General features: G+C 41.7%; 6 protein-coding genes and 1 long non-coding RNA gene across 7 annotated transcripts; 4 read left to right on the top strand and 3 right to left on the bottom strand.

Annotated features, from left to right (window-relative positions):
* Nucleotides 1-2,082: 2,082 nt before the first annotated feature.
* Nucleotides 2,083-4,332, bottom strand: LOC147537996 (uncharacterized). The gene is made up of 3 exons (XM_086642911.1): nucleotides 3,629-4,332; nucleotides 3,159-3,327; nucleotides 2,083-3,030 (listed from the first exon to the last, which is right to left on the bottom strand). The coding sequence occupies exons 1-3, from the start codon at nucleotides 4,330-4,332 to the stop codon at nucleotides 2,083-2,085; spliced, it is 1,821 nt and encodes a 606-aa protein (XP_086499037.1).
* A 4,879-nt stretch (nucleotides 4,333-9,211) lies between these two features.
* Nucleotides 9,212-10,054, top strand: LOC147537995 (uncharacterized). The gene has a single exon (XM_086642910.1). It carries the CDS (start codon nucleotides 9,212-9,214, stop codon nucleotides 10,052-10,054), a length of 843 nt encoding a protein of 280 aa, XP_086499036.1.
* A 9,600-nt stretch (nucleotides 10,055-19,654) lies between these two features.
* On the bottom strand, nucleotides 19,655-25,857 carry LOC147537994 (uncharacterized). Its single transcript, XM_086642909.1, has 10 exons — nucleotides 25,132-25,857; nucleotides 24,514-25,014; nucleotides 23,505-24,413; nucleotides 23,001-23,231; nucleotides 22,199-22,854; nucleotides 21,329-21,414; nucleotides 20,823-20,912; nucleotides 20,528-20,722; nucleotides 20,332-20,400; nucleotides 19,655-19,992 (listed from the first exon to the last, which is right to left on the bottom strand). The coding sequence occupies exons 1-10, from the start codon at nucleotides 25,855-25,857 to the stop codon at nucleotides 19,655-19,657; spliced, it is 3,801 nt and encodes a 1,266-aa protein (XP_086499035.1).
* Nucleotides 25,858-28,718: 2,861 nt separating this feature from the next.
* On the bottom strand, nucleotides 28,719-29,270 carry LOC147537993 (uncharacterized). The gene has a single exon (XM_086642908.1). The coding sequence runs from the start codon at nucleotides 29,268-29,270 to the stop codon at nucleotides 28,719-28,721; it is 552 nt and encodes a 183-aa protein (XP_086499034.1).
* An 11,166-nt stretch (nucleotides 29,271-40,436) lies between these two features.
* LOC147537992 (uncharacterized) lies at nucleotides 40,437-42,601 on the top strand. The gene is made up of 3 exons (XR_015226130.1): nucleotides 40,437-40,602; nucleotides 41,225-41,292; nucleotides 42,378-42,601. It is a non-coding gene; the product is annotated as an uncharacterized LOC147537992 (long non-coding RNA).
* Nucleotides 42,602-51,556: 8,955 nt separating this feature from the next.
* Nucleotides 51,557-53,932, top strand: LOC147537991 (uncharacterized). Its single transcript, XM_086642906.1, has 3 exons — nucleotides 51,557-51,893; nucleotides 52,250-52,341; nucleotides 52,523-53,932. The coding sequence occupies exons 1-3, from the start codon at nucleotides 51,557-51,559 to the stop codon at nucleotides 53,930-53,932; spliced, it is 1,839 nt and encodes a 612-aa protein (XP_086499032.1).
* Nucleotides 53,863-59,907, top strand: LOC147537990 (uncharacterized). Its single transcript, XM_086641856.1, has 2 exons — nucleotides 53,863-55,491; nucleotides 58,202-59,907. The coding sequence occupies exons 1-2, from the start codon at nucleotides 54,072-54,074 to the stop codon at nucleotides 59,803-59,805; spliced, it is 3,024 nt and encodes a 1,007-aa protein (XP_086497982.1). The 5' UTR covers nucleotides 53,863-54,071; the 3' UTR covers nucleotides 59,806-59,907.
* Nucleotides 59,908-70,288: the final 10,381 nt, after the last annotated feature.

The following is a 70,288-nucleotide window of genomic DNA, read 5'->3' as shown; positions in this document are numbered from 1 at the left end:
CTTGGAATGCTTGGCATATTTGGCTAAGTATTAAGGTTCTTTGGGCTGGATTCCATAGTTGCAAGATCCGGCATGTGGTGCGTGAAGTAAATATGGCTGCGGATTTCTTGGCTAAGTTGAGGCCTGAGGGTGAAGTTGAGTTGGACCTGGGCCTTTTACCTACTGAATTTGAGCGTATTGTAAATGATGATAAAGTAGGTCGTGAGATTGAGGAAATGTTGGTAGGCTTGTTTAGCTTCTTTGCTTTTTGTTTGTAGTTTTTGCTTGTAGTTTTTGCTTGTTTCCTTGTTCTGTGTCTGGGCCCTTTCCTCCCTGCTCATTAATGCAAAAAAAACTTAAATTACCATATCATTCAACCACAAGATCCATCCAAAACATCCAAAAACATCTAAAATATCAACATCCAAAATGTCGTCCTAAATATCATCCAGAATATCAACATCCAATGTCATCCTAAATATAATCCAAAAAATTAACCCAGTTCCTTACGCTTCTTTTCTTAACCTATTTCTCACAAATGTTTTATGTGTAACTTGCTTCCTCTGACTCTCTGAAGGTTGAGATTGCTGAGTTGCCTGAGAGGTAGTCGGAATATTAGGAAGGGGTTGTTGAGCCTTCATCATCTCCAACGTTTCCCAAACATGTGCGTATCTATTGAGATTAAGTGAAGTGATACACCTGTTAACCCCATCCGGCTAAAACATAAGTACAAATACACTTGTTGATCCTAACCACTGTTTTTGACACGATTTTCGAAAGAGAGGGTTTTGTACCCTGAGATGGGAGACAGTACGAAACCAATCATATAATCTGCATCTGATTCCCATTAAGTTAGGTGGTACAATTTGGGTCTGTCTTCGAAAGCGATGAACACGCTCAGCCATGGAAATAAAGGAATAACCTAGGGTGGAGAATAAACACAACTAAGAAAACATAAATAAGGGAATGGAACAAGACACACTCTGTTCAGACTGATCTCTCCGACCAGTTCAGACTGACCTTTCTGAACCAGTTTGGACTGGTTCTAGTCCGATTGTACACAAATTTACAATCGAAAGTATTCAACCCAAATCACTACAAATTTTCCATAAACAAACATCATACAAGTACTTCATAGGATTATTAACATGTAAATCACAAATAAGCTTCCTTTACTAAGATGAATCGAAGAAAAACTAAAAATTTATAATCTTACCTAAAATGAAGATTGAAGGTCCTTCTACACCACGAACGAAGCAAGGTGTGCAAGAGAAAGGTCGAGAGGTGAAAGAACTTATTGTTCGAGCAAGAAATTTGGGAAGAAGATGAAGAAATCGAGTAGAAATGATTGTTTTCTCTCTTTCTCGGTCTCAGCAGCTCTCGGTTTCAAAATTAGGGCAGAATGAGAAGGGTGGAAATTTAGGCGCGAGATTGGATAGTGACTGGTGGGTGTTTGCGGTGCCTCCTGAACATCCGTACCCGTTGCTAATAGAGGGCAGGTGCCAACAACAGGTTGAATGAGTGCTTTAGCCGCTCCCTTCCTATATTTCTAAAAAAAGTTAATTCCTATTTGGCCCCTACTTTGTGACCAGCTTCAAATATGGCCCCCAAATTTCTGTAAATTCAAATATGGCCCCCTATTTTCAGAAGAATGTCATAACTACCCCTCCTATCAATGTATTTTCAAAATAAAATAAAATAAAAAAACCTAAATTCCACCTCACTTCCCTCTCCACCAATCATCTCTCTCCACGTCACCTCTCTCTCCAAGTCACCACTCTCTCCAAGTCACCACTCTCTTCTTCGATGAAAGTTTTCCGGCCGGCGACCTTCAAACTTAAAAAAAAAAAAAAATTCACTCATCTCTCTCTCTAAATATGTTCTTCAACAGACCGGAACAGAGAGTGGTGACTTGGAGAGGGAAGTGAGGTGGAATTTTTTTTCTTTTTTTTGCATAGATCAGGAGGCAAAGGGAGCCTGACCCACAAAATACTACAAAAACCAATCAACCAATACCACAAGGAGTAAAACAACTCCTCCGACAAAATAAGACATCAAAAAAAGCCCAACCGTCCAAAAAAGAGAACTCAAAACAAATTACAATCATGTATGCCTAACTCTTATAATGCCCATCCTGTCTTCCTCAATGATTTGCCTCAGCTCCAAACTCAGCTCGCTCGGCCTAAGGATCAGCTCACCACAGCTAGGGACATTCTTTGACAGCCAATCTGCAGCAAAATTGACTTCACGAAAAACATGTTGAATCGAACAACTCCCAAACGACCCCATCAACTTCTTAATTTTCCTGCACAAGTGATGAAGCCTCCAAGGGGGCTTGAGAACCTTAGCATTTAACAATGCTTTGGTTGACATAGAGTCTGTAGCTATCACCACTCTTGTCAAGGATAAACCCATAGCCAACCTTAATCCCAATTCAATTGCTTGGAGCTCATGGTACATAACCGACCTAGGCTCGGCCTTGCCATGACCAGCACAAAGAACAGAACCATCAGCATCTCTTAAAATACAACCATAGCCAGCTGTATCCAAGGAGAAGGCCCCATCAGTGTTAATAAGGACAGTACCTGGAGGAGGTCCCAGCCACTGGCACTCCACTGTTCTCACCTGAACAAACTTCAAATCAATCCTCCAAGGTGCTGCTAGCTCTTGGACATCATTCATCTTAAGCCTAACATCCATTATAATCTGTTGGACCACTACCTCCTTACTCAGAGAGCCATGTTGATGAACCCTATTGTTCCTTTCCCACCAGATATGGTAAATGAAAGAACAAAAGGCAAGCTTTCCCAGCAAAGCTAGGCCATCTCTTCCTTTCAGAACAGTGGACAACCAAGCCACTTCAGTCTCCCAATCCCCTATAGTAACTCTGTAAATTCCAAGTAAATGCAATAGTTTCTTCCAAATGAACTTAGAGTAACTACAATGGAGAAATAAATGATCCTCATCTTCACTCCCATGCACACACAACACACAAGCAGGATCAACTTCAATTCCCCAGAACAACAACTTACACTTGGTTTTAAGACCACCCTTTAGAGCCAACCAAGCTATAAAACTGTGTCTATGGATATTATGGGAAAACCAAACCAACTCATGGCAAGAAAACCTCTGACCCACTGGCCTAAGAGCTTCATAGGTCTCTTTAAGAGTGAATGTACCTGAATAGCCTTCCAAATAAGGACATCATTACTATCCTCATCAATAGAGACATCATGAAGCATATCAACAAAAGACTCTATGAAGACAGTCAATTGCCAAGGCAACACCCACTGACCATTCAGAATGCAAGAACTGACCATAGCCTCAGCATGAATTGTGCTATCATATCTGAAATATGCAGAAAAGAACTTATCAAGAATACCAAGAGGATGCCAGTTGTCCTTCCACAACCTGGTGGACTTGCCATTGCCTATAACATGAACAACAAACCTCATCCCATACCCTATGTACTGTAATAACCTTCTCCAAACCCATGAAGAAGAAGAAGGAATGCTCATGAGCCAGAATTCCCTTTTTTTTAATCAAATTGGCTTTCACCCATTCCACCCACAATGTATTATTAGAATTCAAAATATCCCACATGTGCCTTAAACAACAAGCAATGTTTAGGATATTCAGATTCCTTAACCTCAGCCCACCTTCCTGAACAGGAAAGCAAAGCTTACTCCATCCAATAGATGCTCTCTTCAGGTCCACACCAGCACCATTCCACAAGAATTTACTCAACATAGCATCCAGTTCTTTAATAACCCTCTTAGGGAGGTCAAAGACACTAAACCAAAATAGCACCATACTCTGAAGAATAGTCTTAATCACAACCACTCTCCCAGCATAAGAAAGGTATTTGGTCTTCCATGACTTAATCCTATTCCTGACCTTATCCAACAGGGGCAGGCAATCATAGTACTTCAGCCTTGTGGATACCAAAGGCACCCCAAGATACCTAACAGGCAAGGAGCCACTCTCAAAACCCAAACAAAGGGACACCTGAGCCAAAAGGGAATCAGAGAATCCAGCAGCATAAAGAGAGCTCTTCCCAACATTGACCTTCAATCCAGTACATTCATGAAACTCAGCTAAGACTTCATGAAGGGACTCCACAGACCCCATATCACCTTTAGAGAAACCCAACAAATCATCAGCAAATGCTAAGTGGGTAACAACTGGCCTAGGGCATTTAGGATGTAAGCTAAACCTTCCCTCAACCAATCTCCTGAGAAGCAGCACATTGAAAACCTCCATGACAAGAACAAAGAGGTATGGGGACATGGGGCAGCCTTGTCTCAGCCCCCTTTGTCCCTTGATATAACCACAGGAGCTACCATTCACCATAATGGAAAAGCTAGCAGTGGAAACACAAGCTAAAACCCAAGCCCCAAATTTAGAAGGAAATCACATTTTCTCCTTAACTAGGAGCAAGGCAGGCCACTCAATAGAGTCATAAGCCTTTTGAAGATCAATCTTGTAGGCACACCTAGGGGGTCCAAAAGACTTATGATAGTCCCTAGTCAATTCATGAGCAAGAAGAATATTATCTTGAATACTCCTTCCAGAAATAAATGCAGATTGACAAGGACTAACAAGCTTGAAGATACACTCTTTCATCCTCATAGTCAATATCTTAGTGATACACTTGTAGATAACATTGCAACAAGAGATATGCCTGAAATCACTAACTTTGGAAGCATTAGTAGACTTAGGAATTAAAGTCACAAGGGTATAATTTACCTCCCTAAGAAGCCTGCCTGAATTGAAGAATCTGAGAACAACCTCTGTGAAGTCATCTCCCACTATGTCCCAACAGTACTTAAAGAAGTGAGATGTGAAACCATCTGGACCAGGAGCTTTATCAATCCCAATAGTAGCAAGATTCTGTACAACATCATCTCTTGTCACTTTCCTAACCAGCATATCAGCCTCTGTATCTGAAAGAACCTCCTCAAACTCCATTCCAGCCAACAGCTCAGGAGGCACACTAGGATAATCAGTCTCCCCAATAACTTTTGATAGAACTTCACACATTACTCAACCACCAATGAAGCACTAACCACCTTTTGATTGGAAGAATTATACACAAAGGATATATTATTCCTGGATCTTCTTTCTTTCAATGAAGCATGAAAGAATCTAGTATTGCTATCCCCCAATTCAATCTTCTGGACCCTTGATTTCTGCCTGAGCATTGACTCCTCCATCATGGCCTTCTTAGAGAAATCAGCCACAACTAATCTCTCCTCCACCATAAGCTCTTCCACAAGAGGATTCTTCTGTAACTGGGATTGGCACTCATCCATTCTCCTTCTAGCATGCACTACCTGGTCAGAAATACCAGAGAATCTCTCCTTCTGCCAAATCTTAAGAGCATCTTTTACTCTCTTAAGCTTACAGACCAACCTGAACATTGGATTCCCATTGATCTCAAAATCCCAAGCCTTCTTAACAATCTTCAAAAAATCTTCCTCCTCTGTCCAACAGTTGAAAAACTTAAAGGGCCTTGGCCCTACCTTCTCCCTCTCAAAAAGAGAAACTACACAAGAAGAGTGACCAGACACCCCAGGATTAAGGAAATCAGCCTTAGCATTAGTAAACTCCTGGCTCCATTCAATGTTAACCAAGGCCCTATCCAATTTTTCAGAAATACACCTATTCCCACCTTGGGAATTGGTCCAAGTGAAGAAGTTACCTGAAAAAGGACAATCAAACAAATTAGCATCCTCCACACAATCACCAAAGTCCCTTAGGCCACCTTGATGAAGCACAGCACCACCCACTTTTTCATCCACTTTTAGCACACAATTAAAATCACCCATCACCATCCAAGGGCCACTACAAATACCAGCCACTCTTCTCAACTCACTCCATAGCTCCTTTCTTTCCAAGGCTAGGTTCCTAGCATAAACACAAGAGAGCAGGAAAGACCTCCCATCCTTCAAATTCACTTGAGAAGTCACCACCTGATCTGTTTTAGCACAAACAGAGACAGACAACTGACTTGTGTCCCACAAAATCCACTCTCTTCCTAACTTATCACAACAATAGTTATTATCCCACTCCCAAGTTGGCATAAGCACTTGCTTAACCTCCACTCTAGTCTCCAAAACAGCACAAAAACTCAAACCATTACTTCTAATAAACTTAACCACCTCCTTCCTTCTGAGGGAATCATTAAGACCCCTCACATTCCAAAAACCCACACTAATCATGAAGAATTCTAGAAGAAGCTCTCCCCTTCCAAATAGTCCCCCTTGAGGTCCAACAACTCCTTTACCAAATAATGCAACCCTGTTAGCAACACCAACAAAACCTACACCATCTCCCAAATCCATATTTCCACTCCTTTACCAGTAGCATTCATATTTTCCTTCCCTCCAGCATCAACTATACACTGGTAGCACTGTTAGTAATCCTAGATTGGATGTTATTGCTAGAAATTGGAATCTTCACTTGACTGCTGTGCTTCCTAAACTCATTCCTTGTTCCTGGATTGCTCCTAAGCCTGGGTTTATCTTGATCAACACTGATGGTTCTTATAGTGCTGATCAGGCTGGTTTTGGGTGTGTCTTGAGGGACTTTGCAGGTGAGATTGTGTGTGCTGTTCAAGCAGGGACTTCTCCTGTCAGTGTCATTCATCATGAGCTGCAGGCCATTGATGTTGGCTTGGCAACTGCCTTGGCTTATGGTTTTGATAAGGTGCAGGTGGCTACTGATTCTAAGTGGGCTTGTGAGCTGGTAAACAAACTTGATGCAGTTCCTCCTTGGCAGTCCTTGAAGGTTTGGAGAAGTATCAAATGTAGCATAGCCAAATTTAGTGCTTTCAGTATTGATCATGTTTTTAGAGAGGTGAATCAACTTGCTGACTTATTGTCTAAGGCTAGGACAGCTGAAGGAATGGAGCAGCTTGCAGCAGGGGACCTTAGTGATGCTATGAAGGCTGTTGCTATGGATGATAGATTGGGTCTTCTTAGAATAAGACAGAGATGAAGAAGTGTTTCTTTTGATGGTGGTTTTCTTCTTCTTATGTTTGTCTTTATGGTTGTAATCTTCTTATGGGACCATATGTTTTTGTTGGGTTGTTGGGGCTTGTATGGGTTTTTTCTGTTGATGATTGTGTAGTTATTTTGCTTTTGGTTTCAGGTTTTCCTTAAACCTGCTGATATATGCAAAAAAAAAAAAAAAAAAAAAAAAACTATACACTGTCTCTTGGAAGCCTTTAATTTCCCACCTTCTTCCTGGTTTATAGGCACAAAAGCTCTCCTAGTGCCCTCACTCTTAATATTCTTCTTAGATTTAACCTCTGTCCAGCCACCCTCATCCATCACCCCCTGGCAGAGCAGGAGAAGATGATGAAGCCTCATCAATAGCACTTTTTGCAGGCAACACCCCAAGATGTAGTTTCTCCTGTACACAAGTGTTATTAATGAGAGAGGAGCTCTTAGCAAGGGAGACCTCTTGAGGTTTCAGACCTTGGGCACGAGCAACAACTTTGGCTGAACCCTGCTCTTTAGGAATATTAGCAGCTGCATCCATCTCAACATCTAAATTCTCTTGGACATTTCGTCGAACAGGTTCCCTACATTTCCCCCTAGCATGACCAAAGGAGCCACAATTCAAGCACTTTAGTGGCCTCCAGGAATACTCAACTCGTGCCTCAAACTCCCTCTCCCCTCTCACCATGAAAGTAAGAACCTCAGGCATAGTACAGTCCTTAGAAATTTCTATACAGACTCTCGCATAACCAATCCTAGTTCTCTTCTCAGTTGGCTCATCCAACATTATTGGCCTCCAAATTTGACTCGCAATCCTAGCAAGTCCCTTAGGGTTCCAGAGAAACATAGGAACCCCTCGAAGGCACGCCCACACAGGCAACGTATCCATTGAAGCAATAGCATCCTCTATGAACAAATCCCAAGGTCTCACAATAAATAATTTGTTAGCAATAAAGAAAGGCTCCATTTCTAGAACCCTCTGCCTATCTTCCTCCAACGAAAATCAAATCAAATAAGCAGAATCACCATGAACAATCAGAATCATATTACCTTTCGGCTTTCATCGTGCAAGGAGGATTCGACGAACCACATGAAAAGATAATCGATTCCCCACAAATGAACCAGTAAGCAGATTCTCACATTCTTTGATCACCTCTTCAAACTCTTCGAGTCCAATCTCAGGAACACCAGCCTCATTCAACATAGATGGAGAGAACTCCAACTTAGACCGAGATTGTTTTTCACCCTTACGAAACAGAGAAGCCCAGCTCTCACCCCCACCATGAGCAGCAGAAGCTTTCACCTTCGTCTCCTTCGATTCCTGAGCTCCAGGATCAAAATCCCCTCCCTCCAGGTGGGAAGGAGGCATCAACCGCAACTGTCTCCCAGACGCCAGCACCGCCGCCGCCGCCAAACCCTAGAAAAAAGGAAATAAAGCTGTCGGAAAAGACCCCAAGAAAACGCTCCACCCAAGTGAGCTGAGGTGAGGTGGAACTTAGGTTTTCTTTTTTATTTTATTTTGAAAATACATTAATAGGAGGGGTAGTTATGGCATTTGTGTGAAAATAAGGGGTCATATTTGAATTTACAGAAATTTGGAGGACATATTTGAAGCTGGTCACAAAGTAGGGGGCCAAATAGGAATTAACTAAAAAAAAACACTAAGGGTCCGTTTGATACGCAGGAATGTCTGAGTAAGAAAATCCAAATTTTTCTAATGGGTAAGAAAGTCAATTCTTTGACATGTGAAATCAAACTTTCAAGTGTTTGGTAGAGCCTGGGAAATTATAGGGTGCCTTTAAAAGGAAATTTACTATTGGACTGCTTTGAGATATTTATTAGGCTTCTTTGAGGTAGTTATTGGATTTCTTTAAGGTGCCTGTAGGAAAGCCATGTTTATTCCCCAAAATGGCTTAATAGAGAGAGAAACGACTATGAACTGCCATTATTTTTTCTACACAGTTCTTCTTTGAATAGATCTTGCATCAAACACGAGTTTGGATTAATGGTCCAATCTTTTCTTGGCATAGGTTGGTGTGGTTTTCTCATCACATCCCCAGACATAGTTTTATTGCATGGGTTGCTCTGAGAGGAGGTTTGAAAACCAAGTGCAAATTGTTATTTTGGGGAATTGAGGTGGATCCCTTGTGTGAGCTGTGTGGTTCTGCTAGTGAGGATGAGTTTCATCTTTTCTTCAATGTCCTTTCTCCTCCTTTGTTTGGAACATGTTGCTTCATATGTTTGGTATTGTTAAGGTGACTATTCATGATTGGGAGAGGGAGGTGGATTGGATTGCCAATGTATTTAAAGGTAAGAATGGAATAGCTTTGATGGGCAGGCTCACTTTTAATGGGTTTCTTTATCATATTTGGTGGGAAAGAAACAGAAGGCTCCACCAAGAAGCTGCTCATAGTAGAGAAATGGTTCTTTCTCTCATTATCTCTGATTTAAGGATGAAAATGATGGCCAGTAATGTCAAAGTGATTGACACTGTGAGGAGCAGGAAGGTTGCAGCTGAATGGAACTTAGTCTTTTCTTTTGTAACAGCTGTTGTTATTGAATGTGTGTGGCAGGGTCCAGAGAGGGATGTAGTCTTGATTAACTCAGATGGTGCTTTCTCTCCAACCAATGCTGGGTATGGCTGCATTTTGAGAAACCATAAAGGAGAGGCTCTTGTTGCTGCTAGAGGTGTTTCAGTTCCTTCTTCAGTCATTTATCACGAGCTTCAAGGTATAGAAGCTGGGCTGAGATTGGCTAAGGCGCTGCATTTGTCAAAAGTGGTTATTGCCACTGATTCTAAGTCTGCTTGTGACTTACTTAGATCAGTGGAGCCTGTTCCTCCATGGAGAGCTGTTGGGTTGGAAAGGAAGATTAAAGAGCTAATGGCTGGGTTTGTGAGTTGCTCTATCAAGCATGTGTTCAGAGAAGTTAATCAAGTTGCTGATTGGCTTTCCAAGAATGGTCCTGTTGTGGGAGAGGAGGTGCTGGTCCCATCTTTGTTTGGCCGAGAGCTTCTTCAGCTACTTGAAGAAGACAAGCAAGGAGTTAGTCGTTTTAGAAGCAAATGATTTTGGTTTTCTTTTTGTGGGTTGTGAACAGTAGTATGTTGATGTATTTTATTTTGCTGTGTTCTTTTGTTTTTTGGGAGGTGTGGTTTTTGTTATTCCTCCTGCTGGTATAGGCTAAGGTTGATTGTTGTTTGGTTCTTGTTGCGGGTCTAGCTCCCTTTTTAGCCTGCTGATTAATAAAAAAAAGTCAATTCTTTGACATGTGAAATCAAACTTTCAAGTGTTTGGTAGAGCCTGGGAAATTATAGGGTGCCTTAAAAAGGAAATTTACTATTGGACTGCTTTGAGATATTTATTAGGCTTCTTTAAGGTGCCTGTAGGAAAGCCATGTTTCTTCCCCAAAATGGCTTAATAGAGAGAGAAACGACTATGAACTGTCATTATTTTTTCTACACAGTTCTTCTTTGAATAGATCTTGCATCAAACATGAGTTTGGATTAATGGTTTGGAGTTCTATTATTCGAACAACATGGATATTGCAACATAGAGAGAAATCAAAGAAAATCAATGACTAACTAATATAAATTGACGACACATAATTGAGTTATGGTGAACTCATCACAAATCTCAGATCAGTTAACACACTTTAACATCTACTGAATCAAGGTGGTACAACTAACAAAGCATGGTTCGATTATACTTATCTGATTTGGTCGTGGTGGAAAGCCAGAAACAACAAGCATTTCAATGGAGTGGAGCCAAATCTGAACCAGATCCACCGGTCTTCTTTCCTCGAACTAAGATATGTTCCCTCATACTCGATTCAAGATACTCATCTATCTTCTACTGTTATACACACAGATACTTGAATTCCACCACCATCAGGTATCATTAAGATTAACGTTGATGGAGGTTTCAACACAACAAGAAGAACAACAGCGGCAGTAGCAAGAAACTCGGTTGGTGATGTTATCTCCTCAACTAAAGACATCTTCCCTCCCATCTCGGTTTTAGACAGTGAGCTTAGAGGCGTAAAATTAGGGTTGGATTTAGGGTTTCAGCTTGGAGAAAGTGGTTTTATAGTGGAATGTGATTCCCCCATTATCGTTGGATTCCTATCCAACGACCAATAAAACACTCCGTGGAGACTGCTATATCACCTTAATGAGACCCGCACAAGAATCAATGAGTTGACGGTCATAATCACCCACTGTCCAAGAAGCAGCAATAGCCTTGCTCATGAGTTGGCAACAGCTTGAAATATTTATCTCTTTTCGTCTTTTATAACATTTACTCAGTCAAACTTTGTAATCCTTTCTCTGTGACTGGTATTTTTATGGCGATAAAAAAAAAGAATCTGAAAACCAGTTTCGCTGGTTGAAATAACGATGTTGAGTACTAGCCGTTGGGTAGTTTTTAGTTTCAACTCGTGGAACCAGTTTCAAGATCTTTTTCTTTTTAAAATCAAAACGATATTTTTATCTTGCTTGTTATAAACCAGAGAAAAAGCTCAAAATCTTTTTGTTTGTACCGTCTCCACTTCTTGTGGTTGAAAGAAATGATGCAAATTGGTGAGAACTCGTAAAACCCTAATCTTCTGCGTTGTCTTAAAATTTTGAAGGATTTCTTGGAACTGGAAAGGAGGAATTTATTGCTCAGATTGGATTGCTTTTTTTTTTTTTGCAACTCAGATTGGATTGCTGTGTTAATAATAAGGTACGTACGGTCGAGGTGATCCTTCAAACCCTAATCTTTGACCTGTTATTAATTTTAACTTTTTCCACTTAAATTATGCCCTGCTTCAAAATCCTCACTTTCGTGTTACTTGTCCAAGTTCATATTTGATTTAATTCCTTTTCAAGAGCCTTAAACAGCTTCTTGTTCTTGTCGTTGCTTGTTTTAGGAATTATGCTGCTCAAATTTCTGTGCAGAACCATAGTGTTCTTGTTTCATTTGTGTTAAGGAATTCTATTATGAAATGCAATAGGCTTAAAGATGAAGTTAATGAAGATTGGATCTAGGTTAATCTCCATCAATCTTGTTTTTCTAATATTGATTTTAATTTTCTTAAAAATGGATGTCAGAAAGTACAATGAGTTTTGGAGGATCAGAAGAGATCTAGTTTTCTGAACAGTCAAGACATCAACTTCTCAGAGCACATGCATGTTTTCATTCTTTTATCCTTGCATATGGTCACAACAATTCTAGTTTTCAGAACCCTTCAGTTTCATTCATGTCAAAATTTGTTTTGCTTTAACGAAAACTTAACTTCGTAGGTTACTGATATTTTCTCTTCAACTGTAACTATTTGGATGCGTCAATTTAGGTCTATGCGATTCTGGTTGAGAACGCTCACAACAGAGGCGAGAAAACCATCTCCTGTTTCAGCTTCTTCACTTTGAAGTTATGGTCTATGTTGTTTTGGTAAATTGATACATATGTTTTCCCCTAAGGATCAAACTTCGTTCACCTCACGGAGAGTAACAAATCATATCACCCAACCAAGTTAGGGTTTTCGACTTCGTTGCAGTCTTACATTGTTCAAGGCTCAACATCTGATCACATGAACATTTATTTACAAGTATAGATTAATCTTGAGTGAGTCCAACTTAAAAATTCAGTTGATATAGGGAGAGAATGCAAGTAACAGAAATATTGCGTAATTTTTTTTTTTTTTTGACAATGATAAGCGGGAGAAGCCCAAACCGAATACAATGAGATAAAACTAAATAAAATAGCAAAGAAATCAAATTACATCATTTCATTAGCCCTACCCTTTCCTCATTCGCACTATCCCTCTAGAGTCTGCATTAACAATATTGACTAGTTCCACCGCCAGTTGACTAACATTCAAGTGAGTTACTCCCGGTCCGAGCCTCATCCAAAACAAGTGATCAACAACTTGGTTTGCTTCCCTATAGACACAAAACATCCGAAATTGGCTCTTAAGCCTCTGAACTCTCTTCCATAAACGCCTCCGAAAACTCAAAAATATTTTGGTAATTATCTTTTCTGTGACCCGGAAAATAGAAAGACCTAATTTGAATATGATTCTAATTATGCTTTCTCTATATAAGGGTCATTGGAGAACAGAAAAGGGGTGGATTTTTCTTGTGGATTTTTCTCAGAAAGAAAAATATACAACCCTCTCTCTCTCTCTCTCTCTCTCTCTCTCTCTCAATATACAGCTAGTGGAGAGATAGGATTCTAGAGAAAAAGCTCCCGTTCTATCAATCTAGTTAAGAAGAAGAGTTATTCTCAACCTTCTATTAAGTTCTAGCAGTCTGAAAGGAAGGGAGATCAAGTTAACGCACTCGGTGTCTCAAGTAGAGGAGCTACAATTGAAGCTCTCGATCTTCACACGCGATTGGAAAGGTTCGAGGGAAAAACGCGTTCAAGGTATTTATCCCTCTTCTAGTTCATTGATTAGTTCATGCTTTATCAATCGTGGTAATCTAGTGTTAACATATAGATGTTTGAGATTCTGCTTAGAACACTAGATAGTTGTATTAGATACACACATAATCCTACAGTGGCATCACGAGCCGGTTGCATGAAACTATCTTTGACTAGACGAATTAGATTCGAAGTTGATTAAGTAGATAATTTTATGTTTAGATTCAGCTTTAGACATGAAATTGATTAGTTTAAATTAGATTTAGACGTAATCGGATAGAAATTGAAAGGGTTTCAATGTATAAAACTTTAAAATTTCGAGTTTTTATAAAGTGTTTTCGAAAATAAGTTTTAAAAGTTGATGGTTTTTTGAAAATAAGTTTCAAAATCTGTTGTTTTTGATGAATTTTCATCAAAAACAGCAGCTAAAGTTGGTGGATCATAAAAACAGGAAGGAAGAAGCTGTTGTCCAAGAGCCGGACTGACCAGGACGCGTCCCAAAACGCGTCTGGCCAGTCGCAGGCGTCTCGGACGCGTCCCAGTCCCTCTCGGACTCCCAGTCCGAGAATGTCTCGGGCAGAGACGCGTCCGAGAATGTCTCGGACAACAGACGCGTCCGAGATTGTCTCGAACTGGGATCCCGAAAGATCCGCGTCCCAGCACGTGAGGTCGCGTCAGCAGACGCGACCGACACTGTCCCTTCCAGACGCGTCGAGGACGCGTCTGGGGAAACCCAAGCCATCTCGGACTTGGAGTCCGAGATGACCTAAGATGCGTCCTAGGTCAGATGCGTCCCAGGACGCGTTTGGCGCATCCCGACCATCTCGGACTTCCTGTCCGAGATGTGCAAGCTTGGACAGACGCGTCCAGGACGCGTCCGTGGGCAAGGGACGCGTCTGGCCTAGGGCCAGGAGGCGTCCACTCGAAGGACTTGTCACGTTCTGGAACGTGCCAATCAGGGTCCGACCATGGCTCGGACCTTGACCATGACCAGTCTTGGTCTTCCCGAGACTAGTCAAAAGGTCCCTTGACCAAGTTTGACTTAAGTCTTTAGAGTTTGACTCGGGTCTTTTGGGCTTTGACTTGAGTGGGAGGTTTCGACTTTTCTTCTTCCGACTTTAACCATATTTTTTTTTTTCCGAAAGTGACCCGGGCCATCCGAAGGCCCGAAACGGAGTTTTTCCAAAAACGATTTCAAAATCTTTTTAGGATAAATCCAAAACGAGCCATTAGTCCGAATTTTACAAAAACTAGACTTTAGGCACGTTTGACATAAAGATGTCAGTAGTATCTCCCGAATAGCTACTTAGAACATAGCAAACCTAGATTCAACCTTAGGAAGCGAATCTCATACATACTTGGGTGTTTTATGAATGCCATATTATTATGTATGTGTGTATGGCCATAGAATTGCTCTATTCTTGTTTTTAAGCACAAATGTGTGCCCGATGTATTAATTAATTTAATTTCAAGTTTACACGATCTGCGAATCGTTAAGTCTTGTAATTAGAGTTAAGGGTCCAATAAAGTCCATTGAAGAGCCAAAGGATGAGAGCGTGGTTCGAGTGGGAGAATTCAATGGAAGTTCGGGGATGGAGATCCAGGCGAAACAAGCAAAGAACCTAAGAAGATTAGATCTTTTAGGTTAGGGGTCATACTAGGATCATGTCTGCTTGATGTATTTTCTCGCGCGCATTTACTTATTTATTTACGTTTTATGTCGTGTATGATTATGTTAGAGTTCACAGTAATGCATGCATGCTAAAAACGTAAAAGTCCCCAAAAGGAATTTTGAGTAATGCCTACCCAGATTAAGACACCTGTTGAGCCCTTGTTCATCGATGGTGGGTCATGCCAAAGCAGGGTGCCATCTTTTACCTCGAGACAATACGGGTAGATCTATGAAGAGGTCTACGCGTCTAAATGGTTATTCTCAACGAGTCAGCAAATGGGTTTTGGATTTCGAGGCAAAAGGATGAATTTAACACATAAGTGTTATTTATCAACCAAGAGTCATAGGAGTATGATCAGTAAAGAGTTACTCACAATTAGATAGAGATCTATACGACTTTCTAGATTGGGAGGAAGATCAGAGAAGAGTTCTCGATGCTTCGAATAAAGAAAGCGCTATAGAGATACCAGAAAGAGAAGAGGAAATCGGTGCCTATGTTATAGAGGTCAATTTGGCAGATACGACTGATTTCCCTTCATGGGTATTTGATACCGGTTGTGGAGCACATATAATCTCGGAATTAGATGGGCTCAAGAGAATCATATATCTGACAAAGAACGAGATGGTTCTACGAGTCGCAAACAAAGCAAGAGTTGTTTTTTTTTTTATAATGATAAGCGGGAGAAGCCCGAATCAAAAACAAGGAAAAAAGAAGTCAAAAAACAGCAAGGAATTCAAATTTACATCATTTCATTAGCCCCAACCCTTCCTCATTCTCACTGTTCCTCTAGAATCCGCATTGACAATGTTGACTAATTTCACCGGGAGTTGACTAATATTCAAATGAGTGACACCCGGTCCAAGCTTCATCTTTGACAAGAAATCAGCAGCCTGATTGGCTTCTCTATAGACATGGAAAACCCGAAAACTCCGAAATTGGCTACGCAGCCTCTGAACTCTATGCCACAACCGCCTCGCCCTCCATGGTAATTTCTGATCTGGTTTTGCAAGAAGTAACTTGATATTCATCGAGTCAAGACCAAGCTCAACTTCCTGCACTCCGGCACTAAGTGCTAACTCTAAACCCAACTCGACACCCTGTAGCTCGTGTATGAAGATAGTCTGCCCATCAACCTGACCTGTGGCTGCTCTTACAACATGCCCCTCCGAGTCTCGAATAATGGCTCCACACCCCGCCTCCACCTCATTCAGCGCTCCATCCGTGTTAATCATATATCTCCCTGCCATCGGCCGAGTCCATTTACATGAAGTATAGACCGGCTTTTGGAGCGAGATAGTAAGATTCCATCGATCAATGGTTCTCTGATTCTCCTCTGTATCTTCGAATCGTTTGGTAACTGTATTCAGCTTTATCCTCACTTCATCACAAATAGTGTGTACAATCAGCCCCGGTGACATGACATTACTTCTAAATACCCTGTTATTCCGCTCCTTCCAAACATGATAGATATAGGCACTTAAAAGCAGACGACCCACTCGGGCAGCAATAGAAAACCCACCAAAGTGATTAATACACCACTGTATCTCCCCTTCCCAATCAGCAGCACATACTCTCCGAAATCCCATCTTGAGTAATAGCGATTCCCATATAATCTTTGTGACTGAACAACCAAAGAACAAATGGAAATCCGTTTCTTCATCTTCCCCATAGAATATGCATGTAGTGTCTATACTCATACCCCAACTAGCCAGTAACGATCTAGTTTTGAGGCGTCTTCGAAAAGCAAGCCACGTGATAAAGCAATGCTTGGGTATACCACCCGATGACCATACTAATGAAGTCCAGCTCAATCGGGGTCCTCTAGGTCGAATTGCTTCATACGTCTCTTTGAGAGTGAATTCACCATTGTGGCTAGGCATCCAGATCACCTCGTCTCTGAGAGTACTATCTACCACCACCTCTCTTGCCTCAACCTCAATCGACCCTAACATAGCTGCAACATGGTTAGGAAAGACCCAGCCTGACTGCTCTATAAATTGAGAAACCCGGGCATCTAGATGAAGGTGAGAATCATATCTATAAACCTCCTCGAAAACATCATACAGAAGACCACGAGGATGCCATAAGTCAGTCCAAAATTTGGTATCACGACCATCCCCCAAAGAAGTACCAATAAGTCGCCGAGCCGTCGCAAGAGTTGTTGCGGTGGCTGTAAGAACCTATAAGCTTTAGTCTAGAAACTGGATTGATACTAGTACTACATAATTGCTATTCTGTACCTATTATTTCAAGGAACATCGTCTCTGCGTCGACTCTAGACAAAGAGGGATATCATGTAATAATGAAGAACAAATGTTGTTCTTTATACAAAGATGAGATGTTCTACACCTGTGCTAGACTACGCAATGGTCTCTATGTTATGAACATAGAAGACGAAATCCTGAACATAGACACGAAACGGCTTCGTACTCAAGATTCTAACCAAGGCTATCTCTGGCATTGTCGTTTAGGCAACATTAACATGAAACGCATGCAGAAACTCCATGCAAATGGACTTCTGGGATCGTGTGATTTAGAATCATACGATACATGTGAACCATGCTTAGTGGGAATTTATTGATTGGTTCTTTTGTGGGACAACGACTTCCTTTTTCTCTGGTTCGAAGGGTTCTGTCTTCTCATTGGAGACCAAAAGGGGAGATGTTCTTGACTGTTTATGGGGATTTTTCTTACATTATTCGATTCTCTTTGGAAGAAGACAAACAAAGGATTTTGGAATTTGAGCCTATGTACATTGCTAATAGGTTGTTTTTTGTTCGTCCACGGAGTCTGTTCATTGAAGATGATATAGCTTCTATGAAACTCTTCCTGTTTGGGTATGTTTCACGAATGTCCCGATGTTCTTGTGGAATCCTAAGGGGTTAGCCATGATTGCTAGTCAGTTGGGTAAACCAATCATGTTGGATGAACCTACTGCTCGAAGATCACGGCTAGCTTATGCTCGAGTTTGTATTGAAATTCCTAAGGATTGTTCTATGCCTGAGGTAATTTCCTTTGCTATTAAAAATGCTAAGCAAGTTAACATTAATGTTGAATATGCATGGAAACCTTTGAAATGCTCTGGTTGTGGTGTTTTTGGGCACTCTGCGGGTAAATGTAAATTAGATGCTCGACAAAATGCCCAAGAGAATAGTGAGGCTGCAGCTAGTATGAAGGAGCCTGAGTTAAATAGGACTCATATTGTTGCTGGTACCCGTGCTCAGGGTGTGGTTCCTATCATGGTTCCCCCTGCTAAGGGTGTTATTATCTCTTCTGCTTGTGTTCAGGGTGTTGAGCCTTTGGTTCCCTCTGCAAAAAGTAAGAGTGAGATGATTATTCCTTCTTCTTCTAGTATTGCTGAGCCTATGGATGAGGGTGCTTGGACTGAAGTTAATAGGTCTAAGAAGAATAAGAAATTTGATGGTGCAAGGAGGTTAGTGGCTGATCCTAGGGTTGATAACACCTCTGGTAATGCTGCTAAAAGACTTTGTGTGGGAGATTCTAGTGAATCTGCTGCCATGGATGAAGGTGGTGCTCAGCCTGGGCACTCTGGGGTGGTCTCTAAGGCTGCTATGTTTGGAGGGAGTTTGGCTACTATACAGCCAAGTCAGAGGTTGAAGGGGGAGAGGACCTATTAGGTCTGTCAATGATTAGTGTTGGAGTTTGGAATGTGAGGGGATTAAATGATTCCCTCAAACTCAAGGAGGTGGTGAAGTTTATTAGAAGTAATAAGTTGAGTTTGTGTAGTGTGGTAGAATCCCATGTTGATATTAGGAATAAGGATAAGGTTAAGCATTCCCTTATGCCTACTTGGAGTTGGCTGCACAACTATAATTGTGATGACTCAGGGAGGATCTGGATAGTGTGGGGATCCTTGTCAACTTGATGTTTCCTTGGTTTCCATGACAGATCAGATTGTGACTGTGAGGGTGGTGTTTAGAGATGGCAGAGGCTTCATGCTCTCTAACATTTATGCTAGGAATAATTTAGTGGACAGAAGGGCTTTATGGTTTGTTCTGAGTAATCTTGCTCAGCTCCATGATGGTCCCTGGTTGGTGATGGGGGATTTTAATACCTTCCTAAGGGTGGAGGAGAAATTGGGTGGTTCTGCTATTAAACCTAGGGAATTGGATGATTTTAAAGATTGTGTTAGAGATACTCATCTTTTTGATTGTCCATTTTCTGGGTGCTTCTTCACTTGGTTTAATATGCAGGTTGGGGAGAAGAATGTGGTTGTTAAGCTGGATAAAGCTATGGTTAATATTGAGTGGGTTCAGGAGTTGTTTTTTTGCATTAATCAGCAGGCATTAAGGGGAGCCAGACCCACAAAAACAAAGAACATTACAAGCAACCTAGCCAATACCCTTAGGAGCACCAACCCTAGAAGCAAGCAGCAGAACAAAATACAGACCACAACCAACCATGCTAAACTTAGTCACTACAAAATAAACAAAACCAAAACAAGAAAGAAAAACAACAGACTGCGTCATTGCTTCCTTTTCCGCACTACTCCAAGTTTGTCAGCTTCAACTAAAGCAACAAGCTCAGGCTCCAAATCTCCTGACCAAAGAACTTCTTCACCATCATGGGGTCAATGCTTAGAAAGCCAGTCCGCAACTTGGTTCAGCTCACGAAAGACATGCTTCACCATACTTAAAACACAAGCAGCTCTAAGCTTCTGAATGCTACTGAACAAGTCAGCAACTTCCCAAGGAGGCTCCATGTCTGCAGAGGATAAAATTGAATATGCTCTCGTCGAATCAGTAGCAATCATCACTCTTGATAATTGCAACCTAGTTGCCAATCTAATCCCAGCCTCAATACCTTGAAACTCATGGAAAATGACTGATCTAGGCCTAGACTTCCCTCTTAAAGCAACCAGAACCTTACCAAAATGGTCTCTCAAAATACAACCATACCCAGCACCCCCTTCAGAATAAGATCCATCTGAATTGAGCATAACCACACCCTCATCTGGGCCCTTTCACTTGAGGGACAGGAGCTTTGGGCTGACACACTGCACATCCAAGTTCCACTCATCAGCAGCCATCCTGCTCCTTAAGGAATCATTAAACTTAAGAGAGACAGACTGAGCTTTCATTCTAACATCAGCCACAATCATATTCAACACCTCCTGACTGTTTCTAGGAGGCTCCAAGTGCACCCTTCTATTCCTTTCCCATCATATGTGATAAAGAAACCCATTAAAAGCCAGCCTACCTAAGAGAGCCAACCCATCCTTTCCATGAAACATAGCTGAACACTAACCCACTTCACCCTCCCAGTCCCTGCTAGAAACCTTAATAAGACCCAGCATCTGAAAGAGTCTTTTCCAAACTGAAACAGAAAAAAACACACTGAAAAAATAGATGATGCTCCTCCTCACTCTCACATCCACATAACACACAGGAAGGATCCACCTCAATCCCCCAAAAAAGAAGCTTGCACTTGGTGATAAGCCCACCCCTCAAGACCACCCAAGCTATGAAGTTGTGCCTAGGGATATTATGAGAAAACCAAATAAGACGATGCCAAGGAACCACTGGCTTGGACTGCCTCAAAGCCTCATAAGTGCTCTTAAGAGTAAAAACTCCCTTCTCATTAATCTTCCATATCTTCCTGTCCTTCCTCTCCATCACAACAGGGACTTCCACCAATCCTGCAACAATAGTGTTCAAATGAACAGCTAAGTGTCTAGGGACAGACTAGATTCCATCTGCAAATACAATTACTCACAGGGGCCTGAGCATACAAGGTACTGTCAAACTTAAAGTTATCATCATAGAACCTAGACAGGACTCCCAATGGGTGCCAATGATCAAACCAAAAGCTAGTATCCTTCCCATTTCCTACCACATGAAAGGCAAACTCTAAACCATAACTTCTATAATGCAACAACCTTCGCCACATCCAAGAAGCACTACTAGGGATAGCCATCAACCAAAAATTCTTCTTTTTGATGAAATGTGACTTCACCTAATCCACCCAAAGAATGTCCTTTTCAATAAAAATATCCCATATGTGCCTCAAGCAGCTAGCCATATTCAGGGTCACTAGGCTCCTAAACCAAGCCCACCCTCAACACAAGGATAACAAATATTCCCCCACCCAATAATAGCCTTCTTCACAGCCATATTAGGTCCAGACCATAAAAATTTACTAAAAAGGAGCTCAAGCTCCCTAAGCACCCTTTTAGGGAGATCAAACACACTAAGCCAAAACAGGACCATGCTTTGCAAGATAGATTTAATAATAACCACCCTACCAGCATAAGAAAGGAATCTTGTCTTCCAAGATTGGATTCTAGCAAGAACTTTGTCTATGAGAGGCAAGCAGTCAGCATACTTCAATCTAGAAGAAATAAGTGGTACACCAAGGTATGGGTGGGAATTGGGCGGGTACGGACGTCCATGGGCACTTGAAGCATCGGGACGGGCGGGTCGGGCACGAAACTTTCAATGGATATTAGGGTAAGCGGGTTAATCGGGCGGGCAATTTTGAAATTCGGCTTGCTCATTATCCGCCCATTAAGAAGTTCGGGTAATTCGGGAATGGGCGGGCGGGTAGTGGGTAAGCTCATTACTTGAAATTTCATCTCTTTTTGTAAAGTCTCCAAACACCTTTCCTAATTCTAAAGAGGCAATTTGGGATTAAAATTAGATATTATTTGTGTTGTTCTTTTTAGAAATTCAATCTCACATTAATAACTAATGAAGAATTTTTATGAGATATAATATAAACTTATCCCTCTCCTTGCTCCTTCAAAGCCAAACACTACTTCAGTAACCTACTAGGAATTCTCTTGGGTCATTGCAAAACAATGCATTGGTTCGTATGGTTTCCCTTAAATATATTGTTTACCATCTTAACTAGGCCTAGCAACATGAAATGTTAGGCTTCATCAACCCAAAAAATTGATGTAGTTTGGTTTGTTATCATTGGGCGATGTTAAGTGGGCGCGGGCATGGGCGGGTGCGCGGGTAGAGGTTTTAACCCATGCCCGTCCACCAAAACTTGGCGGGCTGGGCGGGTTATGCCCCTGACAGGCACGGGCGTCCATGGTCCTCGTTGGGCTCGGGTGTCCGTGGACGGGTGCGGGCTCATGGGCAAAAATCCCACCCCTACACCAAGGTACCTAACAGGAAGAGAAGCCAATTCAAAGCCCAGCACATCATGTAACCAGAGAACATTATCATCAGAGATACCAGCAACAAACAAAGAATTTTTGCTCTGATTCACTCTCAAGCCAGTGCAGTCAAACAAGGAATCAAGAACCTCAGCCAAAGCCATGGCAGAACCAAAATCTCCCTTAGAGAACACCAAAACATCATCAGCAAAGGCCAAGTGAGTAATTAAAGGTTTAAAACATTTGGGATGAAGCTGGAATCTCTTCACTTTAACCATATCAAGAAGCAGAACATTAAACACCTCCATCACTATAACAAACAAGTAAGGAGACATAGGGCAACCTTGCCTCACACCTCTCTGCCCCTTGATGTATCCACATGAACTCCCATTCACCATCACAGAAAACCTAGAAGAGGAAATACAAGCATAAACCCACTGCCTGAATTTGCAAGGGAACCTCGTCCTCTCCATAACCTTCATAAGAGCATCCCACTCAATTATGTCATAAGCCTTCTGTAAATCAATCTTTTTAGCACACCTAGGAGGACCCAAAGTCTTATGGTAATCCCTAGTGAGTTCATGAGCTAGTAGAATATTATCCTGAATGCATCTACCCGAGATAAAGCATGACTGACAAGGACTTACCAATTTAGAGATAACCTCCTTCATTATCACAGTCAAGATTTTAGTAATACATTTATAAACAATATTGCAACATGAAATAGGTCTAAAATCAGTGACCCCATCAGCATTCTTAGACTTAGGGATCAAAGTAACAAGGGTAGAGCTTACCTCACCCAGCAACTTACCTGAGGAAAAAATCTCAGCACAGCTTTAGTAAAATCATCACCCACAATGTCGCAACATGTCTTAAAGAAATGAGCAGTGAACCCATCAGGTCCAGGGGACTTGTCAGAACCAATAAAGGAAAGGGCAAAAACCACTTCATCTCTAGTGACCTCCCTGACTAACATGGCAGCCTCATAATCCTCCAAAACTTGGCCAAACTCCATACTATTCAGCACCTCAGGAACACCTCTCTGATAGTGAGAAACCCCAAACATACTCTGATAATAGGCCACACTGAGCCACTAAATCATCCCTAATTACTTTTTCATGCTCATCATTATAAAGAAAAGGAATGTTATTCCTAGATCTCCTTTCTTTTAGTGAAGCATGAAAAAACTTAGTGTTGTTGTCCCCCAAATGAATTTTTTGGACTCTGGATTTCTGTCTCAACATGCTCTCCTCCTTCTTAGCCAAAGTAAAGAACTCAGCTACAGCCTTCCTTTCAGCCACCCTAGTTTGCTCACAAGCAGGATGACCTGAAGATGAGCCTGAAGAGACTCCATCTCCCTCCTAGCCACCTGAACTTGAGAAGAAAAGTCCCTAAACTTCTTTTTTTTCCACAACAACAAGGTTGCCTTCACCTTCTTAAGCCTACTCACCAACCTATACATAGGATTGCCAGTGACCTTAACCTTCCAAGCATTGGACACCACTTCCATAAATCCCTCCTCTTCTACCCAGCAATTGAAGAACTTGAAAGGCCTAGGCCCTACTCCAGTCCCTTCAAACAAACTCAGAACACAAGGAGAGTGATCAGACACCCCAGGAATCGAGAATTCAGCCTTAGCCTGAGAAAACTCTTGAACCCAATCAATATTAACCAAGGCCCTGTCCAACTTTTCAGCCACATTGGAGACTCCCATTTGAGCATTAGACCAAGTAAAAGAACAACCTGAAAAGAGGCAATCAAATAATTGTGTGTCCCTAACACATTCCTGAAAATCAACAAGGTCCATTGGCTTAACTACAGCTCCACCAAGCTTCTCCTCCACACTCAAAATAGTATTAAAATCCCCCATCACCACCCAAGGACCAACATAACTCTGAGAAATCCTCCTCATCTCAGACCACAATCTTCTTCTTTCCACAACCAAGTTCCTTACATAAATGCAAGAAAACAAGAAACTCCTACCATCCCTCATCATCACAGAAACAGTAAGAGATTGATCAGTCATATAATCCAAGGTAACAACAAGTTGACAAGGATCCCATCCCAACCAGACTCTACCTGATCTATCCCAATCATAGTTGCTTACCCAACTCCAAGTTGGCATAAGAGAATGGAGCACTTTCTCATTATTGCTAACATCTACATGTGTCTCTAACAACCCACACAAACACAACTTATTACTCCTAATGAATTTGACAACCTCCTTTATTCAGAGGGAATCATTTAGCCCCCTCACATTCCAACAACCATAACTAATCATTAATAGTTCTAATAGGTCCCCTGCCCTTCAACTTAGGGGTTACCTGACTGAGAACCACACTCCCTCCAAATATAGGAGCCTCAGAAGCTACCCCAGACTGCTCAGAATGAGCATCACCAATCTCCATTGAGTCAGGTCCACCAGACTCAATTCCCACACATAACCTCTTAGCGGCATTGCCACCAATCTTATCTGTCAAAGGATCAGCAACTAGCCTCCTAGACCCATCAAACTTCTTGTTCTTTTTGGACCTACCCACCTCAGTCCAACCCCCTTTCTCCATCACCTTATCATGCTGACCAGAGGAAGAACTAGCCATCTCCTTCATACTGTTTGCAAGAGGAGCCCCTGGGGGCTCAAACCCCTGAGCACAAGCAGAAAGGATGGCAATACCCTTAGCAGGGGCCACCAAATGTGGTGCAGCACCCTGAACACGGCCACTATTAACAGTAGAACCTGTCTCCCTCACAGCCCCATGCATACCAGCTCCTGGAACAGCTGGATCAACAGGTGACTTCTCTGGGACCTTTTCTCGAACAGTTACCTAACAGTTTCCTAAAGAATGTCCAAAGACACCACAACCTGAACATTTTAAGGGTCTCCATGCATATTCAACAGGAATGTTAATTTGTCTAGTATCTTTAACAACAAAAGAGATTACCTCAGGCATGGAACACTCCTTAGGTATTTCAATGCAAACACGAGCATAAGCCAACCGTGATCTCTTGGTTGTTGGTTCATCCAACATAATTGGCTTCCCCAACTGACTAGCAATCATGGCTAACCCTTTAGCATTCCGTAGAAACATAGGGACATTTCGGAAACAAACCCAAACTGGTACAATTTTCCTAGCAGCAATGTCATCCTCCATGAACAAACTCCAGGGACGAACAAAGAACAACCTATTCACAATATAAAGAGGCTCCATCTCCAAGATTCGTTGCCTATCCTCTTCCAACGAAAAACGGATAATGTAAGAAGCATCCCTATGAACAGTCAAGAACATCTCCCCCTTGGGTTTCCACCGAGAAGTCAGAACCCTAAGAACCAGAGGGAAAGGTAATCGCTGACCAACAAACGACCCAATCAACAAATTCTCACAGTCTCTGATCTCCTCCTCAAAATCCTCAAGCTTAAGCTTAGGAAGCTCACCATCCTTGCAGATTTTAGGAGGTGTAAACTCCAGTTTAGCTCGATATTTCTTTTCCTCAGGCCGAAAAAGAGAAGCCCAACTCGAACTTCCACCCTGATCCTTCGACCTACCATCAGGTTGATCCATTTCCTCCTCACCCAAGCTTTTCTGTTTTGGTGGAGATTCAGAGCCCGAAGGAGCCGAACCACCACCAGGAGCAGGGAGGAGAAGCTTCGCCTCCATCTCAGTCGACATGTTCCCTCAAAGGAAACTTGCTGACGAAAAGGAAACAATGGACACGGAGACAGAAAACTCAATATTCAGGAGACCACCAACCACCAAACACCCAAGAACAACAGAGCAGAAAGTGGCGCCGCCTACCCTAGCAAATCCACTCAGCACTTTCTCTCTCCTATTTAGGTCTTTTCTGCCTCTATCACTCCTTCACCTTTAGCATTCAAATTCTCCTTCCCACCAGCTTCAGCCACACACTGCCTCTTGGAAGCCTTCACTTTCGCACCTTCTTCCAAAAGAGTGGGCACAAAAGCTCTCCTAGTGCTCTCATTCTTAACCTGCTTCTTAGACTTAACCTCTGTCCAGCCACCATCCTTCATCACCCCCTCTGGCAAGCCAGGAGTTGATGATGAAGCTTCTCCAATAACACTGTTTGCGGGAAAAACACCCTGGGGTATTTTCACCTGAGCACAAGTGCTATCAATGGGAGAAGAACCCTTAGCAAGGGAAACCTCAATAGGTTTCAAACCTTGAGCTCGTGTAAACAATTTGGGTGAACTTAGCTCCTTATGAATATCAGTAGCAGCAGCCATCTCAACATCAGAACTCTCTTGAGCATTTCGTCGAACAGGTTCCCTACATCTTCCATGAGCATGACCAAATGAACCACAATTAGAACACTTAAGTGGCCTCCATGAATACTCAACTCTAACCTTAAATGCCCTCTCCCCTTTTACCATGAAAGAAAGTACCTCATGCATGGTACAGTCCTTAGAAATTTCGATACAAACTCGAGCATAATCAGTTCGAGTTCTCTTCTCAGTAGGTTCATCAAGCATTATTGGCCTCCCAATCTGACTTGCAATCCTTGCTAAACCTTTAGGGTTCCATAGAAACGTAGGAACCCCTCGGAAACACACCCACACAGGCAGGGTGTTCATTGAAGCAATATCATCATCAATGAACAACTCCCAAGGTTTAACAATGAACAGCCTATTAGCAATAAAGAAAGGCTCCATTTCAAGAACTCTCTGCCTATCCTCCTCCAAAAAACCATGAATCAAGTAAGCAGAGTCACCATGAACAGTTAAAATCATATCACCTTTCGGCCTCCAACGAGCCAAAAGAATTCTTCGAACCATTGGAAATGATAACCGCTGCCCAACAAACGATCCAACAAGGAGATTCTCACACTCCTTAATCTCATCTTCAAATTCCTCAAGACAAATCTCAGGAACCCCCTCCTCATTCAATAAAGAAGGAGAGAACCCCAGCTTCGAACGAGACTGTCTATCACCCTTACGAAACAAAGAAGCCCAACTTGATCCACCACCATGAGAATTCGAGGTATAATCCTTTGCCTCCCTTGAATCCATAGCTCCAGGATAAAGATCCCCTCCCTCTAGGTGGGAAGGAGACATCAACCCCAACTGTCTCATAGTTGCCAGCACCGCCGCCGCCGCCGCAAACCCTAAAAAATAGGAAATAAAGCTGTCGGAAAAATACCCTCAAAATCGCCCCACCCGTCCTGATGGGTTCTCTTCTTATTTCTTTAAGAAGTGTTGGAGGATTGTAGGGGATGACTTTGTGCTGGCTGTCCAAAACTTCTTCAGATCAGGCAGAATGCTAGGAGAGGTAAATTCTACTCTTGTTTTTCTTGTGCCTAAGGTTCCTAATGCTTCTTTGCTTGGTGATTTTAGGCCCATATCCTGCTGTAATGTGATTTATAAGTGTATCTCTAAGATTCTCAATGAAAGAAGGATTTCTTGCTCATGGTTTAATGGTCAGGAGGGTGGGCATGCTATTTGGGCTAAGTTGGATAGAGTGATGGTTAACATTGACTGGCTTGAAGTTTTTCCAGGATCCAAGGTTTGTTTTGGCATTCCTAGATCTTTTGATCATGCTCCTGCTATTGTGAATCTTGAAGATATTGTGGTTAGGGGTAGGAAACCTTTCAAGTTAAATGAATGGTTTTCGAAATTTTTTGAGGAAAGAATATCTAGAAAGATTTAAAGATTACTCTTCCCAAGTTCAGATGGCTAGGGAGTAAATGGAGACTTTTCAGGAGCATCTTTAAATGGACCCTTCGTGTGAGCAAGTTAGAAGGGAGGAAAGGGCAGCTGTGGCTAAGTTTTGTAAGATGGCAAGACCGGAAGAGGCTATGATGAGACAAAAGTCCAGGGTGCAGAAGGTGCATTTAGGGGATCATAATCTCACCTAAGCTCTTGGGTGAGATTAGGTCTACTTTGGTGACCTTGGTGCCTAAATCTATTGATGCTTCTAGAGTAAGTGATTTCAGACCTATCTCTTGTTGCAATACTGTTTACAAGTGTATTACTAAAATCCTTACTATTAGAATGAAGGATATTATGTTCAAGCTTGTGAGTCCTTGTCAGTCTGGATTTATTTCTGGTAGATGTATTCAAGACAACATCCTTCTTGCTCATGAGCTGACTAGGGATTATCCTAAGTCTTTGGGTCCCCCTAGATGTGCAATGAAGATTGATTTACAGAAGGCCTATGATACTATAGAATGGGATGCTTTACTGGCAGTTATGGAGAGAATGAGGTTCCCTAGTAAGTTTAGACAATGGGTCTATGCTTGTGTCTCCTCAGCTAGCTACTCTATCATGGTGAATGGGTGCTCCCATGGGTATATAAGGCAAGAGGGGTATTAGACAGGTATGTCCCATGTCTCCCTACCTTTTTGCCATGGTCATGGAAGTTTTTAATGTTCTTTTGCTTGGTATGGTGCAGGAGAATAAGTTCAATTTGCACCCCAAATGTGCTAGGCCTATGGTCAGCTGGGAAGGGCCCAGACCCAAGGGGAACTAGCTACAAAAAGCCTCAAAGCAAAAACAAACAGTAAAAAAACAAAGGCACTAAGGCCAACATCTTCTCAATCTAATTCTACCACTCTTATAATCTTTAAGGATCTGGCCCAGCCTATCAGGAAGGCTATCAATATCATACTCAACAACATCAACAGGCCTAAGCTTAGCAAGGAGGTCAGCAGCCTGGTTAAGCTCCCTCACAACATGATGAATACTGCTGTCTTGAAAACAGTCCCAAAGCTGCCTAACTTGCACCCAAAGGGGCGAAGCATCCAAAGGAGGGAGTTGCTTCTTATCAGCCAGCTCAGAAGCCACCATCTTTGAGTCAGTTGCAATAACAACTCTAGAACACTGGTACTTAAGGGCCAAAATTAACCCCAGATGCACACCTTGAAGCTCATGATAGATAATGGACACCAAGGAGGAAGACCCTGCACCAACAGCAATAGGATTCCCAACTAAATCCCTAATAAGAGCTCCAAAACCAGCTGAAATAGTATCCATGGAACCATCTGAACTGATGAGGAAACAACCAGGAGAAGGAGGGCTCCATCTATAGCCCTTAACAGCAGGTCTAGTTAACTGAATACTCAGTTCCATCTTTCAGCAAACTCCATATTCTGAATGGACCCCTCAATTCTACACTTCCAAGAGGCAACCTTGATCTTGACCTCAGCCACGATCAAATTGGTATGCCCTGCGACAGTGTTAGCCTTGTGCTGAAAGACCCTAGCATTCCTCTTAAGCCATATATGATAAACAAAGGCATTGAAAGTGAGGCAGCCAACTCTGGCCAGCACAGAGGAGCCACTGAAATGGTTGCAACACCATCTAACCTCCTCCTAAATAGAGGGGAGACAATGCCTGAAAAAACCCAAAAGTTGAAGCAACCTGCACCAAATTTCCTGAGAGAAGCTGCAACCAAAGAAAAGATGAAGAGGGGTTTCAATATCAATGGAGCAAATACCACATTCAAGGGGTTCATGAAGACCCCAAAGGCTGAGATTATCCCTGGTTTTCAACCCATTATGCAGAACCAACCAAGAGATAAAGCTGTGTTTTGGAATGCAATTGGGGAACCAAACCAAAATCTTCCAAAAGACAGTCTAACCTCTAGGCCTAACAGCATCATAACTGCCTTTAAGCATGTAGCCACCTTTAGAACTAGCCTTCCAAACCAGCCTATCAACTTCCCCAACAGCAATGGGCACATAGCTCAATGAGTCAAAGACAGTAGGGAGCTCAGTCCTCACGTGAGCAGGGACAAACCAAGAACCTTCCGTGATGAAGTTGGCAACTTTTACCTCAAGATACAAATCAGAACTGTATCTATAGGAATCTAAAAACAAATGATGGAGAACACCCATAGGATGACAAGGATCAATCCAAAACAAAGTATCAACACCATTACCAATGAGATGGAGCAGGATACCTCTAGCAGCCTCACTACAACCTAAGATCTTCCTCCAGCACCAGGAACAATCCTGAGGAGCCTTCATGAGCCAGAACTGCTGGTTCCTTATCAAGTTCAGCCTAACCCATCTAACCCATAAGGTATTCTTATTAGAAACCACCTCCCAAATATGTCTGAGGTTGAAAGCTAAATTCAAAGCTTCAATGTTTCTAATACCAAGGCCACCCTCACTCTTGGGAAGACAGACAACATCCCATCTAACAGTAGCTTTGCTAGGACCAAGGTCCACACCTGTCCAGAGGAACCTATTGAAGATGGTATTGATCTCTTTATAGATCCTTTTGGGGAGGACAAAGACTGATATCCAGTAAATAAGCATGCTATTCAGGACCACATTGACCAAAAGCAACCTTCCAGCAAAGGACAGAGCCTTAGCCTTCCAAGAATGCATGACTAGTTTATCTAGGACTTCTCCTTGGACCTCTGGGCGTAGCATGGGCTACCAGAACTGGTTTCGTCGGCTTGAGCACGACTAGTTTATCTAGGACTTCTCCTTAGGCCTCTGGTCGTAGCTTGGGCTACCAGAGCTGGTTTCGTCGGCTTGAGCACGACTAGTTTTCGCCGGGACTCCTCCCGTATCCCTGGTCGTAGCTTGGCTACGAGGGTTGTTTTTGTCTGCTTTTGCATGACAAGCTTCGCAAGGACTTCTCCTTATACCCCCGGTCACCTTTGCTACGGTTGTAGGTTAACTAGGACTTTTCCTTACAACCCTCAGTGTGGATCGCGTTTCACTCGAGTAAAGTCTTTTGTTTAACTAGGACTGCTCCTTGAAGGTCCTCTGGTCGTCGCCTTAGCTTCCAGAGCTACCTAATTTTGTCGGCTTGAGCACGGTCAGTTTTATCTAGGACTCCTCCTTAGGACCTTGGTGAGGGGCCCGTTTTACTCGAGTGAATTTTAGTTTAACTAGGACTGCTCCTTAAGGATTTCGGTCGTTGCCTTAGCTACTAGAACTACCTATTTTTGCCAGAGTAAGGCTAGGTGAGTTTGACTAGGACTCCTCCTTTATAGTATCGCCTTTTTGCTAAAATATTTTGTTTATTAATAAAATAGGTAGCTTGTAACGCTACTTCTCCTGTCTAACGGCTTTATTCGCAAAATAATTTTTAGGGATAAGAAGCTAAAGGGGAGATGAGATGGTAACCTGTGCGATTTTATTCTTGCATGTGTGTTGTGTGTTCGCGATTGGCGGCAGCTTTGGGGACTGGAATTGCTGCCCTTTTCCTGCAATGTCGGGCCGAGACTGCGTAGCACTTCCTGGTCGTTGCCTGGTCTCCTTTCACCGTGCCCACGTGGTTCGTTCCCGGGATTAGGAATTTTATCATAAGATGATTTATTGATACTATAGCTCCTGATTCGCTCAGGAAATTCCTTCCCAGGATGATGTTGTATGCATATAACTTGTCAATAATCACGAAATCCAGCATCATTGCTTTGCTTGTTGTTCCTTCTTCGATGAGAATGAGCAAGGTGATAATCCCGCCAGTCTTCACTTGATATTGTCCAAAACCGGTCAGGTAATGTTCATAGCTCTCAGTACAGTATGCCCTTACCTGAAGTTTTTGGAGACATATCCTGCTTATGACTTCGGTGGACCTCGTCGGTGAAGACCACGAGGGGTGTCGGTTTGTCATCTATCGTCATGATTTTGCCGTTCCTCCGACGCCTTTTGCTACCCCTGCCTCTTTCGTAAGCGGGTCTACCGGCTATGACGTTGATGTCTTCCCCGTTTTCGGACTCCCACTCCGTTTCTTTTCATGCGAGCTCCTTTATCAAGGTTTCTGACATACTATCGAATTCTCTTGCCAGTCGCCTAACCATTGTTGCAGTGAGAGTTATCTCTCGGAGTGCCTGTCCGTCTGTCTAGCTGTCTCTGTTGGGGTGGACGGCTCGTCTATCGGTCGGCTTTTCCGAGAGCAGGGATTCGACTGTTTCTGAAACGGTTTTCTTAACGCAGTTTTTGCTGCGCTGAGACTCCTCTGTAACTGTGTGATTTTCTCCTCTTGCTGCCTTCTCTCAGCTCGAGCCGTTTGAGGGCCGCTGTGAATATTATTCGATCAAGGGATGTTTCCCGAATTTTGTCGGGTAGGTGGTCTTCTGTTGATATGTTTACCTGAGGGGTTTAGATAAATAGTTAGTTCGAAAAGTTTTGAATAAGGTTAGGGTTACCGAAGTGATAATTTTGTTGGAGATTGCCCTCCTTCTAGCGCCAAATGCTGATGTCAAAAATTGACTTTCGGTTAAATCAGCATGACAACCTCCGTTATGTTTGATTATTCTGTTAAGTCGAGTGTTGTTCAACTTAGAGTTCCTACTTCTAGCTCTGCTTCCTGCTCTGCTTCTTTTCCCAGATCCAGTTCCTCGCTCCTTGTTCTTGTTCGTCTGCTCCCAAGGGGGGAAAACCTGCAAAGGGTTCGAAACCTCTCCGACGCTCAAGCCAGTCAGGGTGCTCTTTGCAGTAAAAGAATGAATATTGATTGATCCTTTTGGGGGCGAGTTATGGAACTCTGAGTTTTGAGTGATCTTTTAAGGGTAAAGAGATCGCGTCCTGTGAAGGACAATGTGGGGGGCCTTTTATAGGCGATGTTAGGCCAACTATGATCAGTGGCGGTGGTGAGGCGGTTGCCGTCAAACCAAAGAGAAAGTTTCCTCTCTTGAGTATCTAGGGTTTCTCTTAGAGTCTATCTAAGTGGAAGTTCTTAAGTTTAAGGATCCTTCGTAGATATCATGCCGATGTGATAGATCTTAGAGGAGAAGTTTCCTCCTTTAGTTACTTGGAGTCCAAGCAGGCTTAAACACTTCGAGATGTGTGGCCGACTAGGATCCTTCTAGGATATTCGGGATTAAGTTGGTAGATCACCAAGCGCTGCTGCCTTCCCAGTTCTGGGTGTAAGACATTGTCGGATCTGTTTGGACGCCCCTTTACTCCTCTGGAGACCCCAGGGCTGATCTGTCCATGCCAAGGGCGTTTTGCAGGGCTGGTTTCTTCAGGCCGACCTCCCAGTTAGGGGAATATTTGTGGACCATCAAGGGCTCAGCGGTCCTGCTACCTGAAGCCGGGTTGACCCAGTAGACTTCAGGTCTGATCTTGACTCTTCAGACGTTAGTCAACGTCTGGACATTTTATGCATCATGATCAGTTTGTATCGCATGTTTTTGAGAAATCAACTTTTTGGAGTCGATCAGGATTTCTTCTCCTATCAAAATTTGGGAGGTCACCCTGACAGCCTCTTATTGGAATTTAAGAAAGAACTCTTGACTCCAAACACTTGAAATTCATACTCTCTAAAATAACTGAACGGTTCAAAATGGGATGAGATGTTTCAATTGTGTTTAACATTAGACAATTACATCCGGCAAAATATGGTGCAATTATCCATTAAATTGGTAACGGGTGAGGAAAGAAAGAGTTTTTCCCGAGAGAAAGAGTTGAGTCATCTGACCTAAAGAAGAGTGAAAACCCAATGTCCGAGTTGATGATGCTTCATTCTTTCTGATGGTCGAGAAATTGATTTTGGTGAGCCAGGTACCGTTGATGGTGATGTGGTGCTGGCGCTGGTGATAGTGTTGGTGGTTTTGGTACAGATGGAGGTACTGTAGTGGTAGTGTGGCAGAGAGTAAGGATAGTGTGGGGACTGCGGTTGTGAGGTATGGCAATGCAGTAGGTGGTGTGATGATGGTGTGGTGGAGAGTAAGGTGGTGGGGATGTGGTTTTGGTGGTGGTGGAGGAGAGATGGTGGAGTGTGGTAGCTGTGGTGGTGGTCGTCCTGATTGTGATGAAGTTGTGGTGGCAATGGTGAAGGTATTAGTATAATTGTGCTTGTGGTGGTGGTGGACATCTGAAGAAGAGAGGTCTCTTGAGAAGGGCTAACCAGTTCTTTTAGGGATTACATGTTCTTCCAGAGCTTCAAGTTTTGCCCATGTTGGCTTAACAAGCTGTTTCATGCATTCTCAATTTGGTTCTGTCGTAATGCATTATATATGTTGTTAAGAACATAATTATGTATATAAACATTTTATAACAAGTCATGACATTATTGTACATGTTGTTAACAGTTTATAACAACACAATTATATATGATGTTAACCGTTTATAAAAACATATTTAATATTTACATATGTTGTCAACATAAAAGAGTAAAAATGGGATTATAGAAAAATAAGACTTTCTTGTTAACAACATAATTATATATGTTATCAACAGTTTAAAAAGTATTAAATAATAGGTTTCTTAATTTAATTTTATAAGAAATTAGGTCGGAGGTCCAATTTCATGTTTTTTTTGTCGAAAAGACAAATTATCTTTTTGTCCTTTCAGACCTCATATATAGTTTGGAAATAGTATTGAAGGACTTCCAAAAACACTCCCATTTCTAATACCAAAATTGCCTTTGGAATCTTAGCTTGTGAAGCTTTGCAAACTGGTTTGCACTGCTTTGCAATCTAGTTAATTAACAGAGCTTTGCAAACTGGTTTGCAATCTGGTTTGCAGAGCTTTGGAATCTGGTTTGCAGAGCTTTGCAATCTGGTTTGCAGAGCTTTGCATTCTCGTTTGCATTGCTTTGAAATTTGGTTTCCTTTGCAATGACTTTGCACACACTTTGCAATCTGGTTTGCAGAGCTTTGCAAACTGGTTTGCACTACTTTGCAATTTGGTTTGTCTTGCAAATATTTGCAATCTGGTTTGTAGAGCTTTGCAAACTGGTTTGTAATTTGGTTTGCAGAGCTTTGCAAACTGGTTTGCAATAAGGTCAATTTCGTCTTTTTCCTATATTAGATAGTTCACAAAAAATGTCATAGGTGTAGCATCCCATGGAGGGGGCATGAGCTGATTCAAAGGGTTTTGGTTCTGATTTTTTGAAGGATAATGGTTCTTCATCATCTTCGAAGGCTGAAGCTTCTTCTTCTCAGGAGAAAGTGAGAGATTCGAGTGGGCTTCACTTTTTCGTTCTAGTGAGAAGAAGTTTAGAGCGAAGCTGGATTATACTCCTCCTGTTGTCAGTAAAGAGGGTAAGCTTCCTCAAATTGATTTGGATGATTTTGTTGAAGAGATAAAGGAGTGTGAGAATTTGTTGATTGGTTCCTTCATTGGACAGAGGTTGTCATTCCCTCTGGTTCGAAGGGTATTATTTGCTAGGTGGAAACCTAAGGGTGGAATGTTTTTTACTGTTCATGGGGATTCGTCCTTTATTATTCAGTTTGATTTGGAAGAGGATAGGCAGAGAGTGGTGGATATGGAGCCTCTGTATATTGCTAATCGACTATTTTTTGTTCGTCCTTGGAGGTTGTTTGTTGAGGAGGACATAGCGACGTTGGAGACTCTCCCTGTTTGGGTTTGTTTCAGGAATGTCCCTATGTTTCTTTAGAACCCTAAAGGTTTAGCCATGATTGCGAGTAGTTTGGGTAAGCCAATAATGGTGGATGAACCAACAGCTAGGAGATCGAGATTGGCGTATGCTCGTGTTTGTGTGGAGATTCCAAAGGAGAGTGCTTATGCCTGAGGTTATTTCTTTTGATATTAAGAACTCGAAACAAATTGATATTAAGGTGGAATATGCATGGAAGCCTTTGAAGTGCTCTGGTTGTGGTGGCTTTGGGCGTTCCTTGGGTAAGTGCACCTCACCTGTTCGACAGAATGCTCAAGAGGAGGTTGGGGTAGCTGGAGCTGCTAATGTAGCTCCTGCTGGTCCTGCTCGTGCTCAGGGTGTGGTGCCTCCTGTGGTACCCCCTGCTAAGAGATTAGGTTCCCTTGCTACTTGTGCTCAGGGTGAGGTTCCTTTTAAGGAACCCCCTGCAAAAAGTAAGATTGAGGTAGCCTCTTCCTCTCATCCTGACTTGGCTGCTATGGTGGTTGGGGATGGATCTTGGACTGAAGTGAGTAGATCTCGAAACAATAAGGCTATTGATGGTGCTAGAAGGCTTGTGGCTGATAATAGTGATGAGTCCAGCAAAGGGAATGCTTCAAAAAGATTGTGTGTTGTTGATGATGAAGGCTTAGAGCTCAATCAAGATGGTACTGAGGTAATGAATCAGGGTGCTACTTTTGTTGATCCTGCAAGAGTTGCTGAGAAGGTTGCAAAGTTTGGAGGGAGTTTGCCAGGGCTTCACTAAGGCCAGAGGCTGAAGGGGAGGGCTGCTCTTAGATTAGTTAATGATTAATCTTGGTTGTTGGAATGTGAGGGGATTGAATGATTCCCTCAGAATAAAAGAAGTTGTTAAGTTCATTAGGAGTAATAATTTGTGTTTTTGTAGTGTGTTAGAGACCCATGTTGATGTTGGGAATAAGGATAAGGTGAAGCATTCTCTTATGCCTACTTGGAGTTGGTTACACAATTGTAGCTGTGACAACTCAGGTAGAATTTGGATTGTGTGGGATGATTTTTGCAGGGTGGTGACAGGCATGTTGCTGTTAAGCTGGATAGAGCTTTGGTTAACATTGAATGGGTGCAGGAATTCTCATCTGCTAAAGCTGAGTTCTTGAATTTTGGAGTGTCTGACCACTCTCCTTGTATTGTGGGTTTGTTTGAAGGTGATGGTGTAGGACCTAGGCCTTTTAAGTTCTTTAACTTCTGGACAGAGGAGAAGGACTTTGTTAAGGTGGTCTTTGCTGCTTGGAAGGTGCAAGTTACTGGTAACCCTATGTATAGGTTAGTTTGCAGGCTGAAGAAGGTTAAGGCTGCTTCGCTTGTTTGGAAGAAGGAGAGATTTAAGATTACTCTTATAAAGTTCAGTTGGCCAGGGAGCAGATGGAGGCTTTTCAGGATCAGTTGAAGGTTGATCCTTCATGTGAGCATGCTAGGAGGGAGGAGAGGGCAGCTGTGGCAAGCTTCTCTGTAATGGCTAGGAAGGAAGAAGCCATGACTAGGCAGAAGTCTAGGGTGCAGAAGGTTCACTTAGGAGACAATAATACTAAGTTCTTTCATGCTTCTTTAAAGGAGAGAAGGTCTAGGAATAATATTCCTTTCCTTTACAATGAGGCTGGTAAAAAGATTGTTAGGACTGATTTGGTAGCTCAAGAATGTGTGGAGTTTTACCAAAATTTGTTTGGGACCTCTAGTTATCAGAGGGGAGTGCCTGAGGTTCTTAATAATATGGAGTTTGGGCAGGTGTTGGATGATTTTGAGGCTGCTATGTTGGTTAGGGAGGTTACCAGAGAGGAGGTGGTTCATGCTCTTTCTACTATTGGGTCTGACAAATCTCCTGGCCCTGATGGCTTTTCAGCCCATTTCTTCAAGGCCTATTGGAGCATTGTAGGGGAGGATTTCATTAAGGCTATTTAGAGGTTCTTTGCTACTGGTATGCTTTTGGGTGAGGTAAACTCTACTTTGGTTACTTTAGTTCCCAAATCTAGTAATGCTTCTAGGGTCAGTGATTTTAGACCTATTTCCTGTTGTAATGTTGTTTATAAGTGCATTACTAAGATCATTACTTTGAGAATGAAGGATGTCATCTTTAAGGTGGTGAGCTCTTGTCAATCTGGCTTTATTTCTGGTAGATGTATTCAAGATAACATCCTCCTTGCTCATGAGCTGTCTAGGGACTACCATAAGGTTGTGGGGCCTCCTAGATGTGCTACGAAGATTGATCTTCATAAAGCCTATGATTCTATAGAATGGGATGCCTTGATGGCTGTTATGGAGAGGATGAGGTTTCCCAACAGGTTTAGGCAGTGGGTTTATGCTTGTATTTCTTCTGCTAGGTATTTCTATTATGGTGAATGGGAGTTCTTATGGGTATATTAAAGGAAAGAGAGGTATTAGACAAGGATGCCCCATGTCTCCTTATCTCTTTGTTATGGTAATGGAGGTCTTTAATATTCTTTTGCTTGAGAAGGTTCAGCAGGGTACTTTTCATTTGCATCTTAAGTGTGCTAATCCTTTAGTCACTCATTTGGCTTTTGCTGATGACTTGTTGGTTTTTGCTAAGGGTGATTTGAGTTCTGCTAAGGCTCTTGCTGAGGTTCAAGAGAATTTCTTTGTCTATACTGGCCTCACAGTAAATCAGAGGAAGAGTTGTTTTTTTTCTTCAGGGGTTGATGATGCTAACATTGTGCTTTTCAAGGAGATTTTGGGATTTGAGAGTGCTACTTTACCTGTCAGGTATCTTGGTGTTCCTCTCATATCTTCTAGGCTTAATTATGCAGATTGCTTACCTCTTATGGATAGAGTGTTGAGTAAGATTCACTCTTGGAAGACTAGGTTTCCTTCCTTTGCAGGTAGACTTGTTATAGTTAAATCTATTTTGCAAAGTATGGTGCTCTTTTGGCTGAGTGTCTTTGATCTTCCCAAAAGAGTGCTTAAGGAGATTGAAGGGATGTTGAGTAAATTTCTTTGGTCTGGGCCAAACATGGGAGGAAGGAAGGCTGCCATTGGGTGGATGTCCATTTGCTTTCCTACTGCTGAGGGAGGTCTGGGTGTTAGAAACCTTGTGGTGTTGAATATTGCTTGCTGCCTTAGGCATATTTGGGACATTTTTTGTCATAAGAAGACTCTTTGGGTGGAATGGGTGCAAATTAATCTCATCAAGAAGAAGAATTTCTGGTTAATGGGGATTCCTAGTAATGCTTCTTGGGTTTGGAGGAGATTGCTTCAGTATAGGCAATATGGTATTCAATTTGCTTTTCATGTGGTGGGTAATGGGGCTCAAACTAAGTTTGGGGTTGACCATTGTCATCCTTTGGGTCTTTTATATGCCTCTTTCTCTGATTCCTTTAAGTATGACAGTAGACTTCATGTTAATGCTAATGTGAATGCTTGTATTGTCGATAGTGTTTGGTCCCTTCCAAGTCATGTGGCTGTCTTGCTTGGTCTTATTGCAGATAAGCTTTCTGAGATTCCTATTGATATGGGGGCTGAGGATAAGAAGGTGTGGAAGGCTAGTGAGCAGGGGGTTTTCCAGCTTAAGTGTACCTATGAGGCCTTTGGAAAGACTAGGGAGGTTGTTCTATGGCATAATTTGGTATGGTATACTAATAACATCCCTAGGCACAGTTTCATTACTTGGGTGGCTTTGAAGGGTGGGCTTATCACTAAGTGTAAGTTGCTCTTTTGGGGTATTAAGGTGGATCCTCTTTGCTCTCTTTGTGGTAAAGCAAGTGAGGATGAGTACCATCTGTTCTTTCAGTGTGACTTCTCAGCCATTATTTGGAGCAAGCTTCTTCAGATGTTGGGGTTGGTTAAGATTACCAAGTCTGATTGGGATAAGGAGGTTGAATGGTGTTCTGCTGTGTTTAAAGGGAGGGATGGAGCTGCTGTTGTGGGCAAGCTTGCTTTCAATGGGTTCCTTTACTTCATTTGGTGGGAAAGAAACAGAAGACTCCATTTGGAACCTCCTAAAAGCAAGGAATTGGTTCTGACTCAGATTATTACGGAGGTGAGGCTGAAGGTTTTAGCTACTCACATTAAGTTTAATGATAATGAGAGAAGCAGAAGGATTGCTTCAGCCTGGAACTCAGAGGTTGGGTTTGTTGTGCCTTAGAGGGTGGAATGTTCCTGGCTTAGGCCTAACATTGGGACTGTAGTAATTAACTCTGATGGTGCTTTTTCAGTCACTAAGGCTGGTTATGGTTGTATTCTAAGGAACCATTTGGGTGAGGTTATTGTTGCTGCTAGAGGGGGTGCTAAGCCTACCTCAGTTATTTTTCATGAATTACAGGGCATTGCAGCAGGCTTGAGACTTGCAGTTCAGCTAAAGTTGAACAAGGTCTCTATTTCTACTGATTCTAAGATGGCCGTATCTCTGTTGTTTGCTGCTGATGTTGAGCCTCCATGGAGGGTGAGCTTCTTGTACAGGCAGATTATGAAGTTGAGGAAGATCTTTGAAGTGAGCACAGTGCAGCATGTGTTTCGTGAGACTAACCAGGCTGCTGCTGTCTGGTTAGCTAAACAAGCGTCAGTTGGGGATGAAGTGACTATATGGCCTGGTGAGCTTGATCCGGGTTTGGAGCATATTGTGGCTGAGGATAAGCAAGGTGTTGTCGGAATTAGAAGCAAATGAGGATAGCTGATTGGTCTTTTGATTGGGATTGGTGGTTTCCTGTTGGGGTTTTGGTCTTTGTTGATTTGTATTTGTTGTGCTTGTTTTTTGAGTTGTTGTGTTTGTTAGCCAGTGGAGAGTTTACTCCAACTGGTTTTTGGTGTTTTTTTGTTTTGTGGGCTGCCTCCCCTTAATGCCTGCTGATTAATTCAAAAAAAAATATAAAGGACTTTTGTTTGAGGTCTATATAAATGAAGGATCTAAAGTGGATTAATTTTTGCATGGCCACTTTGATGAACGACATTTGGCAGCCTATGCATTTTAAATTGTTTAAAGCCAGCCCATATTTAACCCACTTCTCATTCATATCAACACCAACCGAATTAGTGGAGGATATGTGGCGGAAATTTTAGGGTTTTAATGTTCGATCTTCTCGGCTTAATTTCTTCGCGCTCAGTTGTCGGAATTTAATGAAACTTGTTCCAGGTAATCTCATTCGATTTGTTCTACATATTTAGTGGTTCAGAAATTTCTATTTTGTCCGAATTTGGTGGTTTTATGATAGCTGTTTCGTATACGGTATAGTTGTACAAATTTCTTTTGGGATTGAACTTTGGAGCTATATAGATAATCATTATTCAATTTCTTCTAATGATTTGTGTTCAGGATCATGTTTAGGATATTATAGGCTATTTCGAGGTATCCATATATAGGCGAGATGCTGCCGAATTATTTTACGGCTCGAATTTCATATTTGGACTAGTTTTGGAATAAATTGAAATAGAGATGGTTACCCGAACTTTATCATATATTATATAAATAGACAGTTTCAGCTATGGATTTATAATATCGAATTCAATCTATGATTTGTCAGCTTATGAAGACTCTAAAATGAAAAATAGAGTTTATCGGAAAACGGTTGGTCGGTTTGTATGCATTTCAAGTATCTGATGGGCATGACTATGAAGTTAGAGATCAATTCAATACAAAAAAGTTAGAGATCAATTCAATTATTCGAAGTCTTCCAGCGTTGCAGATTGTTTTTATGTTTTTATGTTTTAAGTTTTCATCGTTTTCTATTCGTTTTTGTTATTCTTCCTTATCCCAGAGTATGCGAATGAGGAGGAATAGGTCACTGGTAGGCGGGAGGGAGGTCTTTGTTATGCAAGGACTGAGGTAGGGGTTCTGAATCCTTTATCCAGCATGGTTTTATAGATAATGAATATGCTAGATTCTATAGTTATATATGCGCCATTATAACTAGAGTTTAGGTAGCATGAAACACGATTTATGTGATGAACTGAAATATGCTTGAAATGTTTTGATGCGATATGAGAAATGTTTTCGAACTGATTTTACGATGATTGTGAACTACTGGAGATTTTCTTGTATGTACCGGACTGCGGATTATGTCAACCTACGGGAACGTAGCCGTTGAGGGTAGGATGACATGTGGACACGGTTGTGACCCGTGTGAGACCGATGACGTGGGCGACACTAGTCATAAGACCTGTGGGAGTAGAGTGCTTCACTTGCTGCCCATTGGTGCTCGTGCCTCCAGCTCGAGGCTCAGGGCCGTACACCCTGACCGCTCGCCTGGGAGGTGACATTGATTGGGATCCCTCTGCTTTGTGGCAATATGACTCTTGGTTGTTCCACTTCCGTGTTTGATAAGATAATGGATCGAACGAGCATATTGGTTTTGATATACGAATGTGGTTTTGAAATACGAATGAAACTGATTTTGAAATATCGCATTAGATGCATGACAGGGTACCGAAGAGAATGAGTTTCAGGTCCTTCCATGGTAATTGGGGGACGGCTCTCTTATTCGAACTCGGTGATCAAAAACGTATTTAGATACTTAAGGTATATATGTATCATGAGGTAAACTCTTTAATGATTGCGGAGTCCCTTAATGGGAGAGGGGCTTACCGGCTAGGGGTAAGTCTCTTTCTCGAGGAGACGTAGTGCATTAGCTAGTGACTAAATGGGCTGGTACTATCTAACGCACTCTAGGCTCTCCTGAGGAACTCTCCTTTATTGGGAGCGCACCATGGGTGGGCAGCTAATCACTGCTATTGCTTGCTAGATTAAGGAAAATGGTTTTGTATATAGTATATATATGGTAACTGGTTTGATAACTCGTTTTGTCATGATGTTTACAACTTATTAAATGAACTTTTGAAAACGTAATGGGTTTTGGAATGGCCTTCTACCAGAATAACTCGTGCCGGTGAGTATTCTGACCCCCTATCTAGTTGTTAGTGTGCAGGTGCTTGGTTGTAGCCTCGAGGCGGAGTTGTATTCCAGCCGGTGATCTTGTCTAACGAGGTTAGAGGTGTTGCGTCGTTTTCTTTGGATTTTGTTTATTGGCTTTCTATTATTTTAAAGTTATGTAGTTATTGCAGAAATGAACTCTAATATGTATATACGTAACACTTAGAGTTGTTTATAAGTTGTATCGACGTTTTATGAGGCGTTTGTATTTTTGTGGTTCGGGTTTCGACCCGAAACTGAGTTAAGTTTGTTTAGCTTCCGCTCAATAGTTATGTCTTTGTGTATGCGAATGTATGGTTTGCATGACAGGTTTTACATGTGCGACCGGTTCAATTTACAAAGGAGACTCTGCCAGATTTTTTTGTCTCTTCTGTGAATTGCCGGGGCGTGGTCATGTCTATTTTGGGACACGGGGCGTCACAATAGGGAGCTGGAGCCTATAAAAAGTTGATAAATCTTTTTGGGTTATTTCCCAAAAAGCCCTCAACTTTATAACCAGCTTCCTGCCTAGCCCCCTACTTTACCAAAAATACCCAGATGGCCCCTTTTTTCAGTTACCGTTATAACTCCATTAACTAGTCATCACTTCTCTCTCCTCCATCTCATTACCTCTCTTTGCCACCTCATTTTCTCGCCACCTCATTGATGAGACATGAAAATGTCCCATTTGATTCTTTTAACTTGGGTTAGTTAGTCCATCTCGAGCCGTTACTCTGATAAATTACTTGTTTATCTTGTCCAGGAATCTTTTACAAAATCGAACGCGGAAAACGGATAAAATCGAGAGAAAGACGTGTTGGAGGTATTTTGGACATTTCTTGATTATGGTAATTTTGGTCAACATTGGGTCTGCCGTCTCACCTATAGTCATTGTATTCCGTTGATTGATAAAATCAAGGGACAAATCCAATCTTGGAAGAGTCGTTTTTTATCGTTCGCGGGGCGAGATCTCCTTGTAAAGGTGGTTTTGAATAGTATGTTACTATATTGGGTAGCAGTGTTCGTTATACCCAAGAGAGTAATAAATGACATCAACTCCATCTTCAGCAAGTTCCTGTGGTCTGGCGTGGATATGGGGTGTAAGAGAGCTCTCATTGGCTGGGAAAGCCTCTGTTACCCTACTAACGAAGGGGGACTTGGTTTTCGAAATATCGAGGTATTGTTCGAGGCGTCAAATCTTCGTCATATATGGGACCTGGTTAGTGGTAAGACGACTTTGTGGGCGGAGTGGGTGAGAAATAATCTCATCAAAGATCAGCACTTCTGGACTTTATCGGCTTCGAGTAGAAGTTCCTGGTGTTGGCGACAGATTCTAGCCAGCAGGCCGACGGCTCAACGACTCATTTGTACTTTTCTGGGGGATGGTCATTATACTAATTTCTGGACTGATTTATGGCATCCTCGTGGTCTTCTATTTGATGCATTTGAGGCGACATACAGATATAATTATGACCTTCACTTAAATGCACGGGTTTCTCAGTTTATTGGGCAGTCAGGATGGGTCTATCCTACTCATATAGCAGCTATGTTATGGACTATCGAGGTTGAGGCTAGAGAGGTGGTGGTAGATAGTACTCTCAGAGACGAGGTGATCTGGACGCCTAGCCAGAATGGAGAGTTTACTCTCAAAGAGACGTAAGAAGCAATACGACCCAGAGGAACTCGATTGAGTTGGACTTCCTTAGTATGGTCATCGGGTGGTATACCCAAACATAGTTTCATCACGTGGCTCGCCTTTCGAAGACGCCTCAAAACCAGATCTCTTCTGGCTAGTTGTGGTATGGTTATAGATACTACATGTGTATTCTGTGGGGTAGATGAAGAAACGGATTTCCACCTATTCTTTGGTTGTTCGATAACAAAGAATATTTGGGAATTGCTATTACTCAAGATGGGATTTCAGAGAGTATGTGTTGTTGACTGGGAAGAGGAGTTACGGTGGTGTCTCAATCACTTTGAGGGGGTTTCTATTGCTGCCTGAGTGGGTCGCTTGCTTTTAAATGCCTATATCTATCATATTTGGAAGGGGCGGAATAACAGGGTATTTAGAAGCAATGTCATGCCACTGACGCTGATTATCCATACTATTTGTGATGAAGTACGGATCAAGCTGAATACCGTTCGTTACCAAGCGGTTTGAAGATACCGAGGAGAATCGGAGGTCCATAGATCGCTGGAATCTTACTATCTCTCTTCAAAAGTCGATCTACACTTCATGTAATGGACTTGGCCGATGGCAGGGAGACATATGATTAATACAGATGGTGCTCTAAACGAGGTGGATGCGGGGCATGGAGCCATTATTCGAGATTCAGAGGGGATTGTTGTTAGAGCAGCCACGGGTCAGGTTGATGGACAGACTATCTTTATACATGAGCTACAGGGTGTTGAGTTGGGACTGGAGTTAGCACTTAGTGCTGGGCTGCAGGATGTTGAACTTGGTCTTGATTTAATGAATATCAAGTTACTTCTTGCAAAACCAAATCAGAAATTACCATGGCGGGCGAGGCGTTTATGGAAGAGAGTTAAGAGGCTTAAGAGCCAATTTCAGAGTTTTCGGGTGTTTCATGTCTAAAGGGAAGCAAACCAAGCTGCTGATCATTTGTCAAAGATGAGGCTCGGACCGGGAGTAACTCACTTGAATGTTAGTCAACTACCAGTGGAACTAGTTAACATTGTTAATGCGGACTCTAGAGGGACAGTGAGAATGAGGAAATGGTGAGGCTGATGAAATGATGTAATTTTGATTTCTTTGCTGTTTTTTGATTTTCTATTTCTTTGTACTCGGTTTGGGCTTCTCCCGCTTATCATTATCAAGAAAAAAAAAGACGAATCTGTAGGCGAAATCGGAAGTCAAATCGGAATCCGGACAAGCAAATTAGGCAAGATCAAAGTTGGAGTCAAAATTAGTTGACCAAATGGGTCAGTGACACATGGCACGCAGGAGGGAAGTAGATCAGATGGTCCAGATCAGCTGTGGGCTACGTTCGGTGAGTAAAGGTGGTCACGGGATTCTCAAAGACCGTTAGATCTGGTACACCCGAGCACAAGATATCACCATGCAACCAACCGTGACTTGTCGAGATTCGGGAGATTCAGCACACGTGCTTTTCATCCACCAACAGCTAGCACAATCCTTCATGTCCCACGAAGCATCAAATAACCTCCCTATTGCCAGCCGTTGAATATAATAGTTGGGGAGATGCTAGAGTGCCCAGTTTTTAGCCCATTAAAATGCCCAGCTGATGTGGAATCACTAAAAGACAAGGTTTTTTCAAAGTTTGACTACGGTGGGGACCGCTTTTATTTTTATTTATTTTTTTGAATTGGTAAGCGTGTGCCTCGAACCCTTGACCTCTAAGTTGGAAGACTTACCTCTTACCACTTGAGCCAAGGGTTGTTGGCGGACCGCTTTTATTTCCAAATGAGGAAATTTGGGCATTTTAATGGGCAAAATTGCTGGGCACTCTATCATTTCCCTAATAGTTGGCCATCCAACGAAATTGGAAACAGGTATCCCCTTCCCAAATTAGAGGATCCTTCCTTTCATCTTTATCAATAATACATTAGAGAGAGATCGAATGGTTTTAGGTTATTTTTATCTCTGTTTTAGAAAGCATGGCTGAAGGTTTATAAAGAGATTTGATTAAATCTAGAGAGATTTCAGCCAGAGAAGGAAAAAGGAGATTACGGATATTTCTTCTCTTCATTTTTTAGAAACAGAGATCAATAGACTGGTTCTTAGAGAATGAAATTCGATGGAGATTTTATTTGAAGATGGATTGGGTTAAAGCTGGATATATTGGAAAATCTAGAAAGAGAAAGCTCTCTGTTTGGAAGTGTTCTGATCTTGCTTTAGTAAGAGAGAACAACTGAGATTTTTACAAAGAGAGAGAGCAAGGATTGATGGAGATCGGTTACTAATATTTTTCTTATATTGATAAAATCAGAAAGAACAGGCTGGAGATTTGAAGAAATATTTTAGAGTTGCTATTAGTTTGGTTCTCTAAAGATATAAAAGAAGACTTTGGAGAACAGAAAAGGGTATCTCATCTTTGGGGGGATCATCCTCTCTTGAGCTTCATAATATAATTTATAGAGAGACAGAGAGTATTGTAGAGAGACAAAGAGATACAAACAGAATAGTATTTCTTTATCATCTATCTTTTCTTTCTTCTTCATCTTCTGTACTTTTCTTTTTGTAAGAGAGAGAACAATAGATAAAGCTTTATAGAGAAACAGGGAGTGAGAAGAAGAAAGCAGAGTCGAGAGTATTTGTAAAGAGAAACAGATAGTGAGAGTGAATTAGAAAGAGAGAGAAAATTGTTTTATCATTCCCCATTTAATATAATCTTCATTCAATAGTTCAATTCTTTTCTTTGTGAGAGAGATAGAGAGTTGAGCAGAGGGAATCATCACAATTTTCATTCTCTGGATTGAAATAAAAGAAAACAGTAGAGAGAGACAAAGTGGAGAAGAAGACACTGTTTGGATCAGAATCTTTGCTAGAAAATTATTTTCTCCAGGGGAGTGTTTGGTTCACAGAAGGAAATAATTTTCGTGCGAGAAAAAGTTTTGTTGTTTTTCCCTTTTCCTCTCTTATTTGTCATATATGTCTTAATCTCGTATTATGATAAGATAAAACTCGTTGTCTAGGGTTTATGATGAGGTTTTGGCATATGATTTTGATATCTTCTTCATGCTTTAATGTCTTGATGTGGTTTAAATGTAGGAATATTGAATTCTTAGTTTGGATAAATGACGATTTCTTCATTGATTATGCTTTCGATTTGAAACACTATACTTAGGTTTAGTTCTTTGATAGTGTATGCTTATAGATTGATAGTCAATAGTTGAAATTTTAATATATCAATGCTTTGGATTTAGACTTTAATTGTTTTCGGCTTTAACTAGACTATTTTTCGGGGTTCGGTATGATAGGTTACCGAAACTTGAGTTATAGAAAAGATATGCATGATTGAGTTATCATTGATACATGTTAGGATGGATTCTAAAATCCTAGGTTCTCTCTCCATTTGAGTTCATTTTGATTTCTGTTATTTTATTTTAATATTTTATCACCAAAACCAAATCAAACCCAAAAATCGTACTAATTCTGAGTTTAGAAACAGGTTTGACTAGTCTCTGCGGATCGACCCCGGTCCTACCGGGATTTTACTACTTGACCACCCTGCACTTGTGGTATAGACCTTTTAGGGTAACCTTCTAGGCCCGTCACTCATCGTTTTCAGTGGCGACCAATTTTTCGACCGACGACCTTCAAACATTAAAAAAAAACATTTTCTCTCTCTTCTCACTCATTCTCTCTCTAAAACAAAAATCCAAATATTCAAGTATAAACCCTAAACCTAGTTATTTTTTTGAAGTAAAACCTAAAACCTAGAATGAAGAACTCATCTCTGCTTCTTTATAACTTGATTTAAAATCACCCATTGTTATATAAAGAAGAACAAAACAAGAAGTAAATCCAATAAGTGGGTATAACAACACATTACTTGCCATCTTTAACTTCTATCTCTACAAATAAATCTGAAACCTCCCAAATTAGTCCGAAAGAAAAACAAGAACTGGATAAGAACAGTTTAACAAAATAATAACTAGCAAAATTTTCATTGAACAACTAAAGTCAACTTCAAGGTTTATCCAAATAAAACTAAAACATCTCAAGATCCAATTAAGATTAACAGTAGCAACAAAACAAAAAGGAAAATTGACCCAATACAAACCTCATCTTTATCTTTGTCCTTGTCCACCGGCGGCACCAACACCACGACCGAAACCCAGAAGACGAGCGAGAAAGGTGGGCTCAGCCTGCTTGATAACACCAGGAAGATCCTTGAAATGTGTTGATGATCATGAAGTTGAGGCTATTGTTGTTAAATCTTTTGCTGTGAGTTTTCTTTTCACTATATACTTTTATTTTGTAGGTTCTTCAATGTTCATAGTTTGGGTTTGATTTCTACCAATAAGTTCAAGATTGAATTTTTCTAATGGTTTTGATAATCTCTGATATTGAAGGCCTCGAGCTAGACTGTGTTCTTAAACATTTAGCTGATATTGAAGCCATGATTTTAGCTTCTTCAATAATACCCAAATCTCCTGCCTTTTTCACTCTAGTTGCATCCTTGATTATTGGCTCTGCTACACAAGTCAAAATCTCTTCTTTTTCACTCTAAATGCCTTGATTCCTATAATCATCTCCAAATTTATTACTCCAAAACTGTAAACATCATTCTTCTTTTAAGCAATTCTTGTTCTTAAATATAATGGATCTATACATCCTGGAAAACCAATAATGGAGTCATTGAAGATCAATGAGAGGTTGCATAATCCGATGAAGACGGCGTATGACGACGTTTCAAAGATTGCATAATCCGGCCAGACGGTTGTGCTGACCGACTCGAAGCTCGACCTTCAGACATCAAAATCAGAAATTTCTTCTAAGATTGTTTGAAGTCGATCAGAACCCTCTCTATTTTTTTTATACTTTGTTAACACGATCAGATCAATTGATTCTTCTATTATTTCTTTGTTCGAAGCCTAGTTCTTCATTCTAGGTTTTAGGGTTTTTACTTCAAAAAAAAGAAGTTAGGTTTAGGGTTTATACCTATGGAATTAATGTTTGGATTTTTGTTTTACAGGGAGACAGAGAGGGAAAAAATGTTTTTTTTAATGTTTGGAGGTCGCCGGTCGGAAAATTGATCGGTCAGCCGGCGACCTTCGCCGGTGAGGTGGCGAGAATATGAGGTGGCAGAGAGAGGTGATGAGATGCAGGAGAGAAGGTGATGACTAGTTAACGGAGTTATAACGGTAACTGAAAAAGGGGGTCATCTGGGTATTTTTGATAAAGTATGGGGCTAGGCAGGAAGCTGGTCATAAAGTTGGGGGCTATTTGGGAAATAACTCAATCTCTTTTAACCAAAACTCAAACTTTTTAGGGAATTTTGAACAAATTTCCCTTAATTTTCTTGGTGGGTCTTTTTTTTTCTTATTTGGGCCCAAATTTTGGACTTTTCATGCATAATATTGAAATTTATTTAGGTAAAAATCTTTTACATAATGTAAGTTAAGAATGACCGTGCTTTTGAAATTATCAAGTGTGGAAAAATAATTGAAGTAGGTCGATGTCCATAAAAGTTATTCCTAGTTATCAAGTGTGGAGAAATAATTTGTTTAGGTAAGAATCTGAATGGAACCCGAGTCGGGTGTACCCGGCCTGATATTTCGGGCAGGCGCGGGCGTATTCGGGTAGGAGGTCTTACCCGAGTACCGAACCATTCCGTCCGCCCGAAACTCGGTCGTCTATACCCGCCCGCCCGTCTATACCCGGGACCCGGCTACCCTCGACCCATCTTCTTTATTTAAACCCTCAAACCAACAGATTCACTCATTACAAACCCTAAACCGCCTCGGCTAACTCCTCACCACCGTCTTCCACCTCCACACCACCACTCGGCCGCAAATAGTATCAATATGTTCTTCGGGTTGATTTGTATCAAAGAGTTATAACAACCATGAGATCTCGAGGAATTCATCCTGAGAGTATTGGGGCATCACTTATAGATTATGCTCAGAAAGTTCTTATGAAGAAATCAAGCCTTCGGAGTTCTTCGGTTCAACCAAAAGACGATATTAATGGTTCATTCGATCATGAACAAAGACTAGTAGTTGTGATTTGTGTATCTTTTATTGTTAGATCTGTTATCTCTCTCTTTGGTCTCTCTTTCATCTTTCTATTTCTCTTTCTTTGTTCTCTCTGTTCTATTTCTAATTCTCTCTCTATCTTTTTTTTTTCTATAAAAGTCACGTAGAAAAGAATAGATTTGATTCTTAGAACCCTCAATTTCTTTATTTTTTTTGTTTATGTAATTCTCTTTTTTAGAGAGATGTGTGAGTAATTCTTTTTTGCTAAGCTTGAATGCTTGATGATCCCTGAAGTGTAAAAAAACCTTAAAAAAATTCCAAAAGAAAAACATGAATAAATTCAGTTTAATTTATTAATTTTTTTAATTACTTTTTGGGAGATTTTAAAAGGCCTCCCCGGTTTGTTAAAAGGCCTCCCCATGGTTTCGTTGACTTAGTAAAAGACCTTTGACTTAGCTTGGTTAAAGGGCCCCCTCTTTGAATGGGTGAAAAAAACCCCCTTTAAAGGTGTATTTCACCCACATTAGGATTTTAGTTGTTAATTATAAAACTTCCTAAAACCCAAATCCCTAGAAATTCCTCTCTTATATTCTTCTTCCCTCTTCTTCCACCGGAATTGTCAACAACACCGGCGACCATCATCAACGGGGAAAGTTCATCGGAGTTGTGCAACAATCTCACATTGTTGTTGCACTCCTAAACCACTTCTCTATCCCTTTCTAAACTCTTAAACCACCATGGATGAAGCAAGTTTCAAAAGTTTTGGAGAAACATCAAAGGATTCTAAATCATCAATTTCTGGACAAGATTCAGTCTCCCAAGAGGTAGATGAACATATCCTAACACTTTTTTTCAAGTTGTATGATATATTCGTTTGTTGTATGAAAATTTTTTGGTTGTTGAACACGGAGGGTATTTTCGGTCTGGTACAACCGAATTTATGCCATTTTACGGCTCGAGTCCGCCGAAAATATGCACAGTAGCTACTGTGCAAAAAATCGGTGGGCTCGAGCCGAAAAATGTCAACAAATTCGGTTCGTGCCCACCGATTTTATGCACAGTGGCTATTGTGCATATTTTCGGCCGTCTAAGGCCGAAAATAATACATAAAACGGTTGTCTCGGGCCGTTTTGACTAAAATTCTCTTTTTTTCCTATAGGGCTTTGCTGCTGTGGCTTCTTCTCAACTTCCATCTCAAATTACTACAGACACTTGGGATTTTGGAGGTCCTAATACACAAGAAAGGTGGCATGATGCAGTCGAAGAAAACGAAGCATCATCGGAATTTGGATGTCTTAAAATTGGAAATCGTGAATGTGGAGAAGAAGAACCCAACCTTGAAGTTCCAGATAAGAAAGAAGAAAATCAAGAAGAAAACAGACCATATGAAGGTTTTGTCAGCATTGATGTTAGTGAGTATTTTCGAACTGAACAAGTGTTTGAAACGAGAGACGAGTTAGTTTAATGGGCAAAAGAAATTGGTATAAAAAACAAGATGGTTGTTATGATTGGTAAGTCTGCTGCGCGGAAAGGTGGTAAAAAACCGAAGATGGATTTACGATGTGAAAGAAGTGGAGAGTATCGTTCTCATCTTAAGGCAGAAATAATTCTTAAAACAAAAGAACCGTCCACCAAAAAGAGAAAAACGAGTACTAAGAAATGCAATTGCCCCTTCAAGTTAAAAGGAATACCGATAGACGGAGACAAGTGGAAGGTGGAAGTTGTGTGTGGGATCCATAATCATCAACTTGCAGTGACCTTAACTGGGCATGCATATGCCAATAGATTGAATAATGAAGAAAAGGCTTTTGTTGAAGAACTATATCAATGTGGTACAAAACCACGACAAATTCTTTTTCAAATAAAGAAAAAATTCAACGATAATACCTCGACAATGCGTACCATATACAACGAAAGGATACGAATCCGACATAGTCAACAAGAAGGTAGAACTCCTATGCAACAATTGATGAAGTTGTTAGTTCAACACAATTATGTTTATTGGCATTCAATGAAGAATGAAACAGGGGAGATTATTAACTTATTTGGGCACACCCGGAATCTATCCAATTGCTGAAGTGCTTCCACACAGTGCTAATGCTTGATTGTACATACAAAACAAACCGATACGGGAAACCATTGCTTGAGATTGTTGGGATGACTTCGACTATGAAATCATTCACCGCAGGCATGGTTTTTATGGATGGAGAGGCAGAACATCTATACACTTGGGCTTTGAATCGTTTGAGGACATTATTTCCTCCTAACTCTATGCCGAAGGTATTTTTGACTGATCGGGAACAAGCATTAATCAACGCAATAGGTGAAGTCTTCCCACATGCAGATCGTTTATTATGTACTTTCCATATAGATAAGTGTGTGGTTGGAAAGGTTAAACCACACTTGAAAAACAAACCATTCCGAAAGTTCATGTCAATGTTTCGACTAATCATGTTTGCAGAAACCGAGGCGGATTATAATCGCGTTGTTGAAGATTTCGTCACAACGTGGTCGAAGAGTAACGCCATTGATGTTATTTATGCATTTGGGTAATACTACAACGAATAGGGTTGAAGGTGCACATGAAAAGCTGAAAAGAAACTTGGATACATCCGAGGGTAACTTCGTCACATGTTGGGAATCTATACATTTAATGACTGAGACAAAGATTGTTGCGATTAAAGCTACATTCGAGAAAATTCGTACATCAGTGAAGATGTCTCATCAAATCAACGCCTTTAGGGAACTCAGGGGTTATATATCACACAATACACTTGACCTGTTGGCAGATGAGGTGGAGCGGGCAAATACTATAGGAATTGATTCAAATTTGTGTGGATGTGTGTATAGGTCTGTGTATGGTCTCCCTTGTGCTCACGAGATGGAAATCATTATGAGACGCGGTGAGGTGATATCTTTGTCACTCATTGACCCACAATGGACTAAACTCTCAATTATTCCTACTCCTGAGGTATATAACGAACTTCAGAGTTCTTACGAATTAGGATTGTTGTACTCCATGTGGGATATGTCGACCGGTCCTGAGAGAAAAGCCATATTAGAAAGGTTGAGGAGTATTGTTTGTCCTTCAATGACATCCATGACAGAACCTTTGGCAAAATTGAAAACCCGAGGAGCCCCAAAGAAACCAAGAAACAGAAAAGAGAAGGAAGCAGCCATATCTACTAAGAGAGATCCTTCTCGTTGGGAGTATGCACAATGTATTCCAGAAACATCGGTTCCATCGGTTAAAAGTGCACGGAAAGCCAATAGGAGATCTCGCGGTAGTGGTGATTCATTTTTACGTCTAATGCCTGAGGTGATTTATCCGTTTATCAGTACTATTACAAACGTTCCAGGAGACGGCCATTGTGGTTTTAGAGCCGTCGCTCTTGGTCTCGGGTATCCGTCGGAGGTAGGTTGGATTGAGATCCGAAAAGGTATTCTTAATGAACTCGAAACACGTCCAGAGTTATACAAAGCCATGTTTGGGTCTTTTTATGACCGATTGTTGGTTTCAACCAACAATTTTGATATACCAGCTGAAGATGAGTTTTGCTGTACTCACGGAGAGACGAGTTATTTAATTGCCACTCATTTTAATATAATGTTGATTCATTTGGCGAAATATGATTCAACGACATTTTTACCTTTAATCACCGGTCCACCACCACCATCTTCCGAAGGTTTGTCTCAACCACATACAATGGTATGCATTGGTTATGTAAACAATTGTCATTTCCTTAATGTTAAGCTACAAAACGAAACTATACTTATAAAATCACTTAATCTAAAAATTAGGAGAGAGAAAGAGCCGGGCTGGGCGATTTTGGTAGTGCGGTTTTCCGACAACTTTTCTCCTATTTTTTAGGGTTTGGCGGCGGCTCCTCCTAGTTTTTTGGGGTGGCGGCGGTCGTAGATTTGGGTTCGACGCCTCTCTTTTGCTGCTGGGTTTGTTTCTTCAGGATCTGATTGCTTCTCTCTAGCGAGCATAATCCTCCTTGAAGGAAATGTTAGCTGAGAGGGAGGCGACACTCCTTCTCCCTCCTCCTGGTGGTGGAAAATCAGATGCTTTTGGATCTGAATCTTTGCCAAAACAGGGTGTTCTAGGTGAGGAGGAATCAGGTCAGTCGAAGGATGGAGGCAAGTCTTCTGCCTGTTCTGATTGGGCTTCTTTGTTCTTACGTAAGAAATCTGTAGTTCGAGCTCCATTGGACTATACTGCTCCGGTTGTTCTTGAGGGGAAATCAATGGTGTCGTTTGCTGTGGCTGACTTTGAGGATGAAAGGAAAGAGTATGAATCTTGGCTGGTAGGTTCATTTGTTGGTCGTCGTCTTTCCTTTCCTGCAGTGTATAATTCTTTGGTTAAAGCTTGGAGACCCAAAGGTGAGCTTAAGGTTACTCTTCATGGTGACTCTCTTTTCTTTATTAAGCTCTCTGTTGATGAAGATAGGGAGAGAGCTCTTGACCACGAGCCTTTGTTTATCATGAATCACTTGTTTGTTGTTAGACCTTGGTCCCCTTTCATAGAGTTTGAGTTTCAAAAATGGGATTCGATTCCTTTATGGGTTTGTTTTAGAGAGGTGCCTTCTCTGTTTTGGAACCCCAAGGGTATAGCTCGTATAGCTAGTGCATTAGGGAAGCCTATCATGTTGGATCATCCTACAGAGACCAAGGCTAGGATGGCTTATGCCAGAGTTTGCATTGAGGTGGGAAGGGATTGTCAGTACCCTACAGAAATCCCTCTTCTCATTGATGGAGAAAAGATGAATTCAGTTAAGGTGGAGTACCAATGGAAACCTCCTCTCTGTGCTGGGTGTAATGAGTTTGGCCACCTCCTGGGAAAGTGTCCTAAGAGTCCTAGGAATCAGGAGCCAAGACCTGAGCCTATGAATAGGGCTGAACCTGTTAGAAGGCCAGGTTTTCAACCTGCTCGACGAAATGTTGCTGAGAGAGGGCCTGTCAGAGTCCCTGTTCAAGGTAGGGCGCAGGGGGGCAAACCTAGGCCTCATGTGAACCTTCAAGAGGAGCAAGAGGTGCTATTAGGTAATGGTAAAGGTGTGGTTACATCTAAGTTTGGTAAGGGAGGTGATTATGCTCCTAAAGAATTGGTGGGAGGGCAGCCAGGCTCTAGGTATACTGTTCTCTTTGGGGCTGGGGAGGTTGCTGCTGGTCCTAAGGAGGTAGGTGAATCTTCTACTAGTGGGGCTGCTTCTGGTATCTTGCTCCCAGTTGATAAGATGGATGATGAGGGGTGGACTCCTGTTACCAAGAGGAAGAATAAGAGTGGGGGGTTAAAGAATATTGAGGTTGGGCATAAAAGGGCTTGTATTGCTGATTCTGTTCAGAGTGAAGAGGATCAGGTGAACTCTATGGAGGAGGATGGAGGTGCTGAGTTAGTTAAAGAGAATATGTCCTTTGTTTCTTTGACTAGTTCTGATTTATTGAGTCCAAGTGGGGGTCATATTGAGAAAGTGGCTGATGTTGTTGCTATCTTTGATCAAAAGGATAGAGGCAATGCTACTTGGAAGAAAGGGGGGGTGCTTCGAAAACCTCTTAGAATAGTTAATGGTTAACATTGGATGTTAGAATGTGAGAGGCCTTAATGGCCCTCAAAGAATAAGAGAGGTTAAAGCTCTCATTAGTAACAACAAATTGAGCTTATGTGGGTTTGTGGAAACTAGAGTTGCTGCTGAAAATAAACTTGCAGTCCAAAGGTCTATCAATCCCTTCTGGACCTTTTTGGATAACTATAGTGCTTGTGGTGGTGGCAGAATTTGGTTAGGTTGGGATCCCAATTGTTGGAGTCTGAGCTTGGTTTTCACTTCAGAGCAGGTTCTGGCTGTTAGGGTGGTTACTCCTGATGCTAAAGTTTTTTTGCTAGCTGTGGTCTATGGCCATAATACTAGAGAGCAAAGAAGAGAGTTGTGGCAGAATATGTGTCAGCTGGTTAGGAGGTTTGAGGGAGCCTGTGTTTTCTTGGGAGACTTCAATTCTATTCTGGATCCTTGTGAAAAGATGGGTGGTGATCAGGTTAAGCCTTCCCACTTTCAGGAGTTTTCAGAATGTGTTCAAGATGCTGCCCTTATGGACTGTCCTTACTCAGGTTGTTTCTTTACTTGGAACAATAAGCAAGAAGGGAAGGATAGTATTTTTTCAAAATTGGATAGAGTGTTGATTAATGCTGAATGGTTGGAGGTCTTCCCTGCCTCCAGGGTTCAGTTCCTTAACCCCGGTGCCCTTGATCATTCTCCTGCTGTCCTTGCTATCTCTATGGTGCAGAATATAGGTAGTAAGCCATTTAAGTTCTTCAACTGTTGGTGTGATGAGACTGGGTTTATGGAACTGGTGAAGGAGGAGTGGAGTTGCAAGGTGAAAGGTACTCCAATGTTTATTTTGGTTTCTAAATTAAAGAAAGTGAAAGCTAGGCTAGTGCAATGGAAGGTAGCCAAGTTCTCTAATATGGCTGGCCAGGTTGCATTAGCTAAGACAGTTGTAGAGGAGCTTCAGGACCAGCTCCATGATCAACCTCAGAGTGTTGAAATTAGAAGGCTTGAGAGGCAGGCTGTTGCTTCTTATAGCCATCTGGCAGGGGTTGAGGCTTCCATGTTAAGGCAAAAGGCTAGGGTTCAATGGTTGAATGATGATGATGCTAATACCAAGTTCTTTCACAATACTATTAGAGAAAGGAAGGCTAGGAACAGGATCTTTAAATTGACTAATGGTGAGGGTGAGGTCCTTGAGGATCAACATGACATTGTGCAGGAATGTGTGGGCTTCTATCAATCTTTCTTTGGCTACTCAGAAGGAAGGGAGAGAGAGGATGATATTTTGGATTCTCTTGAGTTTGCTAACATACTTCTTCCTGATTGTGAGCAGGACTTAGCTGGGCCTGTTACTAGGGATGAGATAGTGTTTGCTCTTTCTACTATTGGGTCTGATAAGGCTCCTGGGCCTGATGGGTTCTCCTCCTATTTCTTTAAAAGGTGCTGGGCCATAGTAGGTAATGATTTCTCTAAAGCCATTAGCAGCTTCTTCAAGTCTAGCAAATTGTTGGGAGAGGTGAATGCTACTTTTGTTACTCTGGTGCCTAAAGTACCTAATGTGAACTCTATGCGAGATTTCAGACCTATAGCTTGTTGCAATGTCATATATAAGACCATAACTAAAATTCTTACTGTTAGGCTTAAGAGGGTGGTTGATACTTTGGTGAGTGGCAATCAATCTGCCTTTATCTCTGGGAGATCTATTCAAGATAATATTATGCTAGCTCATGAGCTTGTAAGGGCATATGGTAGGAAGGATGGTCCTCCTAGGTGTGCAGTTAAAATTGATCTTTAGAAGGCTTATGATACAGTTAGGTGGTCAGCTCTTTTGAAGATACTTAAGAAGTTTAAGCTACCTGAGGTGTTCATTCAGTGGGTAGAAGCTTGTGTCACCACACCTAAGTTCTCTATCATTGTGAATGGGGCTGCTAATGGGTACTTTGAAGGTCACAGAGGGCTAAGACAAGGCTGTCCTCTCTCACCTTACTTGTTTGTGATGGTGATGGAAGTGTTTGCTGCTCTTATTCATAAAGAGAGGATGGCTGGTGAATTTCAATTGCACCCTAAATGTAAAAATCCTGTTGTTACTCATCTTTGTTTTGCAGATGATCTTATGGTCTTCATGAAGGGAGATGCTACTTCTGCTGTTGCTCTCAAAAGAGTTCTGGATGGCTTGCTCTTAGGCACTGGGTTGGCTGCTAACTGTAATAAAAGCTCTGTGTTTTTGGCTGGAGTTGGGGAGCAGCTAAAGGTGGATTTGTTGAGGATCTTAGGGTTCTAGGAAGGGGCTCTGCCTATCAGGTATCTTGGCTTGCCTCTTTTGTCCACAAGGTTTTCTTACACTGATTGCTTACCATTGATTCAGAGGATATTAAGAAGGGTTCAATCCTGGAAAGCTAGGTTTTTAACCTTTGCTGGTAGGCTTCTGTTAGTGAATGTGGTCTTGAACAGTATGCTGATATTCTGGCTCTCTGTGTTTGTCTTACCTAAAAGGGTTTACAATGAAGTCAATAAAATTTTTAGTATATTCCTTTGGACTGGGATTGACTTAGGTTCTAAGAGAGCCAATGTCAATTGGAAGTTGGTCTGTTTGCCGAAGGTTGAAGGTGGTCTTGGGGTGAGAAATATTGAAGTGCTTAATCAGGCCATGAACATGAGGCACATCTGGGAGGTTGTTACCAGCAAGAACACTCTTTGGGTTCAATGGGTCCAAAAGCACCTTATTAGGGATAAAGTTTTTTGGACCATGGATGCACCAAAGGATTGTTCTTGGTGCTGGAGGAAAATTCTTGCTGGTAGGGCTAAGGCTCAGGTTTTTCTATTTCATATCATTGGGAATGGTGAAGACACTCTATTCTGGACTGATCATTGGCACCCTCTTGGGGTGTTATATGAGTTGTTTGAAGAACAGCACAGATATAGTTCTTTCCTTAGCATTAACACCAAAGTTGCAGGATTTCTTAGGGATGGAGCTTGGAATGTGCCTGGGTTTCTTCAGCCTGATCTTAATGCAGTGTTCTCTAGACTTCATGAGGTGGCTGTGCATAGCTTGAATCAGGACAGGAAGGTTTGGAGAGTGAGCTCTCATGGGGTTTACACTCTTAAGGATACCTATGAAGCTATTAGGCCTAGGAGCCAAACTGTTGGTTGGCATTCTATTGTTTGGTATTCTCAATGTGTGCCTAAGCACAATTTCATTACCTGGCTTGCTCTTAATAATGGTCTGAAAACTAGGGGCAGATTGAGCTCTTGGGGAATGCAGATTGATGCCTCTTGTGGTATATGTGGCCTTAGCATTGAGACTGAAAGCCACCTATTCTCCAGCTGCAGCTTTACTCAAGACCTTTGGCACAGGCTCATGGCTAATCTTGGGTTTGTTTGGGCTGGGTTTACTTCTTTTCAGGATGTAGCTCTTTGGTGCAGTAGACACTTTCATGGTGAGTCTGTCCTGGCTAAAGTTGGTAGGCTGGTGTTTAATGCATCCATTTACCATATTTGGCAAGAAAGGAATAACAGAGTGTTCAAGCAGAAGTCTCTCTGTCCTGCTGCAGTAGCTACTATTATTTGGGATGAAGTCAGAATCAAGGTCACTGCTTGGAAGGGAAGGATAGAAGACAATATGCAGAATTTGGCTGCTGTTGAGAGGCTGAACTTGAATGTTAGCTTATCTAAGCCTAAAGTCAGGGGTTATAAATGGACTCCTCCTCCTCCTGGTTGGGTTCTTGTAAGTTCAGATGGATCCCTTGATGCTGATTCAGCTGGGTTTGGAGCTATAGTGAGGAATGACTTGGGTGCTGCTCTCCTAATGGGAGCTGCTGCTGCTGTCCCAGCTTCCATTCTTGTTCATGAGCTTCAAGGAGTTGAGTTGGGGCTGAGGTTGGCTAAGCAAGTGCATAGTGATTATGTGTGGGTGGCAACTGACTCTATGGCTGTGGTCTCACTGCTCTCTGACTTTGAGAAGTTGCCTCCTTGGATAGCTTGGCCTGTGTGGATGAGCATCAAGAAGCTGTGGTTTGGGTTCAAGGAATGTCATGTGAAGCATGTAGTCAGGGAAGTGAATCATAGTGCAGACTTCCTGGCTAAGATGAAGCCTGCTGCTGAGTTAATCCTGGTTGCTAATAGCATGCCCCCTGAGTTAGAGAAGATCATCAAAGAAGATAGAGAGGGTAGAATTAGAATGAGAAAGTCATGGATTTAATAGTTGTTGTTTTCTTTTTTGTTTCTTTGTTGCTTTGTAGCTTTGTTTTTGCTGTTCAGGGTATGGCCCTTTAATCCTAAGCTCATCAATGCAAAAAAAAAACGAAACTTATACTTCCTCTGATTGCTAGGCAATGGTCTCAATACGCTACTTCAGATGCAAGAAGGTGGTTGACTATTTGCGAACATAAAATTGACAGTGGCGATAATTTCAATCCGCAATTGGAAGAAACTCCATCAAGTATAAAGAAGGAAGGGGACACATCATCGAATGAAATAGCAATAGATATGGAATGAAAACTTAGTTGAAGTTGTTTTTTTTTAGTAGTAACTGTTAGTTGAAGTTGTTTTTTTTTAAACGTAATTTTTTTTTTTTTAAACGTAAAGTTTTTCGATTAAGGTAAAGTTTTATTTTTTTAAATAAGAAGTACCGTGCAAAAAAACGGTGGGCTCGAGCCGTTTGTATTGCTAAAAACGGCTTGGGCCCACCGAATAATTGCACAGTACCTACTGTGCAATTATTCGGTGTTTTCGCACCGTTCTTGGTGCTATCGGAGTTTTGTATCTCTCTCTCTTTTCTATCATAGTTCTTGGTGCTATCGGAGTTTTGTATCTCTCTCTCTCTCTCTCTTTTGGCACATATCAAAATATAACATTTCAACCATATAAAAAAACCAACAGTTTTAACATATCAAAAGATAAAGTATCTAAAGCCGTTCAAAATATAAAAGTATCCGACATCATTCAAAAGTTTCCGACATGGTCTCAAAATATAAAAGTATCTAAAGCTGTTCTAGGTCTTCCTCCTGCCCACGGCCTTTGTTTTTGTCCTCTTCCCAATATTTTCTTCCTGAACCCTCTGGGTGCCTCTGGAAGTTGCTCCTCCCTCAACACTTGGTGAAGAATTTCCTTTCCTGCATCCACCCCAGACAAATCTAGTGCAGCAAGGGCATGCCGAATACCCTCTCTCTGAAAAAAAAAATCAAGTCTGTTAACATGTATTTCCATCAATACAAAATAAAGTAGATTACATGCTTTATTTGTACTTACGAAACTATACTTCCTCCGATTGCTAGGCAATGGTCTCGATACGCTACTTCAGATGCAAGAAGGTGGTTGACTATTTGCGAACATAAAATTGACAGTGGCGATAATTTCAATCCGCAATTGGAAGAAACTCCATCAAGTATAAAGAAGGAAGGGGGCACATCATCGAATGCAATAGCAATAGATATGGAATGAAAACTTAGTTCAAGTTGTTTTTTTTAGTAGTAACTGTTAGTTGAAGTTGTTTTTTTTTAACGTAATTTTTTTTTTTTAAACGTAAAGTTTTTCGATCAAGGTAAAGTTTTATTTTTTTAAATAAGAAGTACCGTGCAAAAAAACGGTGGGCTCGAGCCGTTTGTATTGCTAAAAACGGCTTGGGCCCACCGAATAATTGCACAGTACCTACTGTGCAATTATTCGGTGGGCCCAAGCCGTTTATGTTGCTAAAAACGGCTCGGGCCCACCGAAAAATTGCACAGTAAGTACTGTGCAATTATTCGGTGTTTTCGCACCGTTCTTGGTGCTATCGGAGTTTTGTATCTCTCTCTCTCTCTCTTTTGGCACATATCAAAATATAACATTTCAACCATATAAAAAACCAACCGTTTTAACATATCAAAAGATAAAGTATCTAAAGCCGTTCAAAATATAAAAGTATCCGACATCATTCAAAAGTTTCCGACATGGTCTCAAAATATAAAAGTATCTAAAGCCGTTCTAGGTCTTCCTCCTGCCCACGACCTTTGTTTTTGTCCTCTTCCTTGTATTTTCTTCCTGAACCCTCTGGGTGCCTCTGGAAGTTGCTCCTCCCTCAACACTTGGTGAAGAATTTCCTTTCCTGCATCCACCCCAGACAAATCTAGTGCAGCAAGGGCATGCCGAATACCCTCTCTCTGAAAAAAAAATCAAGTCTGTTAACATGTATTTCCATCAATACAAAATAAAGTAGATTACATGCTTTATTTGTACTTACGAAACTATACTTCCTCCGATTGCTAGGCAATGGTCTCGATACGCTACTTCAGATGCAAGAAGGTGGTTGACTATTTGCGAACATAAAATTGACAGTGGCGATAATTTCAATCCGCAATTGGAAGAAACTCCATCAAGTATAAAGAAGGAAGGGGGCACATCATCGAATGCAATAGCAATAGATATGGAATGAAAACTTAGTTCAAGTTGTTTTTTTTAGTAGTAACTGTTAGTTGAAGTTGTTTTTTTTTTTAAACGTAAATTTTTTTTTTTAAACGTAAAGTTTTTCGATCAAGGTAAAGTTTTATTTTTTTAAATAAGAAGTACCGTGCAAAAAAACGGTGGGCTCGAGCCGTTTGTATTGCTAAAAACGGCTTGGGCCCACCGAATAATTGCACAGTACCTACTGTGCAGTTATTCGGTGGGCCCAAGCCGTTTATGTTGCTAAAAACGGCTCGGGCCCACCGAAAAATTGCACAGTAAGTACTGTGCAATTATTCGGTGTTTTCGCACCGTTCTTGGTGCTATCGGAGTTTTGTATCTCTCTCTCTCTCTCTTTTGGCACATATCAAAATATAACATTTCAACCATATAAAAAACCAACCGTTTTAACATATCAAAAGATAAAGTATCTAAAGCCGTTCAAAATATAAAAGTATCCGACATCATTCAAAAGTTTCCGACATGGTCTCAAAATATAAAAGTATCTAAAGCCGTTCTAGGTCTTCCTCCTGCCCACGACCTTTGTTTTTGTCCTCTTCCTTGTATTTTCTTCCTGAACCCTCTGGGTGCCTCTGGAAGTTGCTCCTCCCTCAACACTTGGTGAAGAATTTCCTTTCCTGCATCCACCCCAGACAAATCTAGTGCAGCAAGGGCATGCCGAATACCCTCTCTCTGAAAAAAAAATCAAGTCTGTTAACATGTATTTCCATCAATACAAAATAAAGTAGATTACATGCTTTATTTGTACTTACGAAACTATACTTCCTCCGATTGCTAGGCAATGGTCTCGATACGCTACTTCAGATGCAAGAAGGTGGTTGACTATTTGCGAACATAAAATTGACAGTGGCGATAATTTCAATCCGCAATTGGAAGAAACTCCATCAAGTATAAAGAAGGAAGGGGGCACATCATCGAATGCAATAGCAATAGATATGGAATGAAAACTTAGTTCAAGTTGTTTTTTTTAGTAGTAACTGTTAGTTGAAGTTGTTTTTTTTTTTAAACGTAAATTTTTTTTTTTAAACGTAAAGTTTTTCGATCAAGGTAAAGTTTTATTTTTTTAAATAAGAAGTACCGTGCAAAAAAACGGTGGGCTCGAGCCGTTTGTATTGCTAAAAACGGCTTGGGCCCACCGAATAATTGCACAGTACCTACTGTGCAGTTATTCGGTGGGCCCAAGCCGTTTATGTTGCTAAAAACGGCTCGGGCCCACCGAAAAATTGCACAGTAAGTACTGTGCAATTATTCGGTGTTTTCGCACCGTTCTTGGTGCTATCGGAGTTTTGTATCTCTCTCTCTCTCTCTCTCTCTTTTGGCACATATCAAAATATAACATTTCAACCATATAAAAAACCAACCGTTTTAACATATCAAAAGATAAAGTATCTAAAGCCGTTCAAAATATAAAAGTATCCGACATCATTCAAAAGTTTCCGACATGGTCTCAAAATATAAAAGTATCTAAAGCCGTTCTAGGTCTTCCTCCTGCCCACGACCTTTGTTTTTGTCCTCTTCCTTGTATTTTCTTCCTGAACCCTCTAGGTGCCTCTGGAAGTTGCTCCTCCCTCAATACTTGGTGAAGAATTTCCTTTCCTGCATCCACCCTAGACAAATCTAGTGCAGCAAGGGCATGCCGAATACCCTCTCTCTGAAAAAAAAATCAAGTCTGTTAACATGTATTTCCATCAATACTAAATAAAGTAGATTACATGCTTTATGTGTACTTACGTAGTAAGCAATCGAACCGAGTGAGCTTTGTGCTTGGTTCGTCTTCCGATGGATTGGGTTTTGGACCTTCGGGTGTGAAATTCGACTAAACCACTCAGCATATTTATCATCGACCTCCCAAGCCGAACTAACCCGTTGCGACCTGTCTTTCAAGTTGAGGACATGATGTTTCCAGTTATCCCAATACCATGTATGTTCTCCATAATCCTTTGCTTCACTCCTCTTCTTTGTTGCTCTCATGGGGGCAGACGGAATATGTTGAACCACACCAAATTGCCTCAACACCCTTTCGGGTTGATACGGCTCAGCAATATCATCAAATACGATACAACCGCTGTAGAAGGCGTATAGTGGGGGAGATGACTCACCAATGCCCATGAGTCTATATGGGTCACAAATAACCTAAATAACACAATTATTATACTAGATGCTCATTCAATGTAAAATTAACATGCAAAATACCATAGTATATAGAATTTTACCTCTCGCTCCTCCAAATCGTCGATCATCTCTCGGAGGTTAACCAGTCTGTCATCTAGATTTCCATGTGCATCATGCTTCGTCCATCTACCCATCAGAGGCAAATCCGGGCTAATGTCGAAATCCTTTTTCAAATCCGACAGACCAAGCTTAAAATGCTCGTCAATCCATGCCTAAACAAGAAAACAATTATTACTACCAAGAAGATAGACTCCTAAATTAATCAACTTATAATAATGTGAGAAATACCTGGAGGAGGGGCAGATAACCCGCCATTTGTCCACCCTTAGTGGAAGCATGACCGAGCTGCCTATAAAGGTAAGGTAGCAAACATGCACCTTCGAACCACTCTTGTCACAGAAAAGAGTCGAGCCCATAAGATGGAGAAGGTACCCTCTGACGCAAAAGTCTTTCTTCCGTGCGTCATCTTTGTCTAAGCTACCCGAACAGATTTACCTCAACCACAACATTCAGACACTCTTGCACTTAGTCACCTTCAATTCTGCTTCCGCAGTCTCAGGTGTCACCCCTAAACCTTTCACCAGAAGTGCGCATTCATTTACATGATCATTATCAAGATGAACCGAGTGACCTGTAATCTGAAGTCCTGTAATACGATGCACATCCTCTAGTGTGATCGTCATTTCTCCAAATGGCATGTGAAAGGTGTTAGTATCTTCATGCCACCTCTCCGTGAAAGCCGTGATAAGAACCCGGTCAAGTTTCTGGTAACAGTACTTAGCGATTTGCAGAAGTCTTGATGCTTGCACCTTCTCACGAACTACTTTACACTCGAGTTCTAGGTCCCAAACATGTTCCTTCTTTGAATCTCGTATACTTTTACTTTCAAGGGCCCCCACTAGCACACCACTTGCGTGATTATGTAGTTTCAAAACAGAAATATCCTACGTAATCAAACATAAAAGTTACGTTTATCGAAAGTTAACAATATATCATTATATTAAACATTGATAAGTGCGAAAAATAGAAAAACATACACGTACCTTGCCATTCCAAATCTGGTATGCAATATGGTTCTCATAGTTCTTGAGAACGCTTCGGTCTGTGGGCCCTCCTGGAAAAGGATCCGCACCTGCTTCACTCGTCGAACCGTCGACAATCTGCTTCCTAGCATCCTCCTTCCTCTTTCTCGCACTTACAGTTTGTGCGACACGTTCAGACATGACTAAAGGTAAAATAGGATATATAAATAAAGTCAAACAACTTGGAAAAAATGGCATTAGAAAGCATAAATAAAGTCACCAAGATTTGATCTACTGGCGAAATTACGGTGGGCAAGAGCCGTGAAATGGCAAAAAAACGGTTCGAGCCCGCCGTAAATATGCACAGTAGCTACTGTGCATATTTTCGGTTCGCGCATATTTTCGGTGGGCTCGAACCGAAAATATGCACAAATTCGGCTCGAGCCCACCGTAAATATGCACAGCTCGGACCGTTTTTTTGACATCAAACAGCTCGTGCCCACCGTAAAAATGCACAGTAGCTACTGTGCATTTTTACGGTGACCACGAGCCGTAAGTTGTCAAAATAACGGTCTGGTTCGACCGAAAATATGCACTACATTAATTGAACAAAAATTGAACTAAATTAATGGTTTCCCTAAACCCTAAATCAAATCAACTAAATTGAACAAAAATCACACACATCAAATCAAAAACAACTAAATAAAATCATATATAGGTTAGATTTAATGGTTTCCCTCTTAAATTTGGGGGTTTTCTATCTCTATCTCTTTTCTCCCACAACCAGACGCAATGAACTACAAATTAGGTCTGAAACTTGTTAGTTTTTGTTGCAAATCAATCAATTGAACTTATTAAGCCATTAACTTCAAAAATAAAAAAACATAAACTAGGGTTTTTCTTGGTTTGATTTAGGTACTAAGAGATACAGGGATAGAGAGAGATACAAGGAGAGAGAGAGATAGAGAGAGAGAGGTACTAACCGAGAGAGATGCAACCGAGTGAGCTCCTTAACGTTGTGTTTGGTGATTTGAGAGAGAGGGCGATAGAGAGAGAGAGAGACTTACGGCTGTTTGAAGCTTGCAAGAAATGAGGGATGAAATGTATTAGGAAGGTCAATGTAGGGTCTGGTCTTAGGTTAAGTTTGACCTAACGGCGTTCACTTTGCCATTAGGTCAAATATAAATGAAGGGAGTGCTTTTTTGTAGAGGGGCCCCTATAACCAAATTGGTTATATGAGGGGCGCTTTTAGCGGGGAGGCCTTTTAACAAAAACGGGGGGGCCTTTTAAAATTTCCCTTACTTTTTTTATATTATTTTTGTGAGGGTAAGAATTCGCGGGTCAAGAAGTCAACTGGACCGGGTTGTTGACCGGAAGTCGAACCTCCACTTGTTAATATTTGCGGGCACCGACGACGTCTTTGGGCTTAACCTGTGGCAAAAGAGAGAACAACACACGTGACCGTAAGATCTCAGGGGACACCGGGATGGTGCCGGCCTAAGGGGGCTCCGACAGTCAAATCAGTAAACTTGGCAAATAATGAATAGGAATTATAAACAAGAGTTTGAGCTATGGAGTTAAATACGTTGCTTCAGCAAGACGGTTGTGAGGGTAGGAAATCGCGGATCAAGAAGTCAGCTGGACCGGGGCGTTGACCGAATGTCGAACCTCCTCCTGTTAATAATTTTGCGGGCACCGACGACGTCTTTGGGCTTAACCTGTGACAAAAGAGACAATAACACACGTGACCGTGAGGTGTTAGGGGACAGATGGTGCCGGCCTAAGGGGGCTCCGACGGTCAAGTCAGTAAGCTTGCAAGAGAAGTAAAGTGTACGTGGATATTAGCCCTGGAATGTTACTGTTGGTTGGATAATGGTCGGAGCCTAGGCACGACTCGTAGAGTGGCCGGAGCCCGCTCTCCACGGATGACTGACTAATTGGAGAGAGAATAACGGCCCATGAGGTCTGTCTTTAAATGAAGCAGCCCTGGAGTGGTTTGCCTTGTCCAGGGGTGTGTATCATAAATAAATGGGAAGCTTTAAGGACCTAACCTTGTAAAATTTTGCGTGGGTGAGATAACGAAAGCCTGACCTCCAGGAGAGATAAAGTAGCCTGCCTTCTTAGGTTGTCAGAGAGAAACGTAGGTCGACCTTACTTGGATGTCAGGTCGTCCAGGAGAGAGAAACGTAAGTCGACGGTCGACCCTTGAGAAGACTTGTTTTTGGAAGGGTCCCGCACTTGACAGGGGTCCTGCACTTGGAAGGGTCCTGCACCCGGATGTCAGATTGTAATTGTATTTAGGTGAGAAAAAGGAAGCTCGATGGTTGCTCAGATGCTTGCTCTGTATGAGAGAGAAATTGGATGTTAGTATTGAATCTGTACTCGACGTGTTTGTCCGGAATCAGATGATCCACCGCTTTAGATGGGAATTGGATGATGCTTTTGTGAGCTGTATTCCGTAATCACCAGATGATGCTAAACAAGTAGTCAGTGTATTCCCTCGGGATCAGATGATCGATTATTAGCCCAGAATTCGATGATATTAGAGTGCTTGATAGTGATATTAGTGAAATATGAGTACGTTCGACGATAACCAGATGATCGAGTGTTTCTGTCCCCAATTCGATGATCTGCATCATTCTTGGTTCCGTCATTTTATAGTGTCTTGGGTCGACCGTTGCCTGATGATAGTTGTCATCCTTAATGGTTGTAACGCATGGGTTGTCACCATTAATACGGACTTCGTAACCTCTGAACGGACATATCCGGGATTTGTCTTCATGAATGACGGTAATGTCTCTCCAACGGATACAAGGTGGCAGGTTCGCTGAGGAGATGAGGGCTGACCTCTTTATCCAGAGCTGAAAGTGGTTCACAAATTTCAGCCTGGTGAGGAGGCGAGGGCGGACCTCTTCCTCCAGAGCTGGAAGTGCTTCTACACTTTGGTGTTGCTTCAGGGTGTCCGAAGATAAATGGGTCTGGCCCATTAGTCATTAATTCATGGGCTTGGTCACCGTCTATGCCCAAATCATGGATATCTAGGGGCGCTCCTGGTGACGTATTTTGGTCCATACAATTTGTCCCCCACTCTCTAAGTTGACGGAGTGCGGAAACTTAGAGAGTAGTTCAAAGTTATATGGCCAATCTACAGTTTCAGTTTTGCTGCCTTTGTAGCCGAGTTCCTGTCCCGCGGGACTTGTCCACGAGAAGTGTCGCGTTTATTGAGTTAATCTGAATTGCTCTGGAGAAGGCATGTCGGAGTGATCCGAAAAATTTCAAGTGTTCTTGATTCTCTGAATTACTGGTTGATGGTTCGTTAATTGATGTTTGAGTTGATGAGCACAAACGATTTTCGAGGTTGTATTGGGAGCATCGCAAGTTTCATGTACTTGCGGGTAGACATCAAGACAATTGCTGGACATCAACGACCATTGGATTGTTCGACGAGGAAGGATGCTTCGTGTGGTCGGCTCAACATAACAAATACCGTTCACCTTTTAGTCGGCATATCCAATGTTCTCAGCAAGGCGTGTGTCGATGTGGGGTTGCCAATCGAAGCATGGCTTATATGTCGGGTGTTCTTCATGCAGATTTTGAAATCGAGGCAGGCTCGTGAGGCTGGACTCTTGAGGCAGGACTCGTGAGGCAGGCTCATGACGCAGGACTACATATCCAGGCAAGGTATTTACCGGGTAGTCATATACTTTTTAATGAGGTAGGCTCATGAGGCAGGACTACATATCCAGGCATGGTATTTACTGGGTAGTCTTGACATATACTTTAATGAGGCAGGTCATGAGGCAGGACTATCAATCAAGGCAGTCCTGACATAAATTTTTAATGAGACAGGCTCATGAAGCAGGACTCATGAGGCGGGCTCATGAGGCAGGACTACATATCCAGGCAAGGTATTTACCGGGTAGCTAGTCATATACTTTTTAATGAGGCAGGTCCGGAGCCCTGGCGAGGCGAACCTAGTGCTCTTGTCGAGGCACGTTGTGATGTTGTCAAGGCAAGGCTTATGTGCACTTGACGAGAGGGTAGGACTACCGATCAAGGCAGGGTGTCTGCCTGTAGTCCTGACCTAAATTCTTTAAAGAGGCAGATCCGGAGCTCCTGGCGAGGCGGACCTAGTGCTCTTGGCGAGGCACGTGATGCAGGGGTATCGATCAAGGCAAGGCTTATACGCCGAGTGTTCTTGACGCAGACTTAGTGAAAGCTACTCAAATCGAGGCAGGATTGTAGAGTAGGGCTACTGACCGAGGCATGGCTTAAAAGCCGAGTGCTTATCGATCGTAGACTTTTAATGAAGCCTGCTGTAATCAAGGAAGGCTTGCGAAGCAGGGCTACAAATACAGGCAAGGCTTATACGCCTGTGCTTTTGATCGTAAACTTTTAATGAGGCGGAGCTGGTGTGCTGATCGAGCCACGGGCAAGCTTGTCGATTCAAGGCAAGGCGAGTTTGCCGAGTGCTCTTGGTGCGGACTTAGCTGATTTTCCAGGGTGTAGCTCCGCCGATGAATGCCTCATATCCATAAGGGTAAGGGTATTACTCTTTACAGACACATATTGTTTGCCTCTTTTATCCAAAGGGTAAGGGTATTACCCTTCACAGATAATTTATATTATACCTGCATTGTGTTTAGCATGGCCAAGCGTTTTGGCGAAGCGTGGCTTGCCTTGTTTGAATACTCGAGTCAGTGTATGTTGAGTGTCATAACGCGTTTGAAATCCGTGGATGATGACTGTTCATCTGTCCCCCTAGTCTGAGCTTAGAGCTTGAGAAGGTCTAGGGTTAGACTAAGTTTCGTGGCGTTGAAGCCCTTAGTCTGCATGCATAGACAAAATATGACTTGAATTGAAACATCATCGTTTTTGAAATAATGTTGTATTACAAGATAAATATTCATGCGATACGAGCAGTGTCTTTTTAGTAAAGATCTTTTGACGTCAAGACTTTTACATGTACTGACGCAAGTAAAACCGTAGTCTGAAGCAGTGCAGAGCTGGCTTGCAGAACTAAGCTGACTTTGGGCAGAGTTAGGGTCT

This window comes from Eschscholzia californica, unplaced genomic scaffold, assembly GCF_041429995.1.
Source record: "Eschscholzia californica isolate CP2 unplaced genomic scaffold, dmEscCali1.0.p SCAF_5, whole genome shotgun sequence".
NCBI classification, from domain to species: domain Eukaryota; kingdom Viridiplantae; phylum Streptophyta; class Magnoliopsida; order Ranunculales; family Papaveraceae; genus Eschscholzia; species Eschscholzia californica.
This window is presented reverse-complemented; position numbering and strand designations above follow the sequence as displayed.

Bases quoted from the DNA above. Each gene is read 5' to 3' on its own strand.
- LOC147537995 (XM_086642910.1), top strand. From the start codon at position 9,212: ATGTTGCTTCATATGTTTGGTATTGTTAAGGTGACTATTCATGATTGG.
- LOC147537996 (XM_086642911.1), bottom strand. From the start codon at position 4,332: ATGGTGAATGGTAGCTCCTGTGGTTATATCAAGGGACAAAGGGGGCTG. The intron at 3,328-3,628 runs GTTAAGGAATCT...TGCATATTTCAG, and splicing joins GTTCAGGAAGGTGGGCTGAG to ATATGATAGCACAATTCATG. The intron at 3,031-3,158 runs GTACATTCACTC...TTGGCTCTAAAG, and splicing joins TTATTTGGAAGGCTATTCAG to GGTGGTCTTAAAACCAAGTG.
- LOC147537991 (XM_086642906.1), top strand. From the start codon at position 51,557: ATGGTTGTTATGATTGGTAAGTCTGCTGCGCGGAAAGGTGGTAAAAAA. The intron at 51,894-52,249 runs GTACAAAACCAC...CATTCACCGCAG, and splicing joins TGAAGAACTATATCAATGTG to GCATGGTTTTTATGGATGGA. The intron at 52,342-52,522 runs GTATTTTTGACT...TCATGTTTGCAG, and splicing joins CTCCTAACTCTATGCCGAAG to AAACCGAGGCGGATTATAAT.
- LOC147537990 (XM_086641856.1), top strand. From the start codon at position 54,072: ATGTTAGCTGAGAGGGAGGCGACACTCCTTCTCCCTCCTCCTGGTGGT. The intron at 55,492-58,201 runs CTAGTTCTGATT...TGGTCTGTTTGC, and splicing joins TATGTCCTTTGTTTCTTTGA to CGAAGGTTGAAGGTGGTCTT.
- LOC147537993 (XM_086642908.1), bottom strand. From the start codon at position 29,270: ATGGAACTGAGTATTCAGTTAACTAGACCTGCTGTTAAGGGCTATAGA.
- LOC147537994 (XM_086642909.1), bottom strand. From the start codon at position 25,857: ATGTCGACTGAGATGGAGGCGAAGCTTCTCCTCCCTGCTCCTGGTGGT. The intron at 25,015-25,131 runs GTAATCTCTTTT...GGAAACTGTTAG, and splicing joins AGGAGTGTTCCATGCCTGAG to GTAACTGTTCGAGAAAAGGT. The intron at 21,415-22,198 runs GTACCTTGGTGT...TATTTCTTCTAG, and splicing joins TTGGCTTCTCTTCCTGTTAG to ATTGAAGTATGCTGACTGCT.